Source organism: Hetaerina americana, unplaced genomic scaffold, assembly GCF_022747635.1.
Source record: "Hetaerina americana unplaced genomic scaffold, ioHetAmer1.1.p SCAF_6, whole genome shotgun sequence".
NCBI classification, from domain to species: Eukaryota; Metazoa; Arthropoda; class Insecta; order Odonata; family Calopterygidae; genus Hetaerina; species Hetaerina americana.
In genome coordinates this window covers 54,979,543-55,051,631 of record NW_027287205.1, presented here as the reverse complement: position 1 = coordinate 55,051,631, position 72,089 = coordinate 54,979,543, and the positions used below count along the sequence as shown (strand labels likewise).

General features: G+C 38.0%; 1 protein-coding gene across 1 annotated transcript; it reads left to right on the top strand.

Moving 5' to 3' along the window:
• Positions 1–16,111: 16,111 nt before the first annotated feature.
• LOC139695338 (dual oxidase maturation factor 1-like) lies at positions 16,112–63,612 on the top strand. Its single transcript, XM_071594047.1, has 10 exons — positions 16,112–16,194; positions 16,452–16,745; positions 26,037–26,094; positions 28,338–28,472; positions 33,144–33,248; positions 43,888–44,041; positions 47,594–47,805; positions 50,760–50,876; positions 61,733–61,941; positions 63,451–63,612. Exons 2-10 carry the CDS (start codon positions 16,533–16,535, stop codon positions 63,565–63,567), a joined length of 1,320 nt encoding a protein of 439 aa, XP_071450148.1. The 5' UTR covers positions 16,112–16,194; positions 16,452–16,532; the 3' UTR covers positions 63,568–63,612.
• The last annotated feature ends 8,477 nt before the right edge of the window (positions 63,613–72,089 follow it).

Below are 72,089 nucleotides of genomic sequence, written 5' to 3'. Positions count from 1 at the left end.
CGCTGACATTCTGAGAAAAAAATGAACGACAAGGAAACGATCTGTTTAATAGCCGGTGTATATTCTTCGAATATATTTGGTCAAAATAACGTCGAATAATTCTTATTCTCTCTGTATTCGGGCAGCAATGTCAAAAATACACGAATGCCATACTCAACACAGAAATTTTTTCTTGAATAATTCAAATCACAAGTGATTTTATCTTTTACCATTTTTTGATATTTTAGGGATTAATTTCGATACTACTGACACCAAAGATATAATTTTTCCATAAATAGTTTTTACAATTCAACCGTAATTAACAAATGGAACTCGTCCCGACTAATTTTGTATTTTCATTTTGAAAAAAAATTTCCCATTTATTTAATTTTTGGCTGAATCCACAGGGTGCAACCTATGACTACTCATCATAAACCTGCTCTTTTCCACTCGATTCCTAAAGGTGGGCGTTATTTTCCTCAAAAATTTTGATAGTATTTGAGAGACCTTTATATTCTTTAATTCTCGCTCACTAGTGCTACCCCGTCATATGTTTTACATTAAATTTTGATGGTAATTTGATTCCCCCCAGGATAAACGGAGAAATGCGGAGTTCATTTCTAACTAAATGAAGTATGATGTGTTAATACCACAATACAGCTGCCGTCGCGAGGATACCTGTTATCATTTCACCAAGCTTCCTGGCCCAAATGATTTCTTAAATAAATTTTTACTTGCATTATTTCCCCAACTTCGTGAAACGTTCTTCCATTATTTTCCTTCTTCCCTCAATATTACAGGTTTATGCTGTTCTGTGATATATTTGTTTTTTTTCATTTTTCATATTCTTTGCGTGTATAGACCCTTTTGATTCCTCTTCAGTTTTTCCAACTCCAAGGTCTTTTAAGGTCTATCAGTTTTCTCTATACATTATTCTCGCCTGAGATTTCGATGAGTGTCTCTTAGAATGTCTTAACTTTATTCTAGTGACTCTTTCTAGATTCCATTATCTTTCCTCTATCCTCTTCTAATCCTTTTCGTCTTGAAATTCATTTTATCAATACTCATGATTTCTGGTCCGGCTCTAAATCTGCCCCACGGAAGTTTTGTGAGTTGATGATGCCGTCTAAGGTTAGTCGAAATTTATGTATAAAATCCAATTTTATTCCGGAATTAAAAAGCTTAAGAGAGTTTGCTGACTCATCCATTAGCATTGTGAAGACAGCAAGGGTAGTTTTTGCGTAGGGATAGCACATAAAAGGAAAATACGCAAAAATGGTTACTAATAGATTGATGGAGAAGTCTAAGCCCTTAACGAACAGAGGAAAAAATTTAAATAATTAAAAAAGAGCTCTGAAAAAACATGTAAGTATATGACATTAAGGAAAATCGGCTTGACGATTATAGGTTAATAATTTTATTATGACTTAGTTCTTATAAAATTATTGAAAACGGAAGCATGTGGTGATATTTAGATGTGATATGGGGCAAAATAATTTGCACTTGTGGGAGGGAGACAAACAAATTATGAAGAAGAGTAGTGATATCAACATATATTTCCTCAACAAGATTTAAATAATTTGCGAAAGAAATGCAGTTTCCATATTCGACTTTTCTTCATGAACTTATCCTTTTTGTCTTGCCTGAACATCAGAAAATTGTCAGTGGAAATTCTGACATAAAGCAGAATCCAAGAAACTTCATACGGTGTTTTTCCTGAATGATTGACGCCTTGTACATTATGCCAATATCTGTAGCATTAATGATAAGATGCTCATATAGATTTTTGCAGTTTAACTTGGGTTTTGACCCACGCCACTCTCCACCCACCTCTGTAGCGTACCCAGAATTAATGAAACGAAACGATTTTGGTTTAGGATCATAGGTAATGAATTAGTCCAAAGAAATCCTTTTGAATCCTTCTGTGTGGTCATAACCCATAATAAGGGCGTGAACAAAATATGAGCATTCAAGGGGAAATTCAAACGCGATTAGTCCATTATTTCTCGGGACACGATTCAAAAAATGAAACACGTTCGCTGGAATTACGAAATAAACCTGAGGAAAGAGATGATTTTTTTCTAGTTTCAATTCTAATTTCGTACGATTCAGAAAACATCAATCTTTCTTTAGTATGCGTAGTTTTATCCTACTAATATAATTCTTTAATGCCAATGAAAACATAATTACTAATAACAACTTGATATCATTTTTAAAAAACAAGGAAAAAAATATGAAAGAATTCTTTAATGAGCCCACCGACGCAACGTTTACGCATTTTACGACACGTTCACTTTTCAGAAATAAGCTTTACCATGTTTTCTTTTCAGGTTTTGCATTTTTTCTTGAGTTTTATCTTTTAAATTGGGATGTTTGCGGAACAAGCACATTCGAGGGGTAAATCTAATTACTCACTATCTCCGTCAAAATAATACCGTTAGACGCATTTATGACTCGCTGATGAATTTTTCCATAATATTCTCGCTGTTTTTTTCCTGTGACAAGAGCGGTGTTAAAATTAATCAATTACCTATATTTTTGCTTATTCAATTTTTCATGAAAACTCTGTGATTTGAAAGATGTCAAAGAAGTGGAAATTATAGTATGCTTTGCGTATGAATGTAATTAAGAATCCTTTCATGACATTTAAGGGCCGGGATAGAAATGACTTAATGAATATTCATTTTCGTGTCGGAATGCTAATATTTATGTCCTCATCGGGCAATTATGTCTAAAAATGTTTACTTAGTTTTGCAATTTCATTTTTGAGGCCTTCCTTGGAGTCTAGTTGGTGAAGGCTTATTTTTTTTTTTGAGCCTTGGAGACTTTTTGTAAAGAAACTTTGTTGCCTAAAGAATCCTGCGGGACGGAAACTCATGGAATGGGAATAAAGTGCCCAATTTGGGATTTACTTTTGTCCGTCTTCATGAATGAAATCAATCGTGAAAATCGAAAATTCTCCACTGTAAGCTAAGTTTTTCCCCTACAGGTAGAAAGTAATGTGCTTCCATCGTTACGTGTTTTTTTAGTTCTCCTTGAATCTTCTTATACGATCGCTTGAAAATTAAAGGGATAACTCAAAGCAAACATTTTTTCTCGGGTTGTTAACCAATGGTTACACTTTTTTTCGTGCTTTGGAATCTGTCGTTTCCGCATGCTACGTAGTGTCTGAAATCAATAATTTCGGGAAATTTCATGCGTGGATGCCATAACGCATGGAGGATAGACGAGGGAATGCAAAGGGATCGGGGAATCTTTGAATCGCCCCAGGGAAAAGGAAGGACGGAAACTTCTCCCTCGTAGCGAGAGGGAAAACCTCAGACGAAAGGGGGCATGAGGTAGAGGGAATGATGTGGCGTCGAGAGATTCCACAGAGCCCGTTTTCACTCAAGAAAGTTTATGGCAAATGCAGGTGGAGTTTCGAGGACATTGCATCAAACTAATACAAGTCTCACTGCGCTGATGTTTAGCTTATAGTAAATCCTGTAAGCGAGGGTTTAGGAACTCTTTCCAGGAGAAAGAGACGTGTCTGGAGAACGCGATAACTAGACGTATGTGCTTATAATTCACACCTTAAAATATGTCGAGTGTGGAGGATTAGGTTTGGGGTGTTAGGGCACAATGATTTTATGCTTTAATTGAGAGGGTTAAGCTGAGATGTAGATAGGAAGAGGCATTTCTATTTCACATTAATTTCTATTTCTACTGAAAGTTTTGTCTTTTTTAATCGTGGTTTTGTCGTAAAAACAAATTTAAAAGGATAGATAGACAATTACTTTTCTTTCATTTTATCTGGCAGGTCTTCATTATCAGTACGCCGGGGAATCTTCAAAAATAGTTCCCGTCAGAAATAACCTCGTCCTAAGCCTTCCTAAAACGTTGTCGAATATATATATATATATTTATATATATATATATATATATATATATATATATATATATATATATATATTTATTTATTTATTTATATATATATATATACTGATGTAGATTTTGAAAACAGAAACACAAAGAAAGGACACTCATATATGTAGTTTTGAGGCACGACCGTTGTCATCAGAATGATTCTGATGACGACAGTTGTGCTGTTGACACGTCAAAACTACAAATGTGAGAGTCCTTTCTGTTCGTTTCTATGTTTTAAAAATCTAATTCTGTGTTTTTATATATTTGTGCGTCACCGAAGAGCGTTCCATTTCGAAGACGATTATATTCTACGTTTGCAGACGAAGACGTTAATCCATGTTAACCGTTCCAAGTATATATATATGTATGCATGGGATAGAAGGTTCATGGGTGTAAATATTAAGTATTGTCACAGGCATAACGTAGGTACAAAACAAAAGGGTTCGCAATATGGCCCTTCTGTTTGGAGTTATACACTATGCGACGCCCATATAAGGTATGTAGTCCAATTTGTATGAAAAACATGACAAAATTATTTTATTATTAATTTGCGATAATGATCTCCGTTACAGTCTCGTTCAATTCCCACCTCGGTACTTTTTCCTCCACCTAGGGCATGGGTGTATGTAATCGTCAAATTGTTACATAAATGTTCAAAGTCAAAGTAAAGGTTGAAGTATTATTTTCGGACCAAGTCAAAATAATGAAATAAAAAATTTAGTCTGAACGTGTCCATCTTTTTCCAGATTTGCTCCCAACAAGTATCAATCCGGTTTCCCAAATCATGCATGAGATGTAAATAGGTAGGAAAATAATTGCCAATTAAATGTAATTTTTTTTAAACAATAGCTTTTTCCGCCAAAAAAAGTCTAAACAATTTTATCTCCCCAATTTTGGATAATTAGCGCCCAATATTTTTCGCCAAACTCAAAGGTCTCACCAGAGCTCACTCCTTGTCTCATCATTTCCGCATATTCTGCTAATTAGATATTATTTCGGCTTCGATGGAATTTATTGATTTAAAAGTAATCACCATCTCAATGTGACACACTGGTGAATTACTTTATGCGAAACATTAATGAAATAATAATTTCATATCCTAAAATTTATAATATATCAATCCGTTTGGCTTGAGCTTATAATTATTCCGTTCATATAGTCTGGATACTTTATCAACTCGCAGAAAATATCTGAATTTATATTCAAATAAAATGTTTCCGCTGTCAATCGAAACTCATTGACTTGGAAGGGAAATTTTTATTTAGCATGAATAAATAGTTTGTCTGGCTACGGGCAAGGTTTTATTAAATATTTTCCCACTTGGCGGTGTTCCATTGATAGCTGAAATTTCGTAGTGTTATTTTATATTACAGCTTCGTTTTTCGTAAGGGAACAACTTCTATCTTGTTAATGGATGAAGAATATCGATCATCTATTTGATCCTTCATCCCAGCAATCCTACTCCAAGACCATCATCTTATTCACTGTACGTTTCAATATATATATATATATATATATATATATATATATATATATATATATATATATATATATATATATATAACGATTGTACGGAAAAACTCACACGAGCGGCACAATAATGGGCTGACACAATATAACACAAATAGAAAAGAATAGACACATTTAAAAGAACACTCACACGGTAAATTGTTCGAGCTTTCGGCCCTCTCTTCAAGAGAGACTCAGTCTGAGTCTCTCTTGAAGAAGGCCTCTGAGAGGGCCGAAAGCTCGAACAATTTACCGTGTGAGTGTTCTTTTAAATGAGTCTATTCTTTTCTATTTGTGTTATATTGTGTCAGCCCATTATATATATATATATATATATATATATATATATATATATATATATATATACATATTATTCACTGCATTATTTTTTCTTTATCTGATCCCTGAGGATCGGAGAAAAAATTCATTTTATTCTTAAGAACAGGGCGTGATGTGGTTAAAATCGTTCCATTTCGGTCATCTTTTTAATTTTCAAGTTTTTGTCATTTTCTAACCATGTGGCTCACCATTCACAATCCTCTTTCTCATCCATGTAAATTGGGGTCGGGTTGGTACGGTGGCTGGTTAGTGTACGTATTCGAATTTCAGCGGTGGAAAAATATTTCTGAAGTATCCCGATCCCTACTTTGGATCATATTTCGTGAGCAGGTCAAGTGGAGTACACTGTCCGTCGGATGGAAGTTAAAACCGTGAACGCCTTCGGTGCATTTTCTTAAGAATAGGCGAATGCTAACGCCGGGTTTCTCTCCACCATTCCTCAATTCACCAATCTCTGGCAAATTACCGACCTATTTCTAATGGCGCAAAGGTATCAACTGTCAGTTACCTCCCCCGTAAAATATCTTTAGTTCCACTGCTGCAGAAAAATTCTATGATAAGAACAGATCACAACATCCTTGTACAACGTAGTATTGCATGCGTCAGGAACTGGATATTTAAGGAAATGATAAATACAATGAGAGGGGATAGAGAAAAGCTGGTAAAGAAAAAGGTATCAACTAGGGAAGGGGAATAAAGGCAGAGGTTGGCAGATGTAATGCTAATTAGTGAGAACCTGGGGGATGAAGGCGCATTGGGAGTTAGCGATTGAAAGCGTGAATTTTGGACCATGTTGTTACGAGGAAGGACGGAAGTAAACAGTTTCGAAGGTAAATAGTGAAGCAGATATCGTGAGAATGTGTAGAAGGCACTATACACAGCAACAGGGGTATTTTTTGAGTAGAAGCTTTCAATTAGCCCACAGAATAATATCACGGCTTCCCTGGATCTTTTTAAAAACACTTCTACAACATAGATTTGCAGATATCTATCTGACAATAATGTTAAAAAGAAGGATTAAATGAGTATTATAAAAAAGCAATAAAGCAAACAAGTCATGTGTATTTAGTCAATCAATTCTTGGCTTCTAGCAAAGAAAATGAAATAAATAAAACCTTTGTGGACTACAAATCAAATTCTACACGATGGCAGCTCCCGCCGTGAAATGGTCACTCTAATAGCTTCGTAATCATTCTGAGAATTGCGAGAATCCAACGAAAATTCCACCGCTTATCTTAATTCCAAGAACTACACGACTACAAATACCTGTAGCAATGTATGTACGGTATTTCGTCACAACAGCTTGTTCCTTTAATCCCCCCAAAAGAGTGTAAGTGGACGCTTCGATAGCTTAACTGGCTGATGCACTCGTGCGGACATCGAGGGAGCCTGGTTCGAATTCCGGTCAAGGCGAATGATTTTTACACCAGGAAATTGTGCCATTGTTGGCTTCCCTCAATGCCTAAAGAGCTTAATGCGTTATCAAAGGCTGTGAATTAATCTCAATTGATGTCTTCTTGAATAGTAAATTGACCTAAATAAGCGCAATACATTCAATTAAAAGATATGAAAGCATACAGATAATCTTCGAAGGCCATGAAAAGTTAGTCACCTCATAACATTCTGCCGCCAAAATTTGACGCTGAAGCATAAAATACCGAAAACAGCCCACTGGCAACTCGTCTAAAATGGCAACATAATTAAAACAATATCACAATATCATTAACACTTGGTCTGGTGTTAGAATATAAGAGGATGACACCCTATCATGGACTGCAACCTTGGTGAAAGGGCTTGTGCGTTACAATGACCCCTACAGCTGTGCTGGCAGAAGCAATGTTACTTTCTCCTGTTAAGGTGACCTTTAGGGATAACGGTCAGTCCAGTGGGCTGACAGGTCAGATGTCATAGGTCGAAGGTTAGGAGCCAAACGAATGGTAGTCCACGCAGCGTCTCTTCCAAAGTGAGACGGCCGCAAAGGCGTCTGGCCCCCTTGGAGTGACCATTGAGTGATGGTGTTATGTTAAAAACACTGTTAAAGAAGGCAACGGGAAGCCACCTAAATTATTCTCCAATGATTTTTTTATGATGAGCGGTAGAGTGAAAATGTATTCTGGAAACCGAGGGACCATTCGGCCGTGTTTAACGCCCGGCAGCGGGAGAGGGAAGCTTCCGTGGTCTTCATCTCATACAAAACCTTGCCAAGCAAAACAGAAAATAGCAGCACATAAGATAAGGAAGAACATGGAATTCAGTAGAATAGACACCTGGAACGTTAGAATAATGTCCAGGACTCGAAAATGTGAGAATTTAGATCTACAGATGGAAAGAGGTATTATAGATATTTTAGGTCTATGCGAGGTAAAATGGGATGGCGGGACCTAATGCAGGGAAGGCAATGTACAGCGGGGCAGGAAGAAGTAATATACAGCGTAGGGGCGGAAAGAGATCGTGGGGCTGCTACAAGTTCAACATTGAATCAAAAGCAGAAAGTAGCATCGTTAGCATAGAACAAGACGCGTTATATTAATGGTTTAATTACAACCTGAGCCAGCGAACTTGGTCATTGTTCAGCTACGCTTTCAACCGAGTAATCATGGAGACGAAGAGGTGGATACATCACACAATCATCAAGATAATATAATTGGGTGTATTCTTGAATGGAATTATTTGACAGTGATGGTAGATTCGACTTTGACGGTAGGAGAAGGAATAGATAGTGATGTGGTAAAAGATTACGGTTTATGAGAGAGAAATGACCGCAGAGATTAAGCAGTTGAGTTCTGCAGAAGACACGAGCTTATCACCAAAAACAATTGATTTAGACACCATGAAAGACGTTGGTGCCCACGGAAAGTGACAAATGACTCAGAAAGATATCAGTGAGATTATATTATGGTTACGATAAGATTAAGGAATAGCATCATCAATTCCCACATGCTCCTGGGAGTGGATACGCACTCTGACTACATTTTATTTGTTGTGAAGTGTAGCGTCCAATACGAAAACTATTTGGCGGGGTAATTGGGTTGAGAAGTATAATTTAGAAGCATTTTCTACATAGACAAGGAAAAAGAATTGGCAAGCTGTAGACAAAACCATGAGTGAGGAAAAGAAGCCAACTACTATCATAAAAATGGCAGCATATCAAAAAAGGGCACCGAAAGCCGTAAAAGAACCTTTGGAAACCGTAAATGGGAAAAGGACCAGGAAACCATAGATCAGGGATGAGATGATTGTGATGATGGACGAAAGAAGAAAATGGAAGAATGTAAACAATGAGTTAGGCAAAATGAAGTACAAAGAGTTAAATAATAAATTGAGGCGGGCAACAAATAAAGCAAAACGAGTATGGTGGAAGACGCAGTGCGAGGATATGGAAAGTTTGCAGAAGGTTGAAATTGGTGCGCTCTACAGTAAGGTTAAATATTTATCGGGAAGTAAGAAGGGAAGATCTATGCTAGCAGTTAAAGATAAGTCGGGTAATATAAAAGTTAAAACAGAAAAGATCCAAGAGAGATGGAAGGAATATATAGAATTGCATAGTAAAGAACTTAGGCCAACTAGGTTAGACAGAAAGAGAACGTGGCGTAGAGGAAGATTGCTTCGGTCGAGGCATACTCGACGATGAGATAGAAATGGCATTAAGGGAGATGAAATCAAATAAGGCCGTACACAAAATTCCAGCGGAACTACTAAAAGGTTTGGGAGAATGTGGTAGGAAGGGACTATATGGACTGATTCGTAGTATCTACAGAAAATCAGTCCTACCACTTTTGGGTGCAACCCTGTATGCGGAAGGAATCTGGCCGGAAGACTTCCTTATAGAGTGAGATCAGTGCTAGTTCCTATTCCAAAAAAGGCATAGGCTACATCGTGTGAGGACTACGGAACGATAAGTTCGATTTCCCACGAAGCGAAAGTTGCTCTCAGATTCAAAAAATGGATAAGCGCTAATGATTATTTGGGGGTTGATCAGTTTGGCTTTAGGAAGAGGAGAGGCACGTGCCATGCCATAGCAATAGTGAAGACCACTAATCCAGACGGATATACAATACAATCAGGACTTATTTCCCTGTTTCGCAGATTCCGAAAAAGCATTTAATCGGGTGAATTGGGAAAAGGTAATGAGTATATTTCAGGAAATAGGAATAAGTTGAAGGTTCAGGAGGCAAAACCGTAAGCTGCACGTATCTCGGACTGCTCTGGTTCTAGTGGAGGACGATTAGTCTAGATACAAGCCAGTGGCCTTTTACACCTCTTCCTGATATGGCCTACAGGAAGAGGTATTAAGGCCGGGTCGTCCATTACCACCGGTGCTGCTCAACGTAATTGCGGAGGAAACTATTACACAGGCATGGGAAGAACTGGAAGTAGGAGGGTGATTCCTAAGTTTGGTTCGCTGATTACAAAGCTCTAATTCGTCAGTCAGCCAAAGGGTTGCGAGTACTGCTAATTGAATTGGAATTCAGTGCAATTGATTTGGGATGAGAATGAATGGAAATGAAACAAAGGTTATGTTGTTTTCCAGACAGAGAAAGGCAAAGGTTAACATTAAATTAGGAGGGCAAAAACTAAACCAGGTGGAAGAGTTTTCGTATCTGGTCGGTCGGAACGTCGGATGTGTTTTGGACAATATTGATCAAAGTAGTAGGGACATAAGAATTGGAATTCGTTGGGCAAAGAAGCTTTCACGAGAAGGAGGTTATTGATGACAAGGACGTTGAGTAAAGATGTTAAGGAAATGCTCGTTAAAACTTTGATACGGAGCATAGTTATGTACGTTGTAGATACATGGTCATTGAACCAGGATGATACACGTAGATTAGAGGCTTTTAAAATGTTGGTGTAGTGAAGGATGAAGAAGGTGAAGTGGATAGAAAGGAAAGCAAATAAAGAAGTGCTGGGTACAAAAGGGGGAGGAGAGGGGATTGTTGGGAGAAATCATAAGGAAACGGGAAAAATGGATTCAAAATATATTGATCGGCAGTGCAATGCTGAAGACAGATAGAGTGGAATTTTAGAGAAATAGAGTAGGGGTGTTCAACGGAATGAAGAGAGGAATGATAAATACGGAGATGAAGGGGGACACTCTCCAAGGGTTGGATGTTTGGTTTTGTTTCGTTTGGGAAAGAGCAGATAATTGTTTTTAAACTTGTGCCCATCTAAATCCAGCCCTAACATGTTGATAAACTATAATAATAATATTATAAACCATTGTTATTCGATCACTTTCTATGTGAATGTAACAATTTACTTATTTGTGTATGCAGTTTCCTGTACCGGTTGTTTTAAATTTCAAACTCACATTATTTTTCCTTTCAAATAAAATTTTTGAGTAAAAATAGAATTTGATAGCATGTAATAACATTATTATCTTATCATTTCGGAATATTAAATCCATACCTTTCGCAACTTCTAAGCATATCCAGGCACATGTATAGTATTGGGAATATGAGATATTATTTGGAATACGATGATGCTATATTTATTTAAATGAAATTCTTTTTATCACTGTAATACGAGTGCTGCCCAGAAATTAACCTTCGTTTTTCTATAAAAAATACACTGGAATAGATACAGAAAATTTATTATTTTCAACTCAAAACTACATGTATTTACTATTTCATATACTATACATATTCGTCAGACAGATTTAAACATTTGTCATATCTCTGGGCTAGTTTTCGAATTCCTTTCGTATAAATTTCTTCCGCCTAATATCTTAGCCAACCAATCAGCGGCATCTTGAAGTTCTACGTCGAGAGAAGCACAAAACATGTAGGAGCCCAGCTTTTCAGCCTTTTTATTATGCAACAGAGTCGTAGAAATCTGTGGAAAACATGCTGAAGAATTCATACAGGGTTCGTCCGGAAAATAAGTGTACTGACTCCTGGGCTGGGCGCGCCGCTCCAGGCGCGCCCAGCACCGCTCTGACGGGCTGCGATTGGTGGGGGGTATGTTGGTAAGCGACGCTGAAAAAGGCAGTCGGCTCTGAGCTGTGGTGTAGTGAGGAGCTCTGTTAACGCGAACCTCCACGCTCGACCCACGTCACGGAACGCGATGCCGAAGTTTTTGGAGCAGCGTTATTCCATCAAATTTGCGGTAAAGCTTGGGAAATCGTCTACCGAAACTGTCGGTATGATTAACCAGGCTTACGGGGAGTCAGCCATGTCCAGAAACATGATCTTTCGGTGGCACAAGATGTTCGTGGATGGCAGAGAAGAGGTCGACGACGAGTCTTCGAGAGGTTCCCGATGATGCCTTCGCGGGAGCGTTCCAGGAATGGGAACGCCGCTGGAACAAGTGTATCGACTCACAAGGGTCCTATTTTGAGGAATATTAGCTTAAGATATGTAAAAGTGTAATAAATTTTTTTTCCTGAGCTCAGTACACTTATTTTCCGGACGAACCGGCGACGGATTCATAGAGACGGCGGTCTCTATGAATTTATCGTGAATTTTCAGTTGCAGCTCATTATTCACCTCAGAAGGGCGGCTCCTTCTGTCATCATCATAAACATTTATACTTACTCTTACACGATCAACAACACTGACTTGTCACACATCATATTTGGTCCGTACAGAGCATATTTTTCCCGATGAATGCCAGCAATTTTGAAGTTTCATCAGAAAAAAACGATATCACAGAACGAACTTCACATTTGGCGTGAATTTCAACTGTATCGTCCTTTTTGAATTGCTTTTGTAAACAAATGGCAAGCGATGCGACATTCCAACCACTGCAGAGCAAGGTGTACCGAAATACTGTGTGCGCCAATACAGCGACAATTCGGCTCCCTCAACTAGTTCTCAAGCAACACGAAAACGGAGGTTACATTTTGGACTGCCCTTGTATTTTAATGAGTTAAATACGGTGGTTATTAATATCAATTATGGGGCTACCAGAATATAGAGAGGAAAATATTTGTAGTGCCAAAGTAGTGGCCGTTATTAACTCCTGACAATTAAAAGAAAACACACTATGAAAAATGTCTTGGCTTTGTAGAAATATTATGGTAAATGCCTTCAAAAACATTTGCATAGCCTAAAAAGTGCATACCTACATGCGTTAAAACATCCACAAATCTAGTATAACCATCATTAGCAGTAATTACTTTTAATGTAATAGGAGCCAAATTTCCTTGACTTTTTATCATACGTATAATATTCCCTTTGCCATTCATGAAAAATTTAGGTTGCAAAGTACTTGCCAAGTTTAATGATTATCGGAGGAATCGACGACATTTTAGAAAGGCTTAGAACAAGGTAATTTCTGACGGCACCTTTTAAAAGATTCCCCACCCTACTGGCAATGAAGACCTGCCAGATAAAATGAGAAAAAAGGAACTGATTCTTTATCCTTTAAAATTTGTTTTTCAGACAAAACCAAGATTAAAAAGAGAAAACTTAAACCTAAAAGAAATACAAATTAGAGTGACATGGAAATGCCTCTTGCTATCTACTTCTCAGCATAAAGAGAAAAGTAACTGTCTCTCTATCCTTTTAAATTTGTTTTTACTACAAAACGAACATTAAAAAAGACAAAACTTTCAGTAGAAATGGAAATTAATGTGAAATGGAAATGCCTCTTGCTATCTACATCTCAGCTTAACCCTCTCAGTTAATCATAAAATTATTGTGCCCTAACACCCCATACCTAATGCTCCAGATTCGAAGTCTTTTAAGGTGTGCATTATAAGTACATACGTCTATTTCTCCTGGAAAGAGTCCCTAAACCCTCGCTTACAGGATTTACTATGAGCTAAACATCAGCGCAGTGAGACTTGTATTAGTTTGATGCAATGTCCTCGAAACTCCACCTGCATTTGCCATAAACTTTCTTGAGTGAAAACGGGCTCTGTGGAATCTCTCGACGCCACATCATTCCCTCTACCTCATGCCCCCTTTCGTCTGAGGTTTTCCCTCTCACTACGAGGGAGAAGTTTCCGTCCTTCCTTTTCTCTAGGGGCGATTCAAAGATTCCCCGATCCCTTTGCATTCTCTCGTCTATCCTTCATGCGTTATGGCATCCACGCATGAAATTTCCCGAAATTATTGATTTCAGATACTACGTAGCATGCGGAAACGACAGATTCCAATGCACGAAAAAAAGTGTAACCATTGGTTAACAACCCGAGAAAAAATGTTTGCTTTGAGTTATCCCTTTAATTTTCAAGCGATCGTATAAGAAGATTCAAGGAGAACTAAAAAAACACGTGACGAGGAAAGCACATTACTTTCTACCTGTAGGGAAAAAACTTAGCTCACAGTGGAGGATTTTCGATTTTCACGATTGATTTCATTCATGAAGGCGGACAAAAGTAAATCCCAAATTAACCACTTTATTCCCCTTCCATGAGTTTCCGTCCCGCAGGATTCTTTACGCAACAAAGTTTCTTTACAAAAAGTCTCCAAGGCTCAAAAGAAAAAATAAGCCTTCACGAACTAGACTCCAGGGAAGGCCTCAAATATGAAATTGCAAAACTGAATAAACATTTTTAGACATAATTGCCCGATGAGGACATACATATTAGCATTCCGACACGAAAATGAATATTTAGTAAGACATTTCTATGCTGGCCCGCTAATGTCATGAATGGATTCTTAATTACATTCATACGCAAAGAATACTATAATTTCCACTTATTCGAAATCTTTCAAATCACAGAGTTTTCATGAAAAATTGAATAAGCAAAAATATAGGTAATTGATTAATTTTAAAACCGCTCTTGTCACAGGAAAAAAACAGCGAGAATATAATGGAAAAATTCATCAGCGAGTCATAAATGCGTCTAATGGTATTATTTTGACGGAGATATTGAGTAATGAGATTTACCCCTCGAATGTGCTTGTTCCGCAAACATCCCAATTTAAAAGATAAAACTCAAGAAAAAATGCAAAACCTGAAAAGAAAACATGGTAAAGCTTATTTCTGAAAAGTAAACGTGTCGTATATTGCGTAAACGTTGCGTAGGTGGGCTCATAAAAGAATTCTTTCATGTTTTTTTTCAAAACTGATTTCAAGTTTTTATTAGCAATTATGTTTCTATTGGCATTAAAGAATTATATTAGCATGATGGAAATACGCAAACAAACGAAAGATTGCTGTTTTCTCAATCTAGCGCAGTTAGAATTAATACCAACCAGAAAAAAATCATCTCTTTCCTCACCTTTATTTCGTAATTCCAGCCAAATTACTTAGTATTATGTGCCGGAAAATAACGGAATATTCGTGTTTGAATTTCCCCTTAAATATTCAAAATTTTTTTCACACACTTATTAAAAGTTTTTACACCGCGAAATGATTCAAAAGGATCTCTTTGGACTAATTTATCATCTATTACCCTAAACCACAAGCATTTCATTTTATTTATTCTTAGTTAGCTACAGAGGCATAGAGAGTGGCGTGGGTCAAAACCCTAGTCAAACTGCAAAAATCTATATGAGCATCTTATCATTAATGTCACAGATATTGTCATAATGTACAAGGCGTCAATCATTCAGGAAAAACACTGTATGAAGTTCCTTGGATTCTGCTTTAGGTCAGACTTCCCATTGTCAACTTTCTGATGTCCTGATGTTTTGGTAGTTGTTGCCATCCAAAACCAACCTTGACCGGTAGATTAACCTTAACCGCTAATAAATAATACATATAAAATATGTATATATATATAGATATATATATATATATATATATATATATATATATATATATATATGTATGTATTAGTTTAGGTGTGTACTATTTTACACATTTAATATGAAACTAGCTTCCAAACAAAGCGTAAGTGGTTTAGTACGTTTTTTCTATCACATAAATCTTTTTGGTTTGGCTACTTGTTTTTAAGACACGATCAAAATAACACGAGAGAACAAATTTATAAATATTTGGCCGCTTCTGCAACGCATAAAAACTTAGGGAAAATAAAATTTATGCCATGTCTATTTTTCATTCATTCTGTTCTACGGTAGAGGAAAAGGATGTGGTCCGCCTCATTCTAGAGGGGTGAGGACGTTTCCTTCCGGTTTCGCTCGTTTCCTTAAATGTCTTTCCTCGTCCCTTACATAGCAGACATGGACGGTTGAAGACAGGGACTGTTTATTTGTCGTAGTTAGTGAATCTACTCCAATCTTTACTTGAGAGGAAAGCACTTGAAGTGAATCACGCCATTACTTTGGATGGACTTCGTAGCCTTCCTCGACACGCAAGAAAGACTTGGTTTACGGATGTGGTTTTTTTTGGTGGAATGAACACAGAGAGAGAGGAGCCAAAAGAAATTTTGCATAAATTGAAGACTAGTTTCCCTTTTAGATGATTTATTTCTGTATTTCAAGGATTTCAACTGGTACTCGCCTCAATCGACAATTGTACGAGGAAAGGGAATTATGGTTCAGTAGTTTAAGTCAGTTTATTTTCTTCTTGTTTTCGTGCTATATGCGGCATAATTGCTTTCAAAAGGTACGTATGCTTTCGATTGACTCTTATTGTGAGCATTTCTTCGAACTCGCCAAACATAATGTCTGATCAAATGCTCGTATTTTCTCTCATGCTTAAGAAGAAACCAAATTATTTATCTAAATTAAAATATCATATGACCTCGGAGCTCTAAAATACCTAGCCATCAGTCTGCTATCCGAAATGAAGGCTCAATTGGGCCTCTCGGTATTTACGATTATTATATCTGGTTCGAAGATCATCCATCCCTTTTCCAACAGGGTTAATCCCAGAGGTGGGGAGCAGCAGTTTGTGGAGTGGAGTTTGGAATCAAGTTTTTCTTTCCTTGGAAGAGACCAAACATGGGCTCTAAGGCACGACAAAACACTCCTGAAATCTCCATTATTTCCGAAGCACTGTTCTCCTTAGGGAGGTCGGAGGGCTTCCCTTCGCATTATTCCGAGAACAGGACACCAGTAACCATCGACGTCGTTGAAGTGGGGATAATATTCTCTTTCGCATGCCTCAGCGTTTGCTTCGCGGTGATCCTTCTGCCACGGTACGACCGAAAGCCGGTGAGTATCATGAACCTACTGTCATATTTCACTCAGACCCAGATTTAACGAAAGCGGCCAAATCGTATTGTTCTTATATGGTCTATTATTAATTCATCCAAGGTTTTCAACGTACAGGTGGAAGAAAGTTATATAAGTGGATTGAGAGGAACTGGTAATAGGAATGAATATTGGGCGGGGAATTATACAATAACTTATGATTGCGGATGATCAAACTTTAATCAGCCAGTCAGCCAAAGCATTAAAATCATCATAGAGCGAATTGTAAAATCATTTTTATAGAATAGAATTAATGGCGATGGAGGATAAGAGGTTAAATTGAACGTTTAAATTAGAGGGCAAACACCAGAGCTTGTGGAACAGTTTACCTATCTTTGCAGTGTTGTGAGCCAAAATGTTCAAAGTAGTAGGAATGTAAGAAGGAGAATTGCGTTGGATAAAGAAGATTTTTTATTTGAGGAAGGATAACATAGACGCTGAGAGGGAATGTTAAGAAAGCATACGTAGATTTATTGATTGATTTAGAGCATTGGTTGTCCATGACTCGGAGATTTGGTCGTGGACGCAACACCATAATTGGAGATTTTTGAAATGTGGGTGTAGAGCAGGATGGAAAAGGTAACATTGATCGAAAGGAAAACAAAATAATAAGAACTAGACATGGTACGGGAGGTGAGAGAGTTGCTAGGAGAAATCCAAACGAAGCAGAAAAATTGGAATAAGAGCATTGTGATAGGCGGTGGAATACTGAAGAGTGTGATAAAGGGGAGAACGTAGAGGGAAAGGTTGGAGAATAAGGTAAACATTGGACCAAATGACGGGAGAAATCAAGCATACGGAACTGGAAAATATTTTAACGTAGTGTGGGATGTCAGTGTGCTTCCTGTTACATGGTACAAGTGACTCGAAAATTGCCCAAAACAAATTATAAATAAATAAATTTCGAATATTTGTTCGGATAAATTGTAAAACATTGTGGCATTATCCATTCAAATATCGTGGGTTTCACCATATTCTCCGTTAGAACTAAACTGAGAAAACCGAGTGGAAATTATTCATTAGTTAATAAAATTTAATGAGTCTAAAATAATGATGTTTTAGGTCTGAAAATATTTATACATTCGGTAAAATTACAAATGTATTACTCTGTAAAGTATGCTGATTTCCACCTGAAATAAGTAAACACAGACTGTTTAGGCACGCATCGCCCTAGCTCTGATTGTGTATTTAACGGATATTTTGCCTTCTAACTTTCCCCGTATGAGATTGAAATATTTTACAGTTATTTACGCTAAGTTTTCACATTTTACTTATTTAATTTACGGAATTTCTTGAGGTGCAGACACTGGTAGAAAGGCCAAACAGATAGAAAACAAGTAGCAGTGCTATTTATAATTTTGCCTGCCTGATTAAGCGGTTCTCGAATTAAAATGCCATTGGCATTTAAGTCTACCTAAAACATATTTTAATCTCTTTGCCATGATTGAATGAAAGGCTAAAAAAGAACGCGAGGGCGGAATACACGAAAAGAGGAAGGGTACGCATAAAACGTTTCCCATTTCTATGGACTCCACACTTTTAGGCTTACGGAAGTATTTTCAAGATTTTCTCTTTCAAGAACCTCTTTTTGCATATTAACAGGCCTTCCTTTCATGAATTTGATAAACTTAAAATTAGGTAGTTATACAATTTAAGTTCAAAACAAAATTATGAATGGTCTTGCCATCAATTAAAATGTATAGCGGAAGTAAAAGACACCCATTACTTTGCAATTACGTAGTCACCGTCGGAAAACATTCTGTTTTCTTTCGCTAAGCGTGAATTAAGTGTATCCCATTTCTCCTAAAGATACCTTAGCAAATAAATTAGATTCTGTGAAAATTAATTATTGTGTGTCAGAAAGAGTATAAGCCGAGCATGCGATAAACTATTCGCTTTTAAATGACTCGCTGCCTTTTTTCGAAGTTTCCCCATGATAAAATAAACCAAGAAGTTTCTTATTAACTTTCTGTGCATGTAAATATTAAATACACACACGCACACACACACACATACATACATATATATATATATATATATATATATATATATATATATATATATATACATATATATAATATTTGGACGGCACAATAGAACAAAAATAAAATAGTAACACAAAAGGACACTCACATTGTAAATTGTTTAAGCTTTCGGCCTTCTCCGACGCTTGAGAAGTCGGCGTCTTACTTGAAGAAGGCCTTGTTATATTGTGCTAAATCTGTGTTATACTGTGCCGTCCAAATAAAAATACATATATATATATATATATAATATCCCTCCCCGGACTACAACCTTGACGTGGTGGAAGGGCTTGTGCGTTCCGATGACCCCTAGAACTGTGCTGGCGGGAGTAATAATAATTGCTCCTGGTAGGGTCACCCGGAAAAATAGGCAAACTCCTTAAAGACCTTAACATAAGACCGGCATATTACAGTGAGAACAATATGAAGAGCCTGCTCCCTAAAGTGAAGGACTCCACTAACAAATTGGACCAAAGTGGAGTCTATAGCTTGGAGTGCGCGGACTGCGCGGCATCCTACATAGGACAAACGGCAGGGAGCCTCCGCGTCAGGGCACCGGAACATCAGCGGGACTTCAGTACTAAAAAAGGGAATTCCAAATTTGCAGCTCACTTCATCAGCGCAGACCACAACGCAGGTTTCATACCAAAGCTACTACACAAAGAGAAGAAAGGAAAGAGGATGGACATCAAGGAACAGTTGGAGATCTTAACCGCCTTAAGGGAGAAGAAACCATTAACGAACGACCACCTTTTTCCCTTCCATTCCCCTCTCCTGGACATTCCACAACTTATCCCTAATGACTTCTACGGCCAATCTACCCCCCCTACGAATAACCGTCCCTCCATAATCCTTCCCTAGTCCCCGCTACTCACAGTCAACCCCACTCACCCACTCTTACCGCCCCCACCCAGGCAGCGCGTCTGCCCCCCCCCACCCACCCAACTAACCCACACAAACTAGGACGAGTATATATATGTGTGAAAACGGAATATTTTCTTTGTACGTTCCTGAAGATGCTACAGTGTAGCGAAACTAGTAAAATAAATCAGTTATTTTATGTGGAAACTGCAAAGTTATTTAGTGAAACTCCTGTTCGCAATGCATTTCCACAAAGTCTCGGCCTCAACCATCCTTCACATCGAAACATTTGATAGTGATGGGGGATTGGAATGCGACGGTAGGGGAAGAAAGAGATGGTGATGAGGTGGGGGACTACGGTTAAGACACGAGGAATGACCGCGTGGAGAAAGCAGTTGAGTTCTGCAGGAGACAGGGGTTACTCATCACCAACACTTGGTTCAGACACAACAAAAGACGCAGATATACATGGAAAATGCCAGGTGACTCAGGAAGGTATCAGCTAGATTATATCCTGGTTAGACACAGGTTTAGGAACAGTGTGACAAATTCTCACAGCTTCCCAGGAGCGGATGCGGACTCTGACCACAATTTAGTTGTTATGAAATGTAGCGTCCGTTTCAAAAAGATAAGGCAGGGGCGGCGAGTTATAAAATGGAATGTAGAAGCATTAAATGGTTTGAAAAGGAAGGAATACAAACAGGCGGTAGAGAAAATCATGGAGGATGGTAAAGGGCTTAGTACTATAGAAGAAAAATGGGAAAGTTTCAAGAAAGGGTTGTCTAAAGCCGCAAGAGACACTATTGGAACCGTTAACGCTAAAAGGACTAGGAAACCATGGATCACGGATGAGATGATTACAAAGATGGATGAGCGGCGAAAATGGAAGAATGTAAATACAGGATTAGGCAAAATGAAGTACAAAGAATTAAACAATAAATTCAGGCGGGCAACAAATAAAGCAAGAGAAGCATAGTGGAAGACGCAGTGCGAGGATATGGAAAGTCTGCAAAGGAAGGGTGAAATCGGTGCGCTGTACAGCAAAGTTAAATCTTTATCGGGAAGTAAGAAAGGAAGATCTATGCTAACAGAGATAAGGCGGGCAAGGTAATAGTTGACGCAGGAAAGATCCAAGAGAGATGGCAGGAGTATATAGAAAAACTGTATAGTAAAGAACTTAGACATACAAAGTTAGACATTGAAAAAGAATATGACGTAGAGGAAGACAGCTTAGGTCCAGGCATACTAGACAATGAGATAGAAAGGGCATTAAGGGAGATGAAACTAAATAAGGCCGTGGGGGTGGTTAACATTCCCGCGGAACTTTTAAAATGTTTAGGAAAATGTGGGAGGAAGAGGCTATTTGGGCTGATTCGTATTATTTATGAGGAAGGAATCTGGCCGGAAGACTTTGTGAGATCAGTTTTAGTTCCTATTCCAAAAAAGGTAAAGGCTACATCTTGTGAGGACTACAGGACGATAAGTTTGATATCCCACGCAGCTAAAGTTGTTCTCAGGATCATAAACAAAAGGATAAAGAGTAGGGCAAATGATTACTTAGGGGATGATCAGTTTTGGTTTTGGAAGGGGAGAGGTACGCGTGATGCCATTGCAGTAATGAGATTATTAATCGAGAGGAATATAGAACACAACCAGGAGGTATTTGCCTGTTTCGTAGATTTCGAAAAAGCGTTTGATAGAGTGAACTGGGAAAACTAATGAGTATATTGCAGAAAATAGGAATAGATTGGATGGAAAGGAGGCTAATCCGAAACCTGTACATGTCTCAGACTGCTCAGGTGCGGGTGGGAAACGGGGAGTCAGGATGGGCAGTGTTAGGAAGAGGTGTAAGGCAGGGTTGCCCATTATCACCGTTGCTGTTCAACCTGTATGCAGAGGAAATGATTAAAGAGGCATGGGAAGAACTGGAGGTAGGAATGAAAGTGGGCGGAGAATTCGTAAAATCAGTTAGGTTCGCTGACGACCAAGCTTTAGTTTGTCAGTCAGTCAAGGGGTTGCAATCATTGCTGACTGAATTGGAAATTCAGTGCGACAGGTATGGGATGAGAATCAACATTAATAAAACAAAGAATATGCGATTTCCCAGAAAGAAAAAGGCTAAGCTTAACATTAAAATACGAGGGCAACAACTAGAGCAGGTAGAACAGTTTACGTATCTCGGTAGTGTTTAGGACCAACACGTTTAAAGTAGTAGGGACGTAAGGAGAAGAATTGCGCTAGGCAAAGAGGCTTTCACAAGGAAGAGGGAGTTGATGACAGGGACGTTGAGTAAGGATATTAAGAAAAGACTCGTAAAAACGTTGATATGGAGCGTAGCTATGTACGGTGCGGAAACATTGAAGCAGGAGGATAGACGTAGATTGGAGGCTTTTGAAATGTGGGTGTGTAGAAGAATGGAGAAGGGAAATGGACAGAGAAGAAAACAAATGAGGAAGTACTGGGTATTGTGGGCGAAGAGAGGGGTTTGTTGGGAGAAATCCTATGGAGGCAGGAAAAGTGGATGAAGGGGGAGTTGACCGATAGTGGGATGTTGAAGACTGTGATGGACGGGAGAATGTGGGGCAAAAGAGGAAAGGGAAGGAACAGGGTAGGGATGTTGGACGGGATGAGGGGAGGAAGAAAGTACTCAGAGATGAAGAGGGACCTAATATAGAGTAGGATGATGGATTTTGTGTTTTGCTAGGAGTAATAAAATGTTTGTTTGGTAGTTGTGTCCATCCAAAAACCTACCTTAACCGGTAGATTACCTTAATAATATATATATATATATATATATATATATATATATATATATATATATATATATATATATATATATATATGATATATATATATATAAATAAATAAATATATATATATATATATATATATATATATGTATATATATATATATATATATACACATATATTTGAATGTGTATATATATATATATATATATATATATATATATATATACACATTCAAACACGAAATCCCGCCAAACGGCGAATAAATACTCATATATACAGAAACAGATATAAGGAAAAGGGATAGGAACACATATAAAGGACGAACACAATAGAGGTGGGGAAGGCGGAATCGAACGGATCACAAGAGTAAAAATATTTCCTCAACCGGGACTCGAACAGCGGATCTTTCCACTTGCCGGGCGGATGCTCTTAACCACTTGAGCTATCGAGGATAGTCAATTTACCCTGAGATCCGTGGGTCTAATATGTCGCCAAGCGCCCCGATTCTTTCAGCCAAGAGATGGCGTCAGGGGGCTGTTTCACCCACCAAAGGAGAAATAGACAATACACAAGGAAAGGAAAGGACAGTGGGTTAGAATTCATACAACATCATACAGGAAAGGAACAGTGCGTTTCGTGGCACGCATAGCCAGAAGAAAGAGATGAGCCACATTGGCCAAATACACATTCAAACACGAAATCCCGCCAAACGGCGAATAAAATAAAATAAAATAAATAATAAATAAAAGACGATTAAAAGGCGATTATATATATATATATATATATATATATATATATATTATATATATATATATATATATATAATATATATATATACAACCTTGATCAAAAAGTTCCCGGAATAACCACCGTGTGGCGCTCCCATCGTTCCGATTTGAGTTCTGTTTTTTTTGTTAAATTGGTACATCTGTTGTTGATATTCCCTTTAAATCTTAGTGTCATAACTTGACATTTGCAAAAGTTACGTAGCCAAGAGTACATCTATCTCTGTGTGTGTTGGCGATTTTTTACAATTTCAGAAATTGATTTAAATTTGCAACAACGAACTTGTATTAAATTTTGCGTAAAAAACGGATTTAGTGGCGCACGGACGTTGGAAATGTTGGAAAAGTGTTTCGGCAACGATTCTCTAAAAAAAACGGTCGTTTACCAGTGGCACGAGCGGTTCAGAAGTGGTCGTGAGTCAATCGAAGATGATGAACGCAGTGGCAGACCATCGACATCGAAAGTCGGTGAAAAAATAGATAAAGTAAAAGAAATGTTGGTCAATAACCGCAAATTAACCATCAGAGAATTAGCGGAGGACTTGAACATTGCCTATGGATCCGCCCAAGACATTGTGGTTAATGATTTGGGTTTCCGTCGTGTAGCAGCAAAGTTGGTGCCAAAAGACCTCAATTTCATGCAAAAAAGAGACCGTGTTGACGTCGCAAAAGACATGATTTGCGAGGCTGAATCCGATCCCACATTCATCAAAAGGATCATTACTGGAGACGAGACGTGGGTTTATGAGTACGACACGCAATCCAGACATCAGGCAAGTGAATGGCGTTCACCAAATGAGCCGAGACCAAAAAAACCACGTCGTTTTCAGTCAAAAAAGAAGGCAATGCTGACGGTTTTCATGGATTACAACGGTGTAGTGCATCATGAATTTTTGCCAGAAGGCCAGACAGTAAACAAAGAGTATTATTTGGGCGTTATGAGACGTTTGCGTGAAGCAATTCGCCGAAAGAGACCAGAAATGTGGGCAGAAAACTCGTGGATTTTGCACCATGATAACGCACCGTCGCACAGTGCTATCATTATTCGTAATTTTTTGACGAAAAATGCAACAAATACCATCCAACAGCCACCGAATTCACCTGATTTGGCTCCCTGTGACTTCTTTCTGTTCAATCGAGTTAAAAAACCATTACGGGGAACGCGTTTTAGCAGCCGAGAGGAAGTAATGGAAAAATCGCAGGAAGCACTGATGGACATACCGAAAACCGAATATAAAAAATGTTTCGAGGATTGGATCAAGCGCTGGCATAAGTGTGTTGCAGTCGATGGGGATTACTTTGAAGGGGACAATATAGATTTAGATGAATAAACTTGTATTTTTAATTTTCTGAATAAATTCCGGGAAATTTTTGATCAAGGTAGTATATATATAATATATATATATATATATAATCCCTCCCCGGACTACAACCTTGACGTGGTGGAAGGGCTTGCGCGTTCCGATGACCCCTAGAGCTGTGTTGGCGGGAGTAATAATAATTGCTCCTGGTGGGGTCACCCATGCCAGATAGGTCGAAGGCTAAGAGCCAGACGAAAGGTAGTCCACAGTTGGACGGAATGAAGGGAGGAGGAAAGTACTCGGAGCTGAAGAGGGACCTGATGTAGAGTAGGATGTTGTGTTTTGCTAGGGGTCACAAATTATTTGATTAGTGATTATGTCTATCCAAAAAACTACCCTAACCGGTAGATTACCTAATAATTATAATAATCATTGCTCCATAGAAAGTAGCCATGTGAATACGTGGACGTGACCATCGAACTGGTTCTCATTCTAGTAGCAACCCGCATGCTCTAAATACCCGCAATCAACTGACGTGGGTTGGATTGCTTTTCCAAGATCTCCCATTGCTATTCCCACCACAAATCACCCATCTGCATTGGTGGCAAAAAATGAATTTACTTATTTTTGGGACAGACTTTGCATTTCTTCAAGGGTTAACTTTAAAAGTGGATCAGTTCACTTTTTAGAACCCAGTTTTTATAATGCCTGGCAAAATAAAATCGCAAAGGTCCAAAGGATCAGCAAAATCGCGTGCCCACAGACGACACCGTGGTTAAGAAACTGTCTAAGCATATAAAAAGGCGTATAATATGAATTAAATCCAGCGATTGAATTGGTCCGGGTACTCGTGGATATATATATATGTTAACTTAAAGGAATCATGCTCTTTTGCTCTCCCTATGAACGGCGACCTTGGCGGTGTATGCGTTCTCAAGGCCCCGAGAGCTGTGATGGAGGGGGCAATGATACTTGCTCCTAGTAGGGTCACCAATTCCTGATAGGTCGAAGGGTATGAGCCAACAAAAAGTAGTCCACACAGCAAGTGTTCCTGAATGATGATGCAGCAGAAGCAATTGTCTGACCCCAGTGGGATGACCATTTCAATGACGGTGTGGCGTTAAAAATTATACTGCGGAAAGTAATGGGAAACCACCTCAAGTACCTTTCCCAGAATAAATATGGATGAAAACTATATGGTTTGAGCATAAGTACTGATTATTAATTAATTATTTTAAATTAATTCAAATAATATTATACTTCTGGGGAGTCAATATACGAATACCTTTGGTAGTCATGCATATCCTCGATTGTGGGCTGTTTTGAATGATCGACGTTCTGCAGTCTTAGAAGCATAAAAAATTAAGTGTTTCTTATTTCACATATTTGTTTCCTATTATTGTCCCATAAAGCACACTATTCGAACAAAATGGCATTTATTACTTTAATCTCCAGAGGCTGACGTATTGCCTCGTCCTTATCTGGTTCAATACGAGCTGACAAAATATCTAAAAATTTTCTTCCATTTAGAGAATCATCTTGGTTTGCAGAGCGGTGATTGGCATGATTGTTTCCAGTATTTTATTAAGTAAGTACGAAAATTTTTTACTTTTATTATCAGTAAAACCAAAATACTCAACAAATAATGGAATACGTTTAAAAAACTATTCCGATTCGCCCCAGGCTCCCCTCTGAACACATCGCGAGACACAGGTCAATACGTTTTATAGAGAAGACGACAATTTTGAGGTAATCAAAATGGATTAAATCTATTTTCTGTTGTTTCCTAAGACGCGGGTTCAAACCCAGGTTGTGGTGTACTTTCAAATTCGTGTACCGTAACAACTTGAGCACTATCTTTCGAAGTGTACGTGAAGTTCGCGTTGAAATTGGAGGTACTAATTTGAATATTTGAATATAAATATTAATATACAAAATGCCAAATCAGCAATTAGGAAAATAAAAATAATACGAGGAATCCACCGAAATTGACCATGTTAGCTGATGCGTCTATGTCCATTATAGTATTAAGTCCCATTAAAACCATACAACGGCTTCTATTAACGAGTGATTTATGCATAGCTGAAACTCCACAGTATATAAATCTTCCTTCTCGAAGCATAAACACCGTTATAAAACTCAAGGTCGCTAAAGATAATTGGCGAGAATTGAGGTTTTCAGATTTGAAAATGGAGAGGGCCGTACAAAATAACAGGGTCGGGAGGAGGAAAAGAAGACAAAGTGTGAAATTTACTCGAGAATGGGAGGGAGGTTGAGAGAAAGTGTGAATGGAGGGGATACCTTGAGGTAACGGTCGTTATATTGACGGCTATGATGTTACGCTAGCGGGTGAGATGGGATTCAATTAATTTTCATTTATACTACATACTTGATGTATCACGATACCGGCATTGCATGATAACTGGTCATTCAATGACTGTTCTCCTGCTACATACTTTTCGAACATGTATTGGAGCACACAGTGAATTCAACTGAGATAAAAATTCAATCTATAAATTATTATTAATTTAATTTTAATAATGATAGTTTGCATCTCCTCAAGATAAGTATCAAAAAATATAAGAGTAAAATATCAAAATACTGGAATATAACATAGTAAAAACTAGTTTATGGGTTAAAAAAATATTCGCACTTAAAATGCACAGAAAATAAATGGCAATTTAATATGGAAAAGGCCCCAAATATGCATTTGAACGACAAGCACCCAGCATAAAAATAGAAATAAATAAATAGAACATACGTAAACATGAATCGACAAAATAAGAACGAAATTGAAAAACCTATGTAAAATGTGTGAAAAATAAGAAACTTAGACCTACTGACCAATCATAATGACAACATAATAGCAAAATTTTGAATTTGATGCTGTACCACGTTGGCTATATACTCTTTTGGATGATTTTTTCGCTAAATATTGAAAATATTTTCAAAAGACAACGTTCCGCTTAGCTGACTGTTACTCTACGTTTAGCTAAAGTTGTCAACTATTGACCGCGTAATCAGCGGGTAGACGTAGGTGTACTAGTATTTCCTTTTTTGCAAATGGCCTAATTATGGCTCGTTGAAAATAAAACGCAGTATCTATTTCAATGCACGATCAATACCTTTCCATTATTTTAAACTATCCTTTGAAAATGATTACATTCATTGCCACATACTCACTGCCTTTTTTTCTAAACAATAGTTTTTCTTTAATGTAGAAAATTCAATTCATCTACGCTTTTTAGATATAATACTGTATAATACAATTCTTTTTTTTAAATGGACAGTTAAAATATAATTAGCCCGGAAGCACCGCTGGAATCAAACTCCTAATTCTCGTCAAATATTTCGCAGCCTATCATGATACGACGATGAATTAAGATTTTTTTGGTTTTGCTGATAATGTTAGATAGAATCAAAATTTCGGGGCAAACATTGGACACTTTTTTAAAGGAAAATGATTTCCTTTTTCCCTAACGAGTTCATATGGAAAATATTACCAACATTGGTCTCAAAAATTCGATTATTATCTCATGTCACGCAGTTAAACCCAGAAAAGGCTAACTTAAAAAAAGTAAACTCATGTTAATCATTTGAAAATTATTATAAAATCGATATGTTTCCTACTTTTCCAAGCGTGTTAATTAATCAACAAACGATGCCCAGTAAAGTAAGTAAGTATAAAATAAAGCTTATATTAAGCTGCATATTATAATTTACCACGTTACGTATTTCAACTGTGTGGTTACAAATTAGTCATCGGTTGTTTCCAATTCGGATTAATAATATTTTCGATAGTGTAAAAGTTTTTAATTCGTCCACTAACAGCTTCCAACTATGGACAAAACTGGGAGGTTGGAGCTATAACGGCGATTGTACCCTACAAGGCTGGAGTCCCAGACGAAATAAAGGCTGACATCGGAATCAAGATCGGATTGCGATCCGTGAATATCACGCTTAAATGTGAGTATCCTTGGCGGATTTCTCACTTTACCGATTTTGAGTTCTCCCAGGGGTAAAATTTTGTCTGATTTTAATTTCTAGCAAGGAAAAGTTGAATCATTTAAAATGCTTGCGGTAGTCAGCCTTATACATAACTATTATAAGTAATCGTTTAAAATTTTGGAAAAGTCTATGCTAAATATTGTCTTGAATCTGGTTTCATTGTAGTAAAACGTGCACTACAAAATGATAATTTTATGAGAATAAAATCTGCAACTTCAACATGACCAACTGTTTCGTATGATATAGTTGTATGACTCACAATATCACATAATTCTCAACGGCAAAAGTGTTTAGCACAAACCACAGGTTAAAACCTGTAGTAAAAACTTCAATGATAAGCAGAAGAGCCATACATGACAAAGACAGTCGTACTAGCAATTATTTTTAAGTATGCCTTCGGGAGTAGTCTCTTAATGGCAAATGATGAAAACAAATGGCAAAATTAGTTTTGAAAAATAGAGAAAATTTATATCAATTTAGTCTTTTTGAAGGTAGTATCAAAGCAAAATATAAGCCATGATTTTTCTTAAATAATCTATGACTAAATTAAACAATCCTACAATCATACCACACTATATATACAGGGTCCGTACAATAAGTATCGGGACTGGTCCCAAAAATCAAAATTTATAGCAGTTATCATAAAAATTACCTAATAATCTTCAAAATGTATTCCTCCTGCATCGATGCACTAACTTCGGCGCGTCTGCCACTCGTCAAAAGCCCGCTGGAAGTCGGTTTGCGGAATTCTGTTGAGAGTATTTTTCGTCGCCGCTTGGACCGCCTCGATGGAGTCGAACCGATATCCTTTGAGGTCTTTTTGAGCTATCCTTTGAGGTAATAACGCTGTCGAGAAAATCTTCATCTTCCTGGACGCAGTCCAAAATTTCTTGCGAAATTTCCACAAGCGACAGTTTTTGTTCCTCCCTCAAGACTTTCGGCACCAGCTTCGCGCACACTTTCCTCATCGCAAGATTCTCTGTCACAATGGTATGGACGGTTCCGCCTGAAAGGCCGGTCTCCTCAATAATAAGGGCGATGGTTAAATGCCTGTCAGATTCCAAAACGTTTTTCACTTTGGCCACCTGAGCACCGGTTCGAGTGGTCGTTGGTTGACCGACGCGGTGCTCGTCTTCGACGAGCTCCCAGCCTTCCTTTAACATTTCGTGCCACTCAAAAACTCTTGTGTGGCTTAAGGCATCATGCCCATAAGCCTGTTCAATGAGTTCAAGGGTCTCTGATGCGGATTTCCCGAGTTTAACGAAAAACTTCACAGCGTAGCGTTGCGCGACGGTGCGGTCCATGCTGGCACGACGGCACCACAAACTGTCAAACGACACAAAAATCCACTTCCTATCTCAACCCATTCCCAGAGGCGACTGAACTAAAGTGCGCCTGAGCGGTGGGGGACCCCTCTACCGAGCCGACAGGTCGTACCCCCATCCACCGCTCTGTTGAGGCAACAGTGAACCAGTCACGATACTTATTGTATGGAATCTGTATACAATATATTTAAACTGTATGTATATATATATATATATATATATATATATATATATATATACACACTTGAAGGGACGCTGAGTAAGGATGTTAAGAAAAGACGTAAAAACTTTGATATGGAGCGTAGCTATGTACGGCGCGGAAACGTGGTCATTGAAGCAGGAGGATAGACGTAGACTGGAGGCTTTTGAAATGTGGGTTTGGAGAAGAATGGAGAAGGTGAAATGGACGGAGAAGAAAACAAATGAGGAAGTACTTGGTATCGTGGGTGAAGAGAGGGGTTTGTTGGGAGAAATCCTGTGGAGGCAGGAAAAGTGGATGAAGGGGGTATTGACCGGCAGCGGGATGTTGAAGACTGTGATAGAGGGGAAAATGTTGGGCAAAAGAGGAAAGAGAAGGAACAGGATAGGGATGTTGGACGGGATAAAGGGAGGAAGAAAGTACTCAGAGCTGAAGAGGGACCTGATGTAGAGGGGGATGTTGTGTTTTGCTGGGGGTCACAAATTGTTGAATTAGTAATTTTGTCCATCCAAAAACCTACTACCTTAACCGGTAGATTACCTAATAATAATAATTATTATTAGGTAAATACACGACGTTCAAACTAACCTAGTGAAAAAAAATGGTTTAGTCTCTTACCTAATAATTATGACTCTTTCGGAGTTCCGTGGGAAGTCTTTCTTTCTTATGTTAACACTCTTTCCTAAAATTTACCATGCTGGATCATTTTGGCTCATCGCCCCCCTTAAATCGATTCAGTGATTACCACTTAAAAACCTTTTCTTACTGCGGCTAAATTTTTCACTAATCACTCTTTAATTCTTCGAATTTCTGAATGATGAGCTTAATCACAATATGTGCGCCTGGAGAGTCAACTATTAATTCTGGAATACTTTACGTTCAACATTTTACTACCGCGTCTTTCTCTAAAACCCTGTGTATAGGTGAACGTAATTGGTAGGCTACTTTTCTTTTGGATAATAAAATGGCGATTTTCCGGTGACTTCCTCATTGCGGTACTACAAATGTTAAATCAATTTTATCCATGATAATGGCGAAATGAATGTTGCTGTACTGACTGTTATACTGGTCGTACCCTTCACCCTTGTGCACAAGGGTGACCACTCACTACCTAAACCAATTAGGAGAGTAGTAACTGGCGGGTGTCATTTGCGAAGGCATGAGGCCTTCATCATATTTCACCGTATTTCGTTATTTCTTTACCCAAAGATCGTAAGCCCACCTCGTTGCCGCCGCTTATCCGCCGAGCACGCTCTCGTTCTTCGCGGTGAACCTTTCTATCTAGAACGCGTATGTCGAATCACCCGTATCCCGGGAATGCATGGTGGAAGAGACTCTGCTGTTAAAACAATGAAAACGTGGACGGTTGAAAGTATTTACTTTGCCAGAGAGTCTTTTAATCTGAATAAACATTCCGGACACAAAAAGCACAGAAGGGTTTTTGATGAACAGCCGCTAATTCAAAATCGCCTTACACCACAGTAATGGCTTCTAAACCCCTCTCTTTGCTGCGTTCCCGTTCATTAGGTCGGTGGAGGAGGGAGAGTGGTTGGAGAGACTGTTCAACGCTATCCAATTACTAAAATAATCAAGTGCTTTGCTGAATAATACCTTTCGGCGGCCCAGGGCACTCTGAAATGAAAGATATCCGGTACGGCTGAGGTCGAGACTTGTCTGGAAGCGGAGTCTAACCGACAGGGCATAATATCTGCTGGCCCACCCATTGTCGGGAGAGTGGTAGTTAACTGCGGAACTGAACAGCGGTGCCTAACTGTTAATCTGGAAAAACGGTAATCAACGAATGAAGGGTTCGCAAAATTATAAATGATAAATTTGGCAATTGCATTCTGGCAAGTATTTTTCTTTTAAAATATCAAAATAAAATTGTTTAGATGTTCCCAAAGTTATTACAGTTTAGAATAATATTAATCTTCGAAATCGAAAATTGATTCACGTTACGGTTTCACAAGCTAGTAAAACAACGTAGACTACACAACATAGGTGTTTAGAAAAAAATAACACAAAGCATTGTACAGTCATTATCCTTAAGTATTATACCACAAATACAGGTTTTATGTTTTCCTTGGGGAAATGGTTTCAATTTCCACCATTTTATTAAATCGGCCGATACTAAGTGTAATCACACATTTGACCTCTGATAGAGTAGTATTAATTCGGATATGCATTAATACCTAATTTAAAATAACATCTTGATCTAAGTAGAAAAAAGTTCATTACCGGCACTTTTTTGATTCATCAAAATAGATTGATTAGCTTTGTTGGGAAGAAATTAAATCTGAACTACGATATTTCGACTTTTCTTAACAGAGCCTACTCGTTTAATTTCAATTAAAATCAAGTATTGTGAATACCAGATTATGTAACCAGAAATTAATCTTAAATATCCAATACCGATAAAAGTATGAATCGTTCTGTCTAAGATATTTATTTGTTCTTCTTAAATCTGAAACTAATTGTGCGACGGTTATATGCACTTATTCGAGTGGCATGAAAATAAGCAGCATATTTCAAGGACGCGAGGCAAAAATTTCTAATTTAGCTCGCTGGGAATGATTAAAAAGATTATTGAGCTGAAATTTACGCTTATTTAAGTTACACTTTTATACCTTACACAAAACGGTCATTTTTTGTACCTTAGATTGATGAGTGATGCTACCAACAATTTTTGTGCTAGATTTTATATGCACTTTGATCTCTCTGCCGCCTTTCGCGACCATTCTGGCACTGTACATGCATATATTCGAGTACACCTGTCTTTGATTGTTCCCTCTTCCCGGTCGCTGTAATAATTTTTTTGATTCTCATTATGAAGCACAGAAACGCTTATTTTGGATGTATTTTTTTCCTTTTACAATGATGTTCATTCCCTTTGCTACATCAGTATTTAAAACTATGATTTTGGGGACTCTTAATATGGCAGTCCATCCATAATATGAATATATAGTATGCAGTCAATTAAGTATTTATTCTGATTTTTTAAATATTTTAAAACTCTAGGTAGTTTTTGAGGCATATAGGCTTGATAGGGAATAGAGAGTAGATCAATATTTCCATTGATGATTTCAAATAATGTTTATTTTGCAGCGGAAGGCGAGGATAAAGGAGTGGGCCTTAAGAATGAAGAGATAAACTTCAACGAACGTTTCACTTGGACTTGGGATCAGGGAAGAATAGGTTTTGGACCATTCGGTAAGAAACCCATATTTCGTGAGATTAAATAATAATTGCATGGTAAATGATTATTTATTAATACCAATATCAAAGAGGTACTCGAAATTGTGTTTTACTTTAATAATGTGGTCTATTGTGCTGGGCTCAATCATAAATTATCTTTGATACTGTCATGCTTTAAAATGATGAACGAATAATTTCTTTGTTATCTAAATGTTCGAGGTATATAATACGAATGCTCAATCGTTAGCTATGGCCAATTGATGGAACATAATGGTTAATTTATAGAAGAGTCTCCGAAAGACTCACTCCTGAACAAACTAGAATGTTAAATGAGGCAAAATGGAATTGTAAATAGAACCGTTGCGGGTGAATTTGAGCATTCATCGTCATTTCGTGCTTATTCAAAAAATCTATTGATAATCTTCCAAGAGTTTTTCCGCATTGGAAACTTCATACAATAGCAGAACCCTTTACCTGGTATTCGAGAAGGATAAGTACTTTCTTGTAGGGGAGACCGATGAGTGAAGCATGAACAATACCCTTAGCAGTTAAGTTAAGAACAGCCAGATAATGATGTCCATTGTGCCTCGGCTCGGAAAAGCAGACTATGAGGTGAGATGAGGCTTCGCTCACACTCGAGGTCCGAGTCCACACAATCCTCCTCCGCGATGGTTCTGCTGAGTATCTCCCCTCGTCCCTGCCCTATCGATTCCTTCTCCCTTCTCGCCTCTTCCGTTTCTCCTTTTCAGCCCTCTCTCCATTCCTTGTCATCTCTCCTTACCTCATGTCCTTCTCCTGCTGCCTTCTCTCCGACAAATGATTTGATGGGATGCTTACAGATGCGGAAGATAGGGGAGAGGAAGAAGCGCTAGGGGCGGACGAAAATTAAAGGAGGCGGATGATTCCTCAAGGTCCTTGGAGATGGGTTGGATGCTAAAATGCGGAAACGGCCGTCAGCTTGAGATCGCAAGGCATTGAACGGTAGCCTAAAAGTGACTTGAGGAAAGTATAAATATCAAGCGATGAAGGGTGTCAAAGTTGACACATTGTATGCTACATCATTGGTTCTTAATCTTTACACCATCCGATTTCCTCGTAACTCAACGAATGGAAAATGATTTTTTGACGCGTGAATAAGTGAGCTATCAAGTTAAATTTAACAGCGAGATGTGACGTACTGTGAGATAAAAAAGTGAAAGTTTAATTCCGTCACTCTAAAATGTTGACTATATCTTAAGTTTTATATCTGATGAACTCTACCCTCCCATATCAAACCAACCTTCAGGTTGATCATTGCGGCTTTTCATTATTAAATACAAATATTTGGCTGATAAACATGAGGATTAAAAGTGTTTAGGTGTAGGCGTAGATATTAATTGAACGCAACGGGCAGAAAATGATGATTAACAGGCAAGGAAATGAGGGTGAGCTGTGAGGGTAGAAGGCAAACGGACTAAGAATGGGGTGAAATTTCATTTGGAAATTCAGGATGAAAAAAACAATATATTTAAGCAAAAAATGACACATATATTACAAATTTTCTTTCATTTTTGATCTTTGTCTTGTTTAGAGTGGCTGTCCTCACTCATTTCCTAACAATTTGGAAGACTGAATTAAAGAGAGATGTTTTGGGAGAGTATTTTTGCCCGGATATTCTTCATTGTTTCCGGGGAGAGATATCTGAAAAGCAACACGAAAAAATGACAGCGGCGGAAATTGGATGATATTTAAGAGATAAAACGGCATTTTACCGGAAATTGGAGCGATTATCACAAGATCACACACTTCCGTCGGCGAATGCATTTATTCTCGACTCCCTGATAAGGGCATTTCGGATTCGGATCGTTTATGTCAATCAAAGAAATGTAGAACTATTCATTCGGAGGTATGCAAGCAAGAGATCCGACCAGAATATTGAAAAGAGACCCCCTAGGAGTAAAGAAATATATACTTGGTGTGACCCGGTAGTGAAAATGCTTTCGGCGAGATGACTCGCAATTTTTTAAGATAAGAGATACGAGGAGTGATCAAAAAAAGACCGGACTGATTTTATTCTGCGCAAACCGTTCAACGGATCGAAAAGAGATACAGTGCACCATCTAGCGACACATTTTACGGCTAAAACGAGAGGTGTTGCGTTTGTTTACGTCGAGCCTTTTACGCAGCAGCAGCGGTACGTGTACTAACCTGTTCGTCACCGCGTGCAACGGCAGCAATGAAGGAGCTAGAGGAGCAGCGTGTGTGCGTGAAATTTTGTTTCAAACTTGGCAATAGTGCTGCAAAGATATTTGGAATGGTTCAGCAAGCCTTTGTTAATAAAGCCATAAGTCTAAGCCAGTGTTTTGAGTGGTACAGTCGTTTTAAATTGTGCAGCACCTCGACAGATGACGATTCGCGGCTTTCCATATCGACAGAACCCAGCCATGTCAAATTGGTGAATGATTTGATGCGGGAAAATCGCCGTTTAACTGTTAAGGAAATAGCCGAGGAATTGAACATTAGTTTTGGACCCTGCCAGAAAATTTTGACAGACGTTTTGGGCATGACGCGCGTCGCATCAAAATTCGTCCCGCGGGTGCTGACTGATAAACAAAGATAAAAACGTGTGGACATTTGTCAGGAACTCCTGGATCGAGCCAATTCCGACCCAGACTTTCTTAAAACCATCGTAGCCGGGAACGAAACCTGGGGTTACGTTAATGATGTTGAGACAAAGGCCCAGTCTTCTCAGTGGAAAGGTCCTCATTCTTCGCGGCCCAAGACAGCTCGCATGTCCCGGTCCAATGAGAAGGTCATGCTGGTGTGTTTCTTCATTTGGCAAGGGCTGATTCATTACGAATACCTCCCTCAAGGTCAAACCGGCAACAAAGATTTCTACTTAAGGGTTATGAAGAGGCTGATGGTCGCAGTGAGCTGAAAGAGGCCGGACATGTGGAGTAACAATGAATGGCGTGTCCACCACGATAACGCGCCGGCTCACGCGGCGCTGATCGTGACAGAGTTTTTCGCCAGATTCGGAAATTCCGTGATCCCGCAGCCACCATGCTCTCCAGACGTGGCTTCATCAGACTTTTTTCTTGTTTCCAAAGTTAAAATCAACCTTGTAAGGGCGCCGATTCGACTCTATTGCGGACATTAAAACTAAATTTACGGCTGACCTGAGGAGGATCCCTAAGGCGGCTTACCAGGCAGAGTTCGGAAGCTGGAAGAAACTTTGGCAAAGGTGTGTCGCCAGCCAAGCCATGTACTTTGAGTACGACACGTTCCATTAAGCTGTATCCGTCGAAATAAACAGCTCATAAAATCAGTCTTGTCTTTTTTTATCACATCTTATAAGAGGCGCCCATTAGGGAAGCGTTTTTGCCTTGATAAAACGAATTCGTGCTCGTGGGCATTTCTCACAGCAGAATATTGACCCATTTCCCGTTGGATATTAGAAAATGCAACCAAACAAACTAATTGGCAATTTGAAACTCGATTACCGACTTGAAAGTGGATATTTAGCAAGCGGCTAATTATAAAAGACGAAGCCTAATCGTAATCGATGGATTTAAAAATCCTTTGAGATGTAAGCCGAAAATTAAAGAGACCAATTGTATCGGTAAGGTGCTCACCGCGTAGAAGATATAAGTTCAGGATCAAATTTAACGAACTGTGTTGCGACGAAATTTTGAGGTAGAAAAATGTTTTCCCGAACGGTTACTGCATTAAAAAAAAGCGATATAAAAAATAGACGTTACTGAAAAGATCACTCTTTGGAGAAATTTTTATGCTCGGAATATGTCCAGAGGAAATAGCAAAAATAAATTTTAAATTTCTGGGACGATCAGTAGCATAATCCCACAGTTGCCTTGTATTGCAGATGCGTATTGAAGGCGCTGCGGGGATGAGTGCGCTTCACTTCTCATTGATGATGCATACGGTCACTCGTGCGTTTCTAATTCGTCAGCGTTATTCACCGCACAATAGTCAAAACACGCAAGGTAGGAACGTCTGTACGTGTCCTTTCGCGTACATCGTATTCATGTCAAAAAGAAAGACGGGTCAGTGCTCGCCTATGTTAACTGTAAATGTCAATTTGAAGAGTCGGAGAAAAGCGTATGACACACGTATCACAAAATATCACAAAGACACACACACGTTCCCCATAATTGGCTCGACTAATGTACAATTAGAGACATTTTTCATTCTTTTACGTTTAGTTCGTCTCTTTCTTTATACGAAGAGTGCCCGAAAAGCAACCGGAATTCAGGTATTCCTTAGAGCGATTAGTGAGTTCTTGCCACAAGTTGAAAACGTTCAATAAAGAGCATTGCTTACAAGTTTAACGCCATTTACGTGAAACAATACGAAAAGAACGCCCGCATTTGTGGAGAGACAATTTATGGCTTTTACACAACGATGCTTCTTCGCTTCGCTGCTTGTTCGTGAACATTTGGCCAACCTAAATATTTTTCTATTCCTTTTTTTCTGAAATATACTCATTAGCTTTTCCCAATTCTCTCTATCAAACGTATTTTCGAAATAGGCAAATACATCCTATTGAAATTAAATAATTTATAATGTAATTCCACACAGTGGAATTACAGAGTAAATTATTTCATTTAATTTCAATATTATATGCAAATTCCATAAAGTTACCCTTGAGACAACATATCAAATACATCCTGTTTACATTAAATATTCCTCTCGATTAGTAATCTCATTACTACAATGGCATCGCTTGTGCCTCTCCCCTTCATGAACCCAAAATGAACCACCCCTAAGTAATCCTTTGCCCTACATCTGCATCTAGTCCTCACATAATGTAGCCTTTACTTCTTCGGAATAGTAACTAGTACTTATCTGACGAAGTTTTCTGGCCACATTCATTCCTTATAAGTGCTAGGAATCAGTGCATATAGACTCTTCCTCCCATATTTTTCTAAACCCTTTCGCAGTTCCGCAAGAATGTTGTCTAGCCATGTCCTTATTTGATTTTTTTCTCCCTTAATACCCTTTCTATATCATCGTCGAGTGTTCCTGGACCTAAGGAAAACTACTATATTCTTAATTTGTTTCTGCTAGAAAACTGTGATTAATCTCTTATCAAAAAAATGTGGCAAAGTGAAAAAACTAAGACTTTAAAATATAGATGGGAAAGGAGAAAACTATGGGAAAATGAGTACCGAAATACGAGAAAAACGACACGCCATAACGTTAACTTTCATACGCCTGTAAATTTATTCTAATTATTGTCCTGGCAATTTGGGTAAATGTGATGAATTTATGAGAACATCGGCATAAGTGAATTCTATTCCAGTCAACAGCAAATAGTTTTTTTTAATAACAGAGATGGTATATCTTTCCCTGGAATTACATAATAATTCATTAAAACTGATCCTGAGGAATTGTGTAGCGCTTTTTCAAAGTAATCAATATTAAATAATCTCACTGCTGAAATTTGGAATGTGGTCTTTCCTAAATATTTTTTAGAACTATTCTTCTAGCATAAACTCCCTGTTTATTCATTTAATTACATTACTAACATTTCGCACTGGCAGTTGCAACCCTATTTCCCTACAATATGTCATTTTCCGTCTCCGTGTTAGGGAAAGACAGTGAAAGATAGGGTGGGCAAGATAAACAAGTGGTATGGGGAACGATTCGAGGACACATTGCCAATGACAAAATACCATTTAAATGTATCCAGATGGAAAAGATCCAGCCTATGTCATTAGATCCCAAGTGTAAAACACATGGTGAAAATAAGTCATCTGCTTACTATCCCTAAGGTGCTTGGCAAAAAGAGCTTTTCTTACTAATTGGCTCAAACGCATTTCCTCTATTCCTTGTTAATATTGAGAATAATTAAGGAAAATGGGATATTTCTTTACTTATATAAATATAAAAATATTTTTTCACATGTTCTTAGACGATTTATTCCATCATGATAAATCAAATGATGGATTTAATAATGTATGAATGAAAACTGCCATTTACTGGTCTGGTTTTAAAAAGTAAAATTTGATTGCTTGATAGTAAAAGTAAATAAATATCACTTTCATACTTTCAGCTCTTAAAGTTTTATTATAGTCCATTCATAACAAGAGTAAGAATTGCGTTTGGCACAAAAGCATTAGCAAGAGAAAGGGAATAGCCAAAAAATGCGATGGCATGGAAATTACACATTTTTCGGCGGAAATTGAAGTCTGTAAATTAGGGGAAAGGTTTGGCAAGCAAGAAAAGGGTAGAAATAACATAGGCATGCTGGGCAACATGAAGCGAGAAAAAAAGTAAGCGAATTTGAAGAGAAGTTTATTTTATTGTCAGATGCCAGGTTGTGTTTTTTTGAGAGCAGTGAGGAAATTTAACATCATATCGTTGTGTGATGTGTCTAGTCTAGTGTCTAGTAATCCAGTAAAACATACCTTCACCCGCAAACATAATTTTTAATGTATGAGGAGAAAGAGAGAAGGAAAAAGCAGCGCGGAAGAAACTCTTAATTGATAACAATGCTCTTTTTTAAAGGAAAAAGTGAATGAATACGGATTTTCAAATACAGATTCTTTTCGCCACATCAAGACTGGATCTGTAAACTTTATGCTTTTCAATTGTGCCAATTCGGGTCTTGTCGTCTAATTCTAACTTGCATCCACGATGTCGCAAACGCTGAATGCTTTCTAGTGGTCCACAACCTCAATCGGATAAATCTCACAAAATCATTGTGCTCACGTATTCTTATTGGTACAAAACTGCCAATGACTTGAGAAGTTATTTGAAAGTAACAGGGGAGTGATCACAGGGCCGGGAACCACGCGATAGACATGGAGCAGAAAGTGAAAGAATCGCGGCGACAAGGTGTGAAGTCTCTTATTATTTCGTTCTTACCCTCTGCGAGTTTAAATCGTTCACAATTGTTGAATCTCATTGATTTATTTTAGGATGTTCAGTTGTATTATCATCTGTAGTGACCAAATGGAATTACTTTCGCATTTTAAATTCTTTTGCTAGAGGAAAGAATACATTCTTAGAAGGCAAACTACTGTCTCTGGTACTCGTGGTTCATTCAATAAGTTCAATGAAAAAATATTTAAAAAATATTATTTTGGGTAGATTATTTTATTTTTCATCATAATCTCCTTTTACCTCAGTCCACTTTCCCCAGCGTTTCTCCAACTTTTTAAAGCTTTTCAAAATGTAGGATTTTGGAAGGCCCAAAAAATAAGTATCCGTGTTGGCAAAGACCTCGTTTTCCGACGAGCCGTTTTTTTTTAAATTTGGATACGGTGGATTTTGTAATAAATCAAACTTTAATTATTAATATTCGCTATCCACTCGCGCATTGTCTTGATGGAAGAGAATTTTTATCTTTGGCAATTGAGGACGTTTTTCCTTGAATTATTCATTCAACTGGTAAAATAATGGCGCATAATACTCTCTATTTATCTTTTATCATTTTTTCAAGTATTTGATTTTGATGATTCCGCGTGCATCCGAGACAACCCTTATCGGTCGATTTCGCAGTCTTTGCCATCTTCGGAGCCGAATCGTCTTTCAAAACTAACTGTTTCGACTGTTCCTTTTTCTTTGAAGTTTATTAGTGTATCCATGTTTTTTCCAGAGTTATGCGTCGACGCAGAAACTCGCCAGAATTGGGATGGAAAATCAAACCACCCTCCGGATCGACCACACGAGTGCGTTTGTTCTCAGTGGAATTTCTCTTGAAATAAAACCACTGTACCATTGTGAAATGCCTATGGTCTTAACTATTTCGAAAACTTTGGGGTCTCGATCGCTCAAAACCATAACGTGGATTTTGTCAACCTTTCTGGAGGAAGTCACTGGATGCACCGAACTATGTTCGCTCATTATTTGTAGATGTGCGGTCACGTGTAAATCATTTACCGAATCGTAAACAGTTACAACAGGAGCAGATGTACCATGAGCTTAATACAACTGACCTTTGATATCTTTTGGTATTGAGTCTTTTAAATAAAAGTGTTGAATCACCGTACGAAACTAATTTTTTTCATTTTTCCGAATGAATCAATCTTTCTTGATTCAATCGACAATAAAAATAAAACCAGGTGATGAATACAGCTTAAACTAAAAAATTAGAGCAGCGAGAGATACTTAAGACAGCTTACTAAAAGCAAACATTTTCCGACATAAAGAGAACCATCTCTTAGATTTCCTGTGAAATTATCAACGGCTCATGTACTACTTAGGCCTCTTCTCCTAAACAAAATTGATTCCTATAATGCTCTTCTTTCTATGGAATACTTTTTAAGTTTACATGATTGACTTGGAACTTCCTAATTGATGAATTTATCGCGAGAAATCAGAAGGCACTCGGTGGTGCGGTAAAAGAAATCTTGGAAACCTATCTCTGAATCGATTGCAGCACTCGTGGTTAACTCCCTTCGGAAGGTTTATTTTTCTTTGGTCTTCTAACATTTTATGAGAAAGGATATTGACCTATATTTCTTCCAGTGGCCTGTGTTAAAGTAAATGGTGGCCGATCTTTGAAAGTTTTATTTTAATTATTTAACTTGGAGCTTCAACGTTCGTGTATTTTAGAAATCGTGGGTGTTTTTATTTGCTCTCTTCTTCCTCCACGTTTTTCTAATATCTTCTCCGCCCTTAACGGAGTTGGAAGTGTCTTTTCATAAAGTATGGGAACAGCCCGATTCTCTTCTTTGTGAAGATTCATGGGAGAATGCTCTGACACCTCCTCTCAAGCTTTCTTTGTCCCGTGAACGAGTATGCTGTTCTTCTCTGTTCTCTGGGTTTACGTCGAAGTAAGTCTTTGCAGGACGTTTTCATTTAGAATAGGTAAATATAATGAAATTGAGAAAACAGTTTTTCAACAAGGATTTATGACAGAAAACTAAGCGTATGCATTTCCGCAACATCCCCTGCTCATTGTAGTTTCTTTTGCGTTAATTTAATAATATCTCCGCAGCAATGTACTTGAGTAAGATATCGAACCGTTTTGTCTTTTTCATTCAATATTAGTGAAGCTTCTAACTCCTCCTTTCCTTCTTTGTATAAGAAAAAGAGTAAATGTTGTAATGTATGAATGTTAGTTATATTATAATATACTTGCATGTTGAGAATATATTATGACTTGCTTTCTTTGCTTTATAGTGATACTCTTCATGACTATTTTGAAAAAATAAGACGAACCTGGAATAAATTTGCTTGAACCTAAAATCTTGTGCTTACGGTTATGCATCCAGTAAGAAAAGTGTATTAAGGGGGATATTTTGTTGCCCCAATACCTGAAAGCTAGGATACTTTTTTTCATCCCTAAACACTGCAAATTAAGTAAGTGGCTTTTAGTTATTGAAGATCGTATAATTTTTATCACTCATAGGGACAGAAATATACAACAAGGCTGCAGTTTATGACTTGTAGCAAATGAATGAAGCTGACTACACCGTACGAAGCTCCTTCCTTATTCCTCTTGAAGTAGCAATTTCTCTTCCAAGTCCGAGGAAAACTTTTTTCTAAAGACAGCTTTTCTTCCTCTGGTGTTTCTCTGGCTTCCGCTAAACTGGAGATGATGACTGACAAACAAAAAGCTCATTTAATTAATAAGATTTCCAGGATTACAGCCCAAACTACGATTTTAGTTTAGTAAACGATCATAAAATTCGCTAGAAAAAAGTTTTCACAGCGCTGGGCGAAGCGAGATATAAGAAAAGGCACTCCAACGGAGATGCGGGAAAGATGAATTTTTCTTGCATAGAAGAGTAACTGGGCCAAGAGGAGAAGAATACATGAGCAACAGATAAGGGGCGTTAACAAGGAAAGTTTTCTTCCCGAAAGGAACGACGTTGGCCATGTAAAGAGGGTCTTAAGTAGGTAGAGTGAAGGGAGGTAATGAAGGGGATCATGGCCTTTAAAGGCCAAGAAGGTCATTGAATGAGGCAAAGGAAGAGGACGAGTTAAGGATAAGGCTTGCTGTACTCGAGTGCCACCTGCGCCGGAGTTGAATTTTCTCTCCGATTCACATACATTTCATTTATTTGAAGGAAGACACAATATTGCTCTCTGCACAGTTGTCGATTTTATTAAAGTCTGCTTTAAACGGTTCTTATTTAGTTACTGATGCCAATACTGGAATCAGTAAAATTCGCATATCGGTATCGAATGCGAATTTGGTCATTAGTATCGGATTAACCCTTTCACAAGATCCATATCTTCTTGCGACTTATATACATGCAGGTGTACTTAGATTTTTAATGCTTTTTCTATATTTTTGTTGGCTATCGCCATATTGCTCCTTCGTTTGAATTATTATTCCCATCCGTGAGACTTTTTGTCTCACGGATATAGATATATATATATATATATATATATATATATATATATATATATATATATATATATATATATATATATGCATATATATATGCATGTATATACATGTATATATGTGTGTACATGGGTACCAGATCTTCCTGATGAATTATAGGCGGCACAGGGACGCATAATCAATATGGTGAACCCTCACCTATAAAACTAGCCTTAACAATTTGACTATAATGGTAATATATTTATGATGGATGAATAACCGCAAAGCTATAACTTAAGTAACGTACTTGTAGTAATATATATGTATATATATACATACATACATACATAAAAATATGGTCTGTTTTAGCTGGCCGATTACAACAGGAATTCCGGGCTGCCCAGAGAAGGGGGTTACCCATCCCCATCTTATGGCTCGCCGAATACTTCACCATCGACGGAGAAGGATTTCGTTTTGGCAGGTTCTACCGCACTGCTGGGTGGTACGCGCATATCGCCCTCTGGTTTGTATTCATTTTCGGAAGTAAATCATATATTGGAGATACACCACACAAAAGGCCACTGACACCATTTTTGTGATAAAAGAACGCATAGCTCACTGAACACTCCGAAACCTGGCGTCTGATGATATTACAGAATTTAAGTATTTATTTTTTTCCTACATTTATTTAGTAATAGCCAGCATCCAGTAATGATTCATATGTTCACTTATCCAGCATTGTTTAAAGACACTACTTGAGCATGAATTTGGTGCCCAACAATCGATAAATTCAATTTTCTATTCATTAATTCCTAATTTCATTTTAATAGAACTTCAAAAAAACGTTTCTCATAAATTATTATTATTAGGTAATCTGCCAGTTAAGGTAGGTTTTGGATGAACACAACCCATAAAAAAATATTTTTTTCTCCAAAAAACACACAACTCAATATTCTACCCTACAACAGGTCCTTCTTCATCTCTGTGTATTTCCTTCCTCTCTTCATCCCGTCCAGCGTCCTTATCCTATTCCTTCCCATTCCTCGTTGCCTAACATCTCCCTTCTATCGCTATCTTCAACATCCCACAGCCGGCCAATATGCCCTTCATCTATTTCTCCTGTCTCCTAATGATTTCTCCAATAACCCCACTCCTCACCTAACATGCCAAGCACTTCCTCGTTTGTTTTCTTTTCGGCCCATTTCACCTTCTCCATTCTTCTTCACATCCACATTTCAAAAGCCTCCAATCTACGTCTATCCTCCTGCTTCAATGACCACGTTTCCGCGCCGTACATAGCTACGCTCCATATCAAAGTTTTCACTAGTCTTTTCTTAATATCCTTACTCAACGTCCCTGTCATCAACTCCCTCCTTGTCAAAGCCTCTGCCTAGCACAATTCTTCTTCTTACGTCCCTACTACTTTGACCTTGTTGGTCCAAAACACTTCCGAGATACGTAAACTGTTCTACCTGCTCTAGTTTTTTCCCGCCTATTTTAATGTTTAGCTAAGCCTTTTACTTTCTGGAAAATCGCATAACCTTTGTATTATTAATATTGAAAATCATCCCATATCTGCCGCACTGAATTTCCAATTCACTCAGCAATGCTTGCAACCCCTTGGCTGACTGACAAACTAAAGCTTGGTCATCAGCAAACCTAACTGATTTTACGAATGAATTCCCCGCCCACTTTCATTCCTACCTCGAGTTCTTCCCATGCCTCTATGATCTTTTCCTCTGCATACAGGTTGAACAGTAACGGTGATAATGGGCAACACTGCCTTACACCTCTTCCTAACACTGCCCATCCGGACTCTCCGTCCCCCACCCGCAACTGAGTAATCTCAGACATCCAAATAGTTCAAATAATGTTTTAGATAAATTGGAATGATGGTCAGAGGCCAAAAAAGTCCGATTTTTTTGCTATTACTTAAACGCACATGTGCAATTAGACTATGTCAGGTGGCACGCAAGTTCCAAGTATTAAAATCAAAGTTGCCTTGGAAAAATAATACAGCATCTCAAATCCAATCAATATCACAAAAGATAATAAATAAAATCAATCAGAAAAAACAATATCCTTGAAGGAAACTTCCAAACACCAATCTCTAACACAACAAAAAAAGAAAATCCCCATCTCATTTACATCAGTTTTCCAATCAAAACTAAGCTGTTACATACAATTTTACAGAACACATCAATCAAATTATTTTACAAATTGTATACATCTTTTCTTAAAACTATTTACCCTGTTAGGAAAGGGCTTAAATAGTTTTGTAGGTAAAATGATCCAATCAACAATTGTTTTATCAATAAATTAATTTTTTTCATTTGTTCTTTGTGCCCGGCATTTTACCGTGAATTTGTGATAATTCCTTCCCATAAAATTTAGATTTTCCGCTTCTTTCGTTAGTTCTGCCCAAGTTTTCTCTCCCTTCAAACTACGGAACATTCCACAAAGTCTGCATATCGTTGTTCTATTAGGGTAATCCCAGAAGTACCCGATCCAACAAAGAAAACATAAATTTTGGAAATAATGTTTTTATTTTTCAACGTAATCTCCATCCAGCTCTATACACTTTTCCCAGCGATGTTCAATAAGTTCGATACCCTTGCCGACATCACTTCTTCACAGTTGGAAAATCTATGACCGCCGAGCCATTTTTTCAAGTTTGCGAACAGGAAATAATCCGAGGGGGCTAAATCTGGCGAATAGGGTGCATGAGGTAGTAATTCAAACTTTAATTCATGAATTTCGGCCATTTCAATAACGGATTTGTGAGCTGGTGCACTGTCTTGATGAAACAACAATTTCTTCTTAGCCAAATGCGGACGTTTTTGCTTGATTGCTTTGCTCAAACGTTGCAATAAGTTCGCATAATACTCGCCGTTAATATTTTTTCCTATCTCAAGATAGTCAATGAAAATTATCCCACGCCCATCCCAAAAAACCGACGCCATGACCTTGCCTGCAGATGGAACAGTCTTCGCCTTCTTTGGAGTTGGTTCTCCCATTTGAATCTATTGTTCTTTTGTCTCAGGTGTGAAGTAATAGACCCATGTTTCATTCATGGTTATGAAACGGCGCAAAAATTCTGCTTTGTTGCTGTGAAACTTTGCTAAGCACTCAATAGAAAAATCTTCACGAAGCTCGAGTGTGATCAAACGCGGCACTCATCTTGCACGCAGCTTTCTCATGTCCAAATTTTCAGTTAATATGCGATGAATAGCACTTTTTGGAATAACTACTTTGTCTGCTAGCTCGCGCACTTTCTATTGATGATCATCCAGTATCACTTAGTGGATTTTCTTCACCGTTTCTGGAGTCGTCACTTCATTTGGCCGACTAATGCGATGCTCGTCTTGACAGCTCGTGCGGCCTCGTTTAAACTCTGCTACCCAATATTCTGCTGTTGTGAACGAAGGAACAGACTCACCCAGAGTAGAATCCAGTTTCTATTGGTTGGGCTGAAGCCTTTCAAATAAAAGTATTTTATCACATGACGATGACCAATTTTCTCCATTTTCACAAATTCGCTGAAATCGTTCACTATTGATGGCTACCAAACAAATACTTAACAACATAGCGTCTTTAAACTTAAAATATATACTTTATAGATTGTGTACTTTCTATTACAGTGATATTTCTCAAACAATACCGCCATCTCTAGATCAGGCTGGGTACTTCTGGGACCACTCTCGTATTTTGTGAAGGTTACCAACCCAGCGTTTTTAACATTTCAGTCAAACTCTCCATCCTCCTATGCTTCCCCAGTATATATCTGGCAGCCTTTCTTTGTACCTTCTCCAGTTTTGTAATACATCCATCTTAATACGGGTCCCATATAAGTGATGAGTACTCTAAAACTGGTCTTAACAGGTTCTTAAACGCCTTTTCCTTAGTTTTTCTAACGCTCCCTTTGAGGTTTCTCATCACCCAAAGCAGAGTTTTGAAAGCTTTCTTAAAAATGTATAACTTATAACTCATGAATAATTTATAACTCATTCCACTCCTTCATAAGCGCCGTGGGTGAACATTAATGAATAACGTATTTTACATGTTCTCATTTCAGGGCGGCTGTTCCTTCATGGATAATGTCAAACCTTCTATTCCTCACGGTGGTTCGCTACGGCGCGCTATGGGCAGTTATCACTGGTTTGCTGCAGCTATTGGCTTGCTTAATCTGGGTTTCAGTGAAGAATCCTATACCTCTGGAAGTCCCGTACAATACAGGAGACCTGGTGACATTCTATGGAGTAGATTTCTGGAAAACCATATTCTCCGGTAAGGAATGTTGTTCCTAAACTCGATAAGATTATTATTATTATTCGACAAAATTTGAAAGCAAAGGAATAAATAATTATTTTGAATTTTCTTTTACCTAAAACTAAATGACAATTAAATATTTTCTGTGACCTCCGTGGGTTTATTGTCAAATGGAAGGCTTGAAATGAGAAAATAATACCAAGTGTCCCGCGTATCGCATGCAAAACATCTTATGAGCAAAAGAAGCAAAATGAATATTTATGTGGGGACCTTGATTTCCCGGACTACTTTTTACGGAGAATGTCACCACCTCTGCGCCAAACGACCAATGAACGGGAAGGTCTGCGTTTAGTGTGGCTACTCACTCTTTTCCGCCTTATGCTCCATTATTTTTATAATGGTCACTAGCTAAAGAGTTTAATGGTCTGTTTCCACACAGCCAAAATTGAAGCGGGTCACTTCTTTTGGAACTTCTGCTTTTATCCCCCGATTTATAGCTTTTATTTAAACTGGAATGAACTATAAAGAGCAGAATTTGAACTTGGGAGGAATCAGAGAAAAAAAAACTATTTTTTGGAACAAATGTGACCAAAAGTACTTATTTGTGTGCTTACTCTTATTTTTATAAAAAGGGAATAATTTCAATTCCTGATAAAATGTCTTTTTGTATTTGCCCGCAGTTAATTTTGTGGCAAGGATTTGAGAACATAAATCTTCATCTCCTTTTCTCAACTATGTTATCTCCACTGAAATTAATTACATGACACTCATTTGGTTGATATAGTTACCATTTTTCCTTCTTCCGCTGTATAGATTTATGTTTGATAAAATAATGATGAAATTAAATTATTTCTTGCCGTGCCGTGAACTTAGGCAACAATCATACTGGCATTCATATATTTATTTACTGTGGATTTAAACAAAAATTGATGAACCCTTTCCGGAATATATCAGTTGAATTTAACTTCCTTGTCCTTCGATCATTTAAATTAACCAAAGTTGCCCAAAGTTTCCAAACGTATCATCGATAGAAATTTCTCTACAAGGCATATCAGAAACAGAGATATTATGAAAAAAAAATTTTGATCGCAAGAAAAACTTTGAGGAGAGTTTGCAGGAAACATTTGTGCTATCATAACTGAGTGCCAGCGGGATGAATAGGTATTTATTGTTAAAATTTCTCACAGCATCTTTCAACAATTGGGAAAAAATAGTATCGAACCCCATCCTAAGGTTACAATAGGCTAACATTCAAATTTTCAAGTAAATCATGCAAGGTACTGCTTTAGACGGAATTTATTTGATAAAAATTAATTAATTCAATTTGATGCTTTAACCAGAGTTCATTGCACCCAAGCAAACAAATTTCGAATATCCTACAATGCAACAACTTTTTTTTCGAATACTCTATTCAAAATGTCTATAATCGTGGAGTTAGGTCAGTTTTGGCATTACCTACCGAAAGAATTGGGTGATCCTTTACGCTCAAGGATAATGCTTTTTTCAATTATATTCATTCAAAGCTTTTTGCTGTTAAAAGGTTCATAAATAATTTTCGTACCAATCCCTGATTCTCTGCGAAAGCTGGCAAGGCTGAAACATCCGCCACAGAATTTTATTTTCATGGGAAAATACCTTTTAATTAAGATTAACTAACTATCGCCAATTTTTGCTCGAAAAAAACGAGTGAAGTTGAAAAATTTAAGAAATGTTTCAGGCAGATTAAAACAAAGCTAATAAACTTTTTCGACTTTTCATTTATCCTATGAGGAGTCAAGTCTCTATTCATTTCTCAGCAGTATGATGAAAAAATTTTGCGTATAAACTGCGGATGAAAACATCTAATATCGCAAGCACTAAGCGGCAAGCAAAAAAAAAATCAATCCAAGAATCATGATTTGGCAACATCTCATTCCAAGAGAAAAATCAAACTATTGTATTTGGGTTTTTTTAGGAATTTAGATGCTGCTTGGGCACAAAGGGTTTTATGTCTCTGATAAAACTTGAATATACTTGAGGATAAACCGGATGTCATGGTTACAGTGATGGATCTTGAAAATCACTTCAATAAAACACTTTCAAATGCTAAATATAGATACGGACATGTTTACGAAGCCGAAATGTTTTGAATAACTCTGTTAATAACATTGAATTTTCAATCAACCCCAAAAATTGCCGCCTTTTATTTACCCAACAAAACCCTTTCGAGAAATGTTTGACGCTGTGCAGTTGACAGCTCTGCCGATGGAGGGCTTTCTGGGAGCGGTTGCTCTCAGTTCGCTGCCGCGCTTTTAGCCGTCTCTCCTCTCCGAACCGGAAGGAGTGGAAAATTATGAAAACGAACGCGTCTAAAATGTATCAGAACACCAAATACTCAATAGAAAGGAATTATGGCGTGAAATCCTCCCTACGTTGAACAAAAGTTAAGCCTCCGACAGGAAAAAGAAGCAAACTATTCACGGCAAAATTTTGTAAACACGGATTGTCGCTATAGAGACAAGAAAATTCGTTTCTCCTAGACACCATGCTAACGAAAGCTGTATGTACTTTAGTTAAACGTAGTAAGCTATACTTTGCCATCGGATGCGAAGTGAAAATTTAATCTTCAGGATGTATTCAAATTTATATTCATAAAAATAAATCATTTAAAAATTAAATTTTACTCGTGGATTAAAAATATACATTTTGAGAGAAGCGCTCAATCGGGATCAATAAATTCTACCGTGCAGGATAAATTCATAATGCAAACATATAAACACATTAAATTTCCTTGAATCTGCTTTTTAATCTTCGTTTCCAGTTCTACGATTCCTCATCTGACGTAATTCCGTCTTCATCCATGGAATCCCGAAGCAAAATTTGCGACCCATTCGCGGAAAGCGTTATAATTTAATCATCTTTCGAAAAACACCTTAAATTCAGTGAAAGAACCCTTAAAGGGATCGACATAACTCTTTATTTGCTACTTTCAGGTTGCCTCTGCATAGTTTTAGGCGTGGTAGTGATTTTGTGCGATCTTCGCTTCCCAGACGAGACCACCGTCTTCTTCAGCCACGATCCTCTCTCCGAGTACGAGGAGTGCCATCTAGGTAAGTGAACCACGGTGCGTGAAATATTTATTTTAACAAAGATTCGGGACACCCTTCACAGCGCAGTGGGAACTGTCCAGCCAACCATCGGAAAGGTCGGTGGCAGAGTATTTAAAGAAATTCACTCTCCATGCATTAAAACCTAGGCGTGGTGAAAGGACTAGTACAATCTGAAGGTCCATAGAGCTGGGTTGGTGGGAGCAATGATATTTGCTCCTGGTATGGTCACACATACCAGATAGATCGAAGGATGGTTAAATTTTAAATTAATGATAACTTTTAAAAAACTATTAAGAAAGGCATCGGGAAACCACATAAATTATCCCATGTTAATATGCTGAATATATAGCCAAGTATGAGTCCTGGTACTACAAAACTCGGCCTAATTGCTTTGAGCCGTGTCTGGCGGCGGGAAAAGTAAGGCTGCCGCAGTCCTCATCTCACGGGCTTCTTCTTGGAAAGGAAAAGGGATACCGGGAACACAGAAGATAAAGAAGAGGACCGAATAAGGCAGACTAAGAATAGGAATATGGAATTTTAGCACGATGTTAAGAACAAAAAAATTAGAAATTATAAAGTGAGAGATGGAGAGAAGAAGTACAGAGCTGCTAGGGCTGTGAGATGGGATGAAAGGATAGTGGGGAGTACTGGAGTGATATTCATGGAATAGTAACATACGGCGGAGGGAATGAGAGCCAGATGAGGGGTGGCAATAATATTGAACAAAAAGATAGAAAGAAGGGGTATAAAGCTAGAGCAAGGGACTGATGTAGTATTACTCGCATTTTTCGTACTGTCAGGGAGATTATTTTTTGTAGAAGTAAAAGCGGAACCAACTAACCAGGTAACTATTCGAGTATACATACATGTCACTAAGCAATCATAAAGAAGTTGATAAGGTTTACGATCAGTTAGAGGATATAATTGCGTGTGTTAATGGATGGAGGGAAACAATTAACAGCGATGGGAGAATAGAAAATAGCATTATACAAAGGAAGAATTTACTATGGATGAAGAAGCGGAAATGACCGCGGGGAAAAAGCAATCGAGTTCCGCAGGTGACGGGTTGATCTACGAACACTTGGTGTAGTCACCACAGAAGGCGCAAGTATATGTGGAAAATGCCCGAGTCATCAGGAGATGTTAGACTATATTATGGTTAGATTTAGGAATAAAGCTAATAAAGCTCGCAGGAGCGGAAGACGACTCGGACCATAATTTAGAAATAATCAAGTGAAGCATGGGATTCAAAAAGATATTATAGAGAAGACAGTTTAGAAAACTGAATTACGATGTATGAAGAGAAACGGCAATAAATTAGTATCAGCTGAATTAAGAGAAAAACATGAGTGAGTAAATGGAGCGGGGTACTATAGAGGGACAATGGGTTATTGAGTATAGAGGTGGCTAGTTCTTATTCAAAACCTACATTAAGTGTGAGACTGCTAAAATAACAATATTAATAACAAGGAAATGAAAAAAGAATGGATGTGTGAAAAACTCGCAGAGAGAGACCATCATCTTTATGAGAGAAATCATTCAAACAAAAACTCACGCTGGCGCATACTGGGGCCTGGGACAGCGCATTAAAGCAGAAGGACGCCCAATAGGTGTTTCCCCTTATTAACATTTCCTTCATTCGCGGATCGTATAAGCGGTAGTTTTCATATAACATAGTTCTTTTAGGGGAATTTCATCTTGTGAAAAATTGTTCTCGGGGACCTGAAGTATTGTAAGCCATTTGAGAACACATTTTTTGGAGGCTGAATCTTAGATCATTCATCTAATTTAAATATTTAGAAAGGAGGCTTCGAGGAAATGGATGGATGAGGGACGAAAAACTCTCTAAAGGGAAAAATATCTCAAAACTGCTTAGTGTGCTAAGAGTGAAAAAAAAGAACTTAAACAACTAAGAAAAGAAAATTTGTAAAATTTATATCATCCAATGGTTCTATTTATTGCCAAGTTTATATTGGCCGTAGTTTCTTTCTTATTGCTCTAAAAAATAGCATTTCAATCAATACATTTTATATTCTATCAACGTTGCAAAATTTACTTCACCGTGAAATATCGTGAATATAGGAAAAATATGTTTAGGACATTTGATCTAAATTAATATTAACAAATTGATATATTACAACAAAGATAGCACTTTAAAAATTGCAACTGATTCCACGTATTGAAATGATTACTTACGATTTTCTTATGGTATGCCGGATAATTTATGCTTAGAAAACCGAGTTTTCAAATGGTACGTGAGTATTCTTTATTTATTTCCAACACTTAGTTGCAGGAGTGTCTGACTGGTCCCAATGAAGGGTCAACCAGGTGTCACAACAAGCGATTGCAAGAATTAAATTCTCCATCACGAATGTAGTACTTGTGATTAAAAGTTTATACTACCGCGCAATCAAAAATATTCTAATAATGGTTTAGGTCGAAAACATTATAGCTAAAGTCCCAGGGACAGTGGATCAAGAATAAAACAATAAATGGATGTGACAGTAGCGGAATAAATGGGCAAGAACAGGGCAGTATGTGCCGTATGTAATATCTTTTATTTTCCCAATCGGAGTTAAAAAATTATTGCTAAGGCTTATTCAGCAACTCAATATATATTTACAACATAATGCGTCATCTTTGCCCTTGCCATGAGTTGATGTGCAATAAGAGATGTTTACATTTCCTTTGCATGACGCTAATTTCATATCAATTCGTACCTGTTTGGTTAGAATGGAAGTCAATGTTGAACTCCTCAGAGTAATATTTACTATCAACAAACAACTGGTTTTTCACTCTGCTCCTAACTCGTATCCCTATAATTTATATTAAAGCTTAAAGTCCATTTGGAACTCACAATTGTAACATTCACGCTACCAATAATTGTTCCACTGCCTCAAACGAACCAATTACTCCGCCCGTGGTTGTTCTCTGCCATTCAGGGGTGAAGTTAAATGAGGAAAGTATCGATAAAACATGGCAATGTGTATATCTCTTCATGAATTGTTTGTAAAAAAGCTTCAAATGATGCGAGTTTTTCTTCTCATAATTTTCAGGATCCCGTTTCAGTATGCAGTGTTAAGAGTCTCGCTAATAATCGTCAATCCGAATTCAATAATGTTACTTCGTAAACTACTGTTGAAAATTTACCAGGGATCATCGATGGTGTGTATTGAAATAAACCCTGGGTAGGTAATATTATTCTTCCTCATTTATAAGGGATCAGGTGAAGAACTATTGACTCGTTTTGTTGTCCCTCTTTTCCATTCCCTGTTTATTAATATTCCCCTATGGTATACTCGCTGACACTCATGTCACCGTAAATTTATCAGAGTATGGGCTTTGTGAAACTTACTGGTTTCATGCATGCCATAAGAGCTTGAGTAAATATTTGGGTTTTTTAATCTTTGTAGATGTCATATAAGAAGATGAAGTCCAATGTTGATTTTCTCACAAGTAATCAATAATGATAGACAATGTTTAAACGCACCTTAAGGAAGAGAGGTCATAAGTTATTCCTCAAACATCACCTTGATTTTAACTGAATACATTCATTTGCTGATGCCTTTCAACCCATAAAAGGTAAACAAACCATAAAACACTCACAGATATTAATATATTCGACGAGTATTTTAAGGATATCATAATTTATCAACATATAAATTCATAGCATATAAATTCAATATATAATGTTTGAATTAACCTCCAATCAGGTTAGATATCCTCAAATTTACTGACTTATTTTATACCTTAAAATGGACCTTTGAGGTGAAATGTGATTTCCAGTCAACATAGTTTAGCTCCACTTTCAGAAGTCTCCGAACAGATAAGAAACAATTATTTTTATAAAAAGTATTTATGATATCGCATTTAAACAAAAATGAACCTTTCAACGCTAGGTATGAAGAGAGTCTTAACTTAACTATCATTTTCGGCAAGGTGCATTTCATCTACATTTACATAATACGCCACAAGCCGTGCAAAGGGCGTGTTGCGGCGGGTGTTAGGTCACCAGACCTGCATGCACAGTCCCAATCATGACACTTCTACACAAATATTAGTTCCTCATTCACTCCATAAAAATTAATCACATGAAAAGTGAACTAACATGCAACTATACGAGGTCTGTTCAAAAAGTATCACGACTTTTGTGTTTTTTCGAAAAATATTTATTTATTCATGAATAGCTACTTTGTCCCCTTCAAAGTAATCCCCATTAGATATTATACAAAAAATCATTTCGTGTGATCTTGCGCAGCTCCTCCTTCGATGCAGTCTTTATCTCGTCTATCGTACTGTAGCGTCGTCCTTTCATGGGCCTCTTCAGTTTCGGGAACAAGAAAAAGTCACTAAAGGTCAGATCTGGGGAATACGGTGGCTGCGGCACCATTAGTGGGTTGTTTTTGGCCAAAAATTCGCGCACAAGTAACGATGTCTGAGCAGGGGCGTTGTCATGGTGCAAAAGCCAATTCTTGTTCTTCCATAAATTCGGGCGTTTGTCACCCTGGGATTGCTTCGCGCAAATTGCGCATAACTTGCAGGTAATATTCCTCATTTGCCATTCCACCCTGTGGCAATAACTCATGATTCACCACGCCCCTGCAATCGAAGAAAACTGTAAGCAAAACTTTCACATTCGACCGAACTTGGCGCGCTTTTTTCGGTCTTGGCTCTTGCTTCCACTGGGGTGATTGAGCGTTAGTTTCCACGTCATAACCATAAACCCATGATTCGTCATCAGTTATGCTGGAGCAAATTTTGGTCTTCGTGGACAGAGTCCAACACTTCATTAGTAATATTAATGAGTAGCTGTCTTTGGTCGAAATTGAGAAAAATTGGTACGAATTTCGCGGCGACGGCGACCCGTGTCATGCCTAAATCATTGGTAAAAATCGAATGCCAATCGATATTTTCAGGTCCTCAGCAACTTCTCTAATGGTGATTCGACGATTGGCCAACACTATTTTCTTCACTTTATCAATGTTTTCGTCCGTCGTTGGCGTGCTCGGGCGTCCGGCACGCTCTTCGTCCTTCACATCTTCTCGGCCCTCTGAGAACATTTTGTATCACCGATAAACGTTGCTTCGGTCCAAAGTAGCTTCTCCATACTCCACGGTCAACGTTCGGAATACGTCCGCGCACTTAATTTCGTTTTTCACATATAATTTGATGCAGATTCTTCGATTTATTTTTTAGAACAAGCAAAAATCGAAGACAAGCCTAAACACGTCCTAGCAAAACAGCAGTCAAAAAATAACGGAACATTCAAAATGGCCGAACTTTGTATAAGTACCAATATAACGCCTCGAAAAAATCGAAAATCAAATGTATGTAACTCGCAAAAATTCAAAATTCGCGATACTTTTTGAGCAGACCTCTTGCATCAAAAAAGATACATACTCAAATCATGTGGTAGAGCTGTTAAAAAGATGGGTCTAATGAAAAAAATAACATACAGGACATCGACAAAATAGAAAAGTATTACCAATTCTAAAAATCTCCTACGCCATTGCTGTATGATGCAATGCAATGATCTATAATGGTACGAGGAACGATATTTTAAATCCATCCCTTCTGCTATCTATCTCCCTGATTTTACCGTCGTGATCTGATCTACCATAGTAATCGGGGCCTGTAATATGTCTTTAACATCTTCAGAGAAGTAACCTGCCTCAAATTTACGCAATAAATTTAACCTGTATTGTAATCTTCGGTCAACTAGTGGCTTCCATCCTAATTCTTCCAGTAATGCCGTGAAACTTTTCATAACAACTTAGAATTTCAATGTCTATTGTCAGAATGATTCCCAATAGCTCGTGCTAGAAGTGCGTGAGAATAATTCTCCATGTTTATGCAGATTAAGCTAATTGAAATCATATCCACGTAATGATAGGAAAGCACATACAATATGTAATACACATACCACCAACTCTGTACTTCATAAAGTGTTTAGCGCAATTTAACTTCCACAAGAGTAACGGAAAAAGGAAAATATTAAAAATTTCACGGGTGAAGGGAAGTTAAAAAATGCAACTATGCAAAAATCAGGTGTTTCTACTTGAATTGCAAAACACTTGTCTAGATTAATTAGATAAAAAAGAAAAAATCATTTTTTCCCACATGTCTTTATCCAATTATGAAAAACATGGCATTAGATAAGGGCAACAGAGCCCTCAAGTCTGGCTGGTGTGATTTTTTGGGGATATCATTGTCATAAGTTGTTCCAAGCTTATCGCTACGGTAATTGTTGAGGAACACTTTCTGATGACCACACTGTTAATCATCGCGAGTTTTTGGTCACACATTACACGTAAATATGGCCCCAAAGGGTCACTGACTAAATCTAGCAACTATCGCATAACTACGAGTAAGCTTGAAGGTAAAAGATCTTCATTGAAGGCTGGCAGCAATTACTAGACCGGTTTGCTGAAATTATCCATTCCATTCTCGGTTATTTCCATGGTTTCATCCCGCTTTCACCTTACATCACGTTTTATGCGTTCACTTCCCATGACAGTGACATGAACACCAAGAAATATGAAAAGTTGCCCGCGTGCGGCTACATGGTGTGCCATGCACTTGGAATTCGTTGCAGTGAAAAATATTCCTAATTCAAATTCTGTTTTGCGTGCGATTTCAAAATATTCTAAACACATTTTCGAGAAAGACGTGGCTGAACTCGGGAATCCTTATCGATCCGCTCGAAACCACCCACACGAACTTTCTGAGCACTGGGAAATTTTCAACGCACATTCATTTTCAGTTGGCCACGGGACGTCAGGACGCTGCCATAACTTTCAAAATAAAAATAATCCTTGTCTCCGAGGTCCAGGGAAAGTATATGTGTAGCATCCAGTGACCCTCAGGACGGTCTAAATGAGCAAGTACAGGGTAGCTGAATATTCACTTCCATTAAAAAATATTACATAACATTACCCAAGTGGTTCCTTCAATGAAAGTTCACTTAAACTCTACTGAAATCTCTTTTTGTAACTCAAAATAATTACAATTTTCACTGATATTATCTGTTACCTACACTGAGGAAATAATATTGCAGAATATAAAACACTTGGTTTTTCCACAGAAACATTATTTCAATGCAGACTTGAACTTTAGAATGTCATTTTCAGCTTAACCATAGCTGTTATGTTTCAAGTGGACAACAGAATCTTAGGTGTTTCGGTGTGTTACTTGAAGGTAAATTTGCAATGCTGAAATATGCGTAATATTAAATTATTCTGCGGGAAACCAGGTTTACTGTATCTTCTATGATGAAAACATTGAATTCACAAGTCGGAACAAAATTAATGTGGGTATATTTGTAGGTGTATGTGTATGTTAGTTGGTCGTTAGTTGAGTGTTTGCATGTGTCTGGGTTATGAGGGTTTTTGCATGAATGCCTATAATGTTTTATTTATGGACTGTAGAAATTTTTGGATTTTGCATGCGGTTTTTTTCTCTCTTAATTATGGGTGGTGCCCTAAAACCCCCCGCCACAAGCCCTTGCGGCGGCTTGCGGGGTATTAAGTAGATGTAGACGAATCGTTTCCTATAACTAATTGACGTTCCTCTCCACGGACTAAAAAGTGTTTTCTGTAATCCGACACTATTCAAACAGCGGTGCGATAAAAATATACGTGATTAGTTTTATAGTTAGATACGGGATGGATTTTGGACATTTCCATAAAACTATAATTGTACTAGTGGTTTTCCGAAAAACTTCTGCGTAAAGAACTTGCGGATCTTTGTCATCTCTAAGTTCTGAGTGAAAAGTCATTCATAGTAAAATTTTTCTCCTCCTGATCTCTGGCATGGGGAACAGAGAATGTCAATATTCACGAGGAAACGCAACATAAATTGTGCAGTTCAGAATCACATCAATAGGAGGATCCGATTTCCTCTCAGAATTTCTTTCATCTAACTTTTTGCTTTTTTCTTAATCTCCATTAAAACGCCTTTCCCTCCAACATCACGTCCTTGGTTTTTATTCCTGTTCTTTCAACCTACTCTTCTTTCATTCTTCTCCAAACCATGCCTCAAAAGCCTTCAATTAACTCTTATCCACTTTCCTCAAAGATAAAGTCTACAAACAATTCAGTGTTATTCTCCCTCTTGATGTTTTGACTGATATTTTCTTCATGTCTGTATTCGCGCCAGAACCTGTCATTAACTTCAGCTCTTTGTTCAATAAAGATCTTCTTATGAGTCCCTCAGTACTACAATGATTTTTACCCCAAAAAAGGACTCACTGAAGACATACTTACCACATTTTTCACATGTTTACCTCCAGATGTGAGTTTACATTTAGTCTTAATTGTTATATCATTATTAGGTAATCTACCGGTTAATGTAGGTTTTTGGATGGACACAGCTACTAAATAAATATTCTGTGACTCCCAGCGAAACACAGCATCCTACTCTACATCAGGCCCCTCTTCATCTCTGAGTACTTTCTTCCTCCCTTCATCCCGTCCAACATCCCTATCCTGTTCCTTCCCTTTCCTCGTTTGCCTAACATCCTCCCCACTATTACAGTCTTCAACATCCCACTGCCGGTCAATACCCCCTTCATCCAGTTTTACTGCCTCCATAGGATTTCTCCCAACAAACCCCTGTCCTCGCCCACCATACCAGGTACTTCCTCATTTGTTTTCTTCTCTGTCCATTTCACCTTCTCCATTCTTCTCCACACCCACATTTCAAAAGCCTCCAATCTACGTCTATCCTCCTGCTTCAATGACCACGTTTCCGCGCCGTACATAGCTGCGTTCCATATCAAATTTTTTACGAGTCTTTTCTTAATATCCTTCCAAAACGTCCCTCTCATCAACTCCCTCCTCCTTGTGAAAGCCTCTTTGTCTAATGCAATTCTTCTTGTTACGTCCCGACTACTTTGACAGTGTTGGTCCAAAACACTTCCGAGATACGTAAACTGTTCTACCTGCTTTGGTTTTTGCCCTCCTATTTTAATGTTTAGCTTAGCCTTTTTCTTTCTAGAAAATCGCAAAACCTTTGTTTTATTAATATTGATTCTCATCCCATACCTGTCGCACTGAATTTCCAATTCACTCAGCAATGATTGCAACCCCTTGACTGACTGACAAACTAAAGCTTGGTCGTCAGCAAACCTAACTGATTCTACGAATTCTCCGCCCACTTTCATTCCTACCTCCAGTTCTTCCCATGCCTCTTTAATCATTTCCTATACATACAGGTTGAAAGGCAACGGTGATAATGGACAACCCTGCCTTACACCTCTTCCTAACACTGCCCATCTGGACTCCCCGTTCCCGACTCGCACCTGAGCAGTCTGATACATGTACAGATTGCGGATTAGCCTCCTGTCCCTCCAATCTATACCAATTTCTTCAATATACTGATTATTTTCTCCCAATTTACTCTATCAAACGCCTTTTCGAAATCTACGGAACAAGCAAATACGTCCTGATTGTATTCTCCATTCCTCTCGATTAGTGATCTCATTACTACAATGGCATCACGCGTGTCCCTCCCCTTCCTAAACCCAAACTCGTCATCCCCTAAGTAATCATTTGCCCTACTCTCTATCCTTTTGTTTATGATCCTGAGAACAACTTTAGCTGCGTGGGATATCAAACTTCTTGTCCTGTAGTCCTCACGTGATGTAGCCTTTACCTTTTTTGGTGAAGGGACTAAAACTGATCTCACAAGTTCTTCCGGCCAGATTCCTTCCTCATATATACTACGAATGAGCCCATATAGCCTCTTCCTCCCACATTTTGCTAAACATTTCAGTAGGTCCGCAGTAATGTTATCCACCCCCACGGCCTTATTTAGTTTCATCTCCCTTAATACCCTTTCTATCTCATCGTCGAGTATGCCTGGACCTAAGCTATCTTCCTCTACGTCATTTTCCTTTTCTGTCTAACTTTGTTGGTCTAAGTTCTTTACTATACAGTTCTTCTATATATTCTTTCCATCTCTCTTGGAAACAAACAATATTAAATGAAAAATTAAAATCAACATCTATGTTTTGGTTCTTTTTTATTTGGACCTAGAGTGTGTAGTTGGCCCCGAAATTACTGTTTGATAGTTAATCCGACCCTCAGGCTGAAGAGTTTGGAGACCCCTGCATTACATAATCATTGCGAGGTGTATTATATGGAATTACACCCACCCTTTATGCCGTAAGATTGTCACATAAAAAGAAGTTCAATCCTGGCGTTTTGACAGCTGGGAAATACGCTGGCTAATAAGTATGGGACTATAAATAAAAGATGCCTGGAGATTATAATAAGTACGATACGGTAACTAATTTCAAGCATTCAGAATTTCATAAATTTTATCTGATCACCACTTTAGTTACTAAACATTTCGATGTTCTTAAATTTTCATGGATTAATAATTCGTTTTAATAAACCGATACGTTCTCGTGATTTCTATCCTTTGTTAATAGCATAACGGGTGTTTTTTTTCGGATCTTGGAGTGGCTCAGAAAAATCAACATGAAAAGACCTAATTGTGTTTCGCAAGATCTACTCCTCTTTAATCCGTGCTGGTTGTGGATTATTAGCCATGCTTCAAGTCCTACAGGCTAACAAGATTTGGTTCCAGACACGGGGTGGCATTCAAATTACAACTGGCAAAACCTGAAAAGTCTTGGATCTCTCTGAAATCAGAACATGGTGCTTTTTTAGAAACCTATAATAGTTAAATGCCTTGAAAGGTTTTATTAAAATACTTCCCTTTCAACAGTAAGATTCGATCTGATGTACTAATTTAGGCAAATTCTGATTTTTGACGGACGACGATCATGTACCATGATTTCTCCCCATTCCTAGTTTTTTTATATGTTTTTATTCTGCAATGGCTTTTAGATCCCGAAGAGGTGGACTTGATGAGGACCAAAGCTGCCAAACAATGGGAGGAGGTCATTCGACAGAGGAAGCGCGAGGAACTTATTCAGATGCAACCAATTGATAGTACAGACCTAGAAATGACCTCGATTAACCTGGAGGAAATGGGTCCAACTGCGATGACACCAAGCTATGCAATTAGCACGCCTCTTCCTCTGCCGCCAACTCAGGTAAGAGCAATAATTTCAATTCTTACATTACAGCGAAATAAATCATCATTTCGGAGGAATAATTTATTCCTAGATATTCTGGATCTAAGAAAATTACATTAGTTTAAGTTTTAAGTAAGTTTTCTCATTTACTTTAAGTTTTATGAAGACCGTGGGAGGCCACTGTGTAGAGTGCTAGGCTATTGACCGGAGGACTCGGTTCGATTCCCCGTACCTTCAACTTTATCCAAGCTGTGTGGTTTTTCGGGCACCAGATCTTCCTGGGAAACCACTGGCGGCACAAAGAAAGAAACTGGAAAATCTACCCTATTGCATGAATTTCACACTTTGGGGATATTACGACGTGAACCCTAACATTACTTTTAAAATCAACATTCTGGTTGATTATTGAGATCTGGTCTAAGGTTTATAAACAGGAATTATGATTAATTTTATTAATATCTGATTTCCATTCCTCTTTCAAGGCCTCCCAATGTTTATCATATTAATTTATCGCGAGGAAGCCGATGACTTCCATTTGAAAAGTTTGACAAACATAATAGCCAAATTTTACCGTACACTCCATACGTAATGAGAAGCAACAAATCCGATATAATTATAGGAACCGATGGCTGGTTATCGAAAGACATTGCAGACGAGGAGATTCTTTCAAAAGGCTTCAGACTAAACAGAAGAGAAAGAAAAAATAGGATTGCAGGAGTGTTCATCGATGTTAAAGATATTCACGACAACAGAAGTAAGCCTTTCTCTGATTTTAACATATAAAATGATTGTACCTTAATAAAAAGCCCTAGTCCTTCCTTCCATTAACTACAACCTTGACGTGTTGAAAGGACTTGTGCGTTTATATTACCTGTAGAGATGTGCTGGCGAGAGCAAGGATCATTGCTCCTAGTAAAGTCACCAATTCTAGATAGGTTAAAGATTAGGAACCAGACGAAAGATAGTTCACGCAATGTACGAGGTTTGTTCAAAAAGTGTTACGACTTTTGTGTTTTTTCAAAAATTATTTCTTTATTCATGAATATCTGTTTTCTGTCAAAAGACATCTTATGTGAGTGAGATAGGATGTCTTTTGTGTCTATTGTGTCTAATATAGAGAAGAAAATTGTATGAAGATTGGAAATTCGTATCAGCCACAAGGCAGTTGATAGTGACATAACCTAAAATGATTTTGAACCTAATGAGTTTTTGAAAACCATTTACACATTCGACTAATTATGACCAAAAATGAAACTGAGTTTCCTCTTAATGCATAATCTTCTGCCAATGCAAAAATGTGACCGATAATTTCTCAAAATAGTACTATTCTAGCAAAAAATCCATGTATTTTCCACGTCACCACCTTAGCTTTTCGCTTTGAAATCTATTCTGGGCTTGCTCAACAGGTATTTATTTATTTTATTGATAAATTCGACTTTTCAAAAGATTCCAAGGTTAAATTTCCAGCATTAAAATGACACCGAGGAGATAAATTATTTTTAACGACTATTTAATGTTTCGTTCCAGCTTCTTCTCAAGAGAGGGACTACAGTTCGACGGGCTCAAAAAGGTCTCATTCGGACTCCAGCACCAGTGGCACCAACAAATGTCCCGTTCTATCTTAGTGTGCAGAAGGACCACTAGAACATATTTCACTCAAAGCAATAACTTCCGTTCAAGTATCTGGAAAATGAGCTACATAGTTTAAAATATCTACCCAAATAATCGGAAATGATAATGTTTTGGAAAGAAACTCTCATCTCTGTGATTCTTTGGAAAACTGATTTTCATTCAAGCATAAATGTCATTTGAAATATTTATAAAAACGAAAATTGATACCAAGAGCGCAAATTACATTTTAGATTCGATGTTATAAATATCTTGTCATGCACTTGTCATACTCTGCGAAATTTTCATGAAATTCTTTTTAAATCAATTACAATCAATGGGCATCTGATTTCATTAAATAATCAGGTTGAACCATTTTACTTAAAGCGTGCAAGACATTTCAAAAGGATTTTAAATATGTTATCCATGATTCCTTGCGGGATGTTAACATAAAATATCGACCTATTCCGAGCTTGGTTGTCTTAATCAGTACGAAAAATGCCCTAAATCCAGAGCAATGATGGAAAAAATGAAAACACTTGCCTTTTTCCTTTAGAATATTAGCATATCGTAGGGAAGTGTTAACTTCTCGAACTCCATTATTATTTTGCTTTTCCATATTGCAAAACGTTTCAGTACATGTTGCCATCCTCGTCGAGATTCACGAGAGAACCTTGAAGGAAGCAATTTTTTTATATAAATATCGAAACTAAATACATTCCATGCTTACTTTTCCCCACATATGTATATGTATGAATAAATCAATGAAAACGAATATGTTAGATATTAAGAAACATGTCAAAAATAAGTATCTATGTAATAAATATTTTTATTATACCAAGATTGTATCCGGCAGTCTATGAACGAATGGTGTTCATTCCCAAACCGAAATATTCTATTTAGAAAATTCTATGATCATTTTATTTGACATAGAATGAAGCTTTTATCATAAATTGTATTTAAGATTCCAATTGAAATATTACCAATTATGTATGCAAATAGTTTTTTTCCAAAAATGTATTCCAATAATATTCCATGACTTTTTGCATGAGTACCTTGAATTGATGCGACGAGTTACGTTTAAATTCATCTTGGACTTAACATGAATACAAGTGTAAATTTCAAGGCTTGTGCATCATTCATAAGTGTGTATATCCCTTCCATAAACGTCTCAAGATCTGTTGAAAATAAATAAATTGTAAATAAAATAGCATTTATTAATTGGAACCTTTAATCTGTATTCATAATTAATATTAGAAATAAGGCAAAATAATTATTAATATAAATAAAATAAAAATCAGTTTTTTATATTTTGTTCTTACAAAACTAGATTGTAATTGTTTTCCATTTGAACGATTTGTCCATCGCTAGTGCGTCATACGAAATAAAGTATTAAAAACGAGTCACTATTCTGCTCTGCGCTTGCAGCGTGGGCGGTTGTACGGAGAGCAACGGTGACAAGATAACTAGATTATTGAAAAGGGGTATAATATTTTTATAACATACGCATATTTTTTGCGACGAGCAAAAAGGTGAAGGCTATATTGAAGCCATTATTGCGGATTGTTTTGGAATTTCATAGGAGGTGTGAGTGAGATTGTTTTTTAAAAAGTATATTTTTCGGGTGCCTACGTTTTTATTATGACGTTGAGTAATGTATCACATAGTCTGTTTCCGTTGAGAGAAGAAATTGTTGAAGATACGTCGGAAGGAAAAGGAGAGGTAAAAGGGGATGGAGCGTTTGGAGTGTGACGAGCGACAGCTATTAAAGCGGAGGTATTGTTGGAGGTTGGTGGCTTTAATCAAAAAGAAAATGTCGGATTTTTTTGTTTTGAAATTGAATTATATGCTTAAAAAGGTGATGGTGGAGTAATAATTAGCAGATACAAAGGAGAATGAGAAGGAGAAGTTCATAGAAGAAATAAAGGAGAAAAGATGGTGTCCGTGGGGCCAAAGGAGGAAGATGCCATCAAAATGGTAGGTGGTGAACAGAGGTTATAGGTTTTCATTATACAGGAAGTTTTGTCCTGATAGGCGGCTCATTCATAGACAGGAGTGAGCTGGGGCAATACAAGTGCCAATTTCGGTGCCTTTACTCGGTATATAAAAGTTATTGCAGAATGCAAAGGCGATTTTGGCAAGGATGAGTTTTGTGAGGTACACTAAATGTAGTGCGTGGCATTCGGTGAGAAACTGCCTTAAGATTTCCTCTAATCGGAGGAAAGGATGTGCAACAATTCTATAGCTACCATTAGTACTGGTAATATTAGAAGTAATTTAACAGTTTAGGTAGGCCTTGGATGGGCACAACTGCCAAATATATATTTTGTTTCTTCTAACAAAAGACAATCCAACTTCTTACTCAAAAAAATACCTCTATTCTTCTCCGTATATTTTCTTCTTACCTTCATCCCTCCCAACATCCCTATCGCATTCCTGCCCTTTCCTTGTTTGCCTATTATCTTCCCCCCTATTACAATCTTTAACATCCAACTACCATTCATTATGTTTTCATCCATTTTTGCCGTCTCGTCAAGATTTCTCCTCCCAATCCCCTCTCATCTCCCATCATACCTAGCAACTCCTCATTTGTTTTCCTTTCTGTCCATTTTAGCCTCCTCATTCTTCTCCACACCCACATTACAAAAGCCTCCAATCTGTCTCTCATCCTGCTTCAGTGACCATATTTCCGCACCATAAATAACTACGCTCTATATCAAAGTTTTCATATCAACCTTTTCTCAACATTCTTACACAATGTCCCAGTCGTCAATTCCTTCATTGTGAAAGCTTCTTTGCCTAGTGAAATGCCTCTCCATACACACTTACTACTTTGACCATTAAATGCTGCCGCCCCTGCCATAGCCTTTTGAAACGGATGCTACACCTCATAACAACTAAATTGTGGTTAGAGTCCGCATCCGCTCCCGGGAAGCTGTGCAAATTGATCAAACTGTTCCTACATCTGTGCGTAATCATTATATAATCTAACTGATACCGTTCTGAGTCACCTGGCATTTTCCATGGATACCTACGTCTGTTATGGTGTCTATACCAAGTGTTGGTGGTGACTAACCCCTGTCTCCTGCAGAACTCAATTGCTTTCTCCACGCGGTCATTCCTCGTACCTGAACCGTACTCCCACCCCCACCTCATCACCCTCTCTTCCTTCGCCTTTCGTCGCATCCCCCATCTCTGCTAATTGTTTTCCTGCAGGAACGCACGCGATTATGTCCTCTGACTGATCGTAAGTCCTATCGAATTCTTCCTCCTTATGATTCCTCGGTGGCTTTAGTTCATTTTTTACGCCAAATTGATACAAATTCGAAATAGAAAGAAAGACTCGTACTTTTCCACAGATTTTATTATACGGCACGACGCGTTTCACCGACTTGCGGCATCATCAGGTACAAATTTGCAAAACAGACAGAGCAAGCATATATACCCTCAGGACAGAGTGGGGGCGGGGAGGGTTGGAAGGATTTGAGGGGGGTGGGGGCTCGCAGGTGCGTTGATGGATTGTTTTGACCATTTCCAGGCTAATTTCTCGGAGAGGAGTGGGGAGGGGTATGGGAATAATTGCTCATTACAAAGTGTCGTGTTGGGGTTCACCAAGTGCCTTCTAATCTCTAATTGCTCGAGAGCGTCCATTTTTAATCCTTTTGGGAGTGTGTGTAATATCTCTGGGACAAAGTCACTGCTGTGGTTGAATTCTAGTAAATGCTTGGCGAAGAGAGAGTTGTTATTCTGATTTTTGTGACACCTAGCGTGTTCCTTGACTCGTAACTTGATATTCCTGCCGGTCTGACCGACATAAACGCTGTTGCAATCCTCGCATTTCAGTTTATAAATGCCTGATTTGAGAAGGCTATCCTGGGTGTCTTTTCCATTGGCTAGAAGTTTGGAGAGGGTTATGGGTGGGTAGAAGGCTGCTTTGAGTGAGGTGGGTAGGCAGTTGGAAATCCTATATGAAAGATCTCCCAGAAACGGGATCGAGCACCACTTAAAATCTTTAGATACTGCGGGCTGATATACGAAAATGCTTTTTATGGCCATTGCTTTTTGTTTTTTCCGTAGTAATGTGTCAACTAGTTTGGGGTTGAAACCATTGTTGGTAGCTATATTAGTGATATTCACGAGTTCAATGTTGAAGTTTTTGGGGGAAAGGGGGATGTGTAGGAGGCGGTGGATCATGGAGTGGAGGGCTGCGTGTTTGTGAGAAAAGTGGTGTGCGGAATCATTAGAAATTATATGGTCTGTGTATGTGGGTTTCCTATAAATTGCAAATTCGTGTCTATTATCCCTAATTGTGATTGTCAAGTCGAGGAAGTTGATGGTGCCGTTGACGTCTTTTTCCATGGAGAAGGAGATATTCCGATGAAGAGTGTTTAGGAAATTAAGGAAGGAGTCTAACTGTCGGTTGGTTCCGGTCCATAGGCATAGTATATCGTCCACGTAACGAAACCAATAGCCCACGTTTTTGTTATGCTGATTGTCAGCATTAAAAAGATGTTCTTCTACAGAATTGAGGAAGACTTCGGCTAGGAAGGGGGACAGTGGGGAACCCATAGCTAACCCATCCGTTCGGCTGTAAAGGGTGTGGTTGAAACTAAAATAATTCTGGTTAACTGTCATTTTGATGAGGGGGACCAATTCGTCTGAGATATTTTGGGCAATGGTGGACTCCTTGAGTAGTTCTTCCACCCTAAGCAAAGTTTCCGATATTGGTACGCAAGTAAATAAATTGCTAATGTCGAAGGATACTAGCCTCGCTTTTTCCGGGACATCAATATCTTTCAATTTTCGGGCTAACTCTATAGAGTTTTTAACTCCATATTTAGGTTTAAAACCTGTGACATCTCGGAGCAAAACGTCTAATTTTCGTGCCAGAAGGTGTGAAGGGGCGGACACAGCTGAGATGACAGGCCGAATAGGTATGGCTTTTTTGTGTAATTTGGGGAGTCCGTTCAACCTGGGGGCGGAGGGGTTCATTTGGATTAAACTAAATTTTTCCCTAGCATTTAAAAACTTACACTTGAACACGGCACGTTTCACTTCACTTTGGAAACTCGCGGTTGGGTCTTTGGATAACGGAGTAATAGGATTGTTGTTGATGAACTCAAGGCACTTTTCCACATACACTCGTTTATCCAACACTACGACACTAGATCCCTTGTCAGCTTTCTGGATGATGAGGTCTTCCTTGCCAATAGTCTTCTTCAGGCGTCGGAGGGTGGACGTATGTTGCTGAAGGCTGGAAAAGCGGGTTGTTGTTGGCACTGCTTCCTTCAATGAGGACATGATGATTTCAGCAACTTGGTGTTTGGTAGCCAGAGATTGGTTCCGAAGGGCAACCTCGCAATCTGCGGCTAGATTTTTAATGTCGGCTTCGGAAACTTTCTTAGAGGGAGCAAACTTCAACCCTTTCTTTAAGATATTACTCTCCTCCTCAGTGAACGTATGATGACTAAGGTTGACAACTCTTGCGGCCGGAACAAATTTCGATTTTATGCGGGGACTGTTTTCTTTAGTAGTGCACTGGTAATTTTGAGGTGGACTATTAATAAGGTTACTCAGTTTTTCCCCTGGGTTACATATTTGCGAGAAGAGATTTTACTCACTAGTTCTTTTACACCATCCACAAATGTAATCCATTCCGCAAAATGTAACTTAGAGCAAAGTTCTACGTGCAGACAGAACAAATAATGTGCATGTCCAGGATAGCCTTCTCAAATCAGGCATTTATAAACTGAAATGCGAGGATTGCAACAGCGTTTATGTCGGTCAGACCGGCAGGAATATCAAGTTACGAGTCAAGGAACACGCTAGGTGTCACAAAAATCAGAATAACAACTCTCTCTTCGCCAAGCATTTACTAGAATTCAACCACAGCAGTGACTTTGTCCCAGAGATATTACACACACTCCCAAAAGGATTAAAAATGGACGCTCTCGAGCAATTAGAGATTAGAAGGCACTTGGTGAACCCCAACACGACACTTTGTAATGAGCAATTATTCCCATACCCCTCCCCACTCCTCTCCGAGAAATTAGCCTGGAAATGGTCAAAACAATCCATCAACGCACCTGCGAGCCCCCACCCCCCTCAAATCCTTCCAACCCTCCCCGCCCCCACTCTGTCCTGAGGGTATATATGCTTGCTCTGTCTGTTTTGCAAATTTGTACCTGATGATGCCGCAAGTCGGTGAAACGCGTCGTGCCGTATAATAAAATCTGTGGAAAAGTACGAGTCTTTCTTTCTATTTCAATAATGGATGTCCATAATTGTGGTTTGCGGAGACATTAACAATGGACAAGGCCTCAATGCTGAGCAATACTTGTTCAAAGATTCCGAACGCTTCGGCGTTCGAGCAAAAAATTAATTAGATAGGTGCTGTAAGAAAAAAAACTGTTTATTATTCATAATATAACAAGGGAAAATCGATAAAATGAAAATAGACCCGAGGTGATATGAATTAAAGGACGAAATTGGGGCGCAAACTCGAGAATGTTATGTTTACTGAGAAAGTAAACGAAACGTTGGGTGACGTTGATTAAGACAAGGTCCATCAAGCAAGAGGGAATTCTAATTTAATGACAAAAAAGGAAATTGAATTGGGGACTCTTTAGGGTTGAAAAGAGGTCAAATGAGATGAATAACAGATCGAAGCACTTTCCCACTTTATTTTACGACCGGGTTTCAATATATTACATCATCACCTGATGATGATGCAATACATCGAAACCCGGTCGTAAAATAAAAAAGATTTATTCAGTGGAAAAGTGCTTCGATCAGTTATTCATTATGTTCGACTGCCACCACATCTCGCCTGAAGCTACCCAATTAGGTCAAATAAGAAATGAATATACCTGTACACATACAAACACTGTACGTATACAGGTATTCTTGTAAGAAAGAAATGCTCAGAAGAAAAATCATCGGCCTAGACCAGGATTTGAAACCATTTCTCCTGATTTGCAAATCGCATGAACATCATCTAAAGACTTAGATGAAGTTACGTGTACCATTGCAGCTTTTCTCGAAGTTAATTTAAAAAGCTATTTCAATCATAGGGATTCTTCCTTTAAATAGTAGTTTTTAACCCCTAAGAACTATTACGCATCGCGTGAACTTCTTCTTGCTTACTTCATATCATATCCTTCTTCATTTCTTCATAATTTCTATTGTTAATTTGTCGAAACTCTGCCGAAGAGTAAGCTAGGATTTAATATGGAACCATCACGGTGTCCCCAGTAGAAAACTAGTAGCATTAATGTTTTTATGAAGGTCGTCGACCAACCCGAGATCGGGTTGATCGACGTCGAGTCGAGATCAACCCGAAAAATACATCTCCATAATTAGACTTTGTAAGTTTTTGACCATATAGCTTAACCATCGCTTGATCATTTTCAACCCGAACTTAATGAACTCGCCACCCAATACCACAGAAACAGACAACCCAATCTCATCCTTTTACCTATCGCTGCTCATCCCGGTTCTTCCTCCGATACCTTGGCCCTCTGTCTTATACGCAGAGTGTTAATAAGTCACATTTCTTCCTGTCTGCTACAATACTCCGAAAACTTGAATCAACCTTGTTCACTCCTCCCTGTCCAATGCCAACTCAAAATTCATGGTACTCAAAAAGACATTATTCATATCTTTTGTTGATGTTCTCGTACCTACGATGGAGTCATGCGTTCTCCTCCCCTTGCTAAATCCAAATATCTTCCCGTAGGATGTCTGCACCAATATCTATTCATCTATTGATGATTCCAAGACCTACGTGTACCTTTGCCAGAGGAAGAATTATACCAATGGCCGTAAATTTCTCTATTACAGTCATCATTTTTTTGCGGATTGGGTTAAAACTGACCTTATTATTGTGGCCAAATTCCTTCCTCATAAATTTTACGTATCCATTAGGCCAAAATATATCGCCCTTTAATTTTTTTCCTTAAGTCTTCTATAATACTTAGAGTTTTGTAAGCTATTTCTATTGTCTTTTTCGACTCTATTTCCTGCAATGCTTTTTTAATTTGTTCGGTGGTATGCCTGGAGTCATATGCCGTGTTCTATGAATGAGTAGGACTAACTTTGTTACAATGAAGTCCTTATTATACATATTCTGACCTGTATTTCCCTATCGTACAATCTACAGGGTATCAATAGCACTTAGGAAAGCTTTCCATTTGCTCTGAAAAGAATTTTCTTGAATTTTATATTTCTTTTTAAGTCTCTTTCTCTCAGTAAAATTTAGCATTGTTTCCTAACAAAGTTCAAGCACTGTATTTCGTCAATCTATATAAGTAACAAGAACAGTGCTATGTATTTTAAAAGAAAATCTTCCTAAAATAGCATCGATGTGATTTTCGAACTAAATCGCATATGGGCTTTTAATGTTCAAAAATCCACTTTGTCCAAGTGTTTCCTCATCGAGGAATTTTATCTCGGCAAAGAATTTTTAATATCCGTTCACTTTCTCTCTCCCTACTTTGCGAATACATGAATTACTGGGAAAATATTGACCTCTTAATCATATTCCTGGTAACATTCTT

What these genes read in the sequence shown, in the direction of transcription:
- LOC139695338 (XM_071594047.1), top strand. Translation starts at nt 16,533, where the DNA reads ATGGGCTCTAAGGCACGACAAAACACTCCTGAAATCTCCATTATTTCC. An exon ending in CACGGTACGACCGAAAGCCG is followed by an intron (nt 16,746 to 26,036) that starts GTGAGTATCATG and finishes TCTTCCATTTAG; the next exon opens with AGAATCATCTTGGTTTGCAG. An exon ending in CTGGAAAACCATATTCTCCG is followed by an intron (nt 47,806 to 50,759) that starts GTAAGGAATGTT and finishes TGCTACTTTCAG; the next exon opens with GTTGCCTCTGCATAGTTTTA.